The sequence below is a fragment of the Chenopodium quinoa genome, unplaced genomic scaffold (genome assembly GCF_001683475.1).
Source record: "Chenopodium quinoa cultivar QQ74 unplaced genomic scaffold, ASM168347v1, whole genome shotgun sequence".
Lineage (NCBI taxonomy): Eukaryota > Viridiplantae > Streptophyta > Magnoliopsida > Caryophyllales > Amaranthaceae > Chenopodium > Chenopodium quinoa.
Window position 1 is genome coordinate 1266 of NW_018743555.1, and position 72089 is coordinate 73354.

Below are 72089 nucleotides of genomic sequence, written 5' to 3' on the forward strand. Positions count from 1 at the left end.
CCGAATTTGCTCAAATTTGTTGCAAATCAAAGCTCTTCCTATCTATGTAAGTTTTCTTCAAACTCACATCAGTTTTTATGAATTCTTGGCATAAATATTCACGAATTTCATGAAAATTCAAATTTTATGATGCTCAATTTGCTTTGTTTGTCAAGTTTTTATGCCATGAAATTGCTTGATTATGTTTGTATATTGCCTTGGGAGTAATTTGAGACTTGTTTGACTCAATTTGGTGAAGAAATGAGCAATTTGCCATTGTTGGACCTCTTAAGGTCGTGAAGAACAATGTGGCTCGTTCTTGATGTTTTTGCTAGCAATTCTTGTCCAATTTTGTCACAATAATCACTATAGTGTTGCAAGAAATTGTTTGATTGCTTGAAAAATGTTGTCATGCTCAATTTGAAATTGTGCTCTGTTTTAGTACTACGTACTCTGTTTTTGTGAACATAGTATCATGCGGCTAAGCGAACCTTAGATACTATAGAACCTTAATTTATTATGATTTTGCACAATGTAGCATGGCTAGACAACGAGGCTCGGGTTCACGGTCCCGAAACACTAGACGGGAGCATGAGCCCGTAGAGGATGACATCACGCCTTCCACTTCGCTTGGTCGGCTTCCGGAGTGGGATGAGCGGACCTTGTTTTTCGCCCCTGTCCACCACATTTCTGAGAGGGTTAGACGGGGTACCGAGCCCGGAGGACACGGCATCACGGCTCTGGCTGTGACGGTTTAGGCGATTTGTACAGGATGCACATCGCCAGGGATCTTGAGACGAGGCTCCTATGGGAGTCTTGCGGGCTAGCTACTCTGTTTGAGACCTCCGAGGCTATGGTCGCCTCCAGTGGGGGTCATCACGTAGTGCGCGCTTTGGTGGAGTTTTTCTAGGACACCACCAACACCTTTCATTTCCCATGGGGCGAGATGATGGTCACCCCTACGGACTTTAGTCTCATCACAGGACTGGAGTTCACTTCTGTGCCACTGCCGTTTGACGGTGGGATCGACGTCTTTTCTTCAGAGGTCGAGGAGCTGTTGGGGTCGATCGCTATTCGGGCCCGAGCTGAGGTCGAGACGACTCAGTTCAGTGCTAGAGGGATTCGCCGCTCAACGCTGGCAGCGGCTCTTGATGACGATGCGACCACCTGAGAGCAGCGGGTGCGCATCTTTGTGCTGGTGTTGTTGTCAGGGACATTCTCCCCTGATAAGGGGTAGTAGAGCGTTGCTTTACTATCTCCCTGCTGTCCGTGATCTCCAGCGGATCGGGACTTATGACTGGGCCAGCTTGGCCTATGCTGACTTCGTTCGTGCGCTAAGGGAATTGTGTCGTCACCGGTCCTTTAGGACGAACGTCGCTTTGTCTGCTTTTTGGAAGGTCGTAGAGGTAAATATTATTCCCTATAATGTTTAGCCCTACATATTAGTTAGCATTTATTCACACTTTTAACTCCTTGTAGATTTGGTTCTACGAGCATTTTCCTTCCGTTGCGCCGGCGAGACCATCGCCGAGGGGATTTTTGATGAGCGCCTCTTGGGGCGGCCACCATGTGGACATGTCTACTGCACGTGTTCGGAGCTGGATCATCTCAGAACGACTTTTATTGTTTATCTTGCTTTTCCGCGGTGCTTTAGATATATTCTTGCCTGATTGATGCTTTTTATAGGGACCTGAGGTGGTATACCGACCGTGGGGCGGTTGGACAGTCCCTGGGTTAGCCGCACAGTATTCTGCTGAGCGTCGCTACTTTCTGGGGACCTATGGAGCGGTCGCGTAGTTAGGAGAGAGGGTCGCTGGACAGCACTCTTCTGAACTCTTCATCGTTCCTGTCGCTCCGCCACGTCATATGTTCGACGAGGCGCGGTTGTCGAGCATGTCTGAGGGAGCTGGTACCCCTTGGCGGTCCCATGTGATCCTCGGGCGGTGTTATGCGGAGGAGCTACTACCTTTGTTAGCTCCAGCCCCCGTACAGTCTGAGGATGTGAAGGTAAGATTCTTAGCTTTTATTTTTCACTAAGTAGCCCCCAAGTAATGCTTTACTGATTTTTTCTGCTTTATCAGGATGCTGCTGCTGAGTTCGTGCCACCCCGTATGTCTATCCACTACTAGGGGATGTACGGGCCGATCGAGGAGATGATTTCTCCGGCTCCCGAGGGCAAGCGCTTCGTGGAGCGGTCGATTCCTCGCCACCAGACTAGTGTAAGCCTAGTTTTTTTTTCAGAATTTTTGTGTTCATATATCATGCATATTTACTGACTTATTTTTCTAACAGTTTTCACACGAGGTGGTTTTGGCTATGGCGCGAAGCATAGATGCCTTCCGGAGCCAGCTCGTCCGGATGAGGAACGCGGCCACTTGTCGTCGGGATGACGTTGTCCGAGAGGTAATCTTTCTTTACTCATTATTTTTGCATCACTGCTTCAGTTTTACTTTGTTTCTGATTTAATTCTTTTTACAGGGCCAGCCTATCGCTTCTCACACCCGCACGAGACCTGAAGGGCGGAGAGATCCGGCGAGGTCTAGCTCGAGACGTCGTCGCATTTCGTCAGGAGGTAGAGGCGGTCGCTTTGAGGCTGCTCGAGCCGACGTTGCTGAGGGCTCGGGATCTTCTTCTGAGGGTGCTCCTGCTGCACCGGTAGGAGAGGCTACCTCGGCTTTCAGAGGTGGTGGGATGTACGAGGTTGGCTCGTCATCACAGCAGCCTCCGCGGCCTCAGCCTCAGGTTGATCCTGGCTGGAGTGGTCCTATCTTGAGTCTTCCTCCTCCCACGAAGACTGGAGTTGGTGCTGAAGCTGGAGCTGGTAGAGAGGTGACTCCTCGTACGGCGTAATTTTATGGTATGATGGGCCTACGTCCTCCGGCGCCGTAGTTCGTTCCTGTGTATATTTTATTTTGACTTTTTTATAGAACTTTGCCTTTGACTCATCATTTAGAGACACATTTTGTATTTTTATGTTTATTATGGATTTATTTGATTGTTTATTATTATGTGTATGTTAGTGTGTGCAAAAGAAGTGTGACAACAATTTTGCGCAAAAGTTCCGTCATTTTTATTATTGATGGAGGATATTATCCGACTCTCTCCCCCAAAAAGAAAAAATAAAAAGGAAAAAATCAAAAAAAATGCCGGGTTTTGGAATTTAAAATAAAGTCCAAAAAAAAGAATAATATAAATTAAAAAAAATAATAGCTATATTTAATTAAGAAAAAAGATAGAAAAGATGTTTAGGAATATTAAACGGAGCCATAAAGTCATTAACCGAGTCGAGTTTAATATTAAAAACGCAAACTGAGCACGCGCGGTTGTCTTGGCGCCAGCTAGAGCCACACTATGGCGCGTAGCGCCAGGCGCTACACTTAGCGTGTGGCGCCAAGCTCTGGCGGTTGGCGCCAATCTCGGGGGTTTGACGCCAATTGACGCTGACTCCGTGTTTCATTCTAATTAAAACTCTTCGCAATTTGTGCATGAATAGCCCTCTGCCCAGCCGATTCTTCTCATAATTCCAGCGAATAAAATTATTCTCTTCTTTAGAAAAAAATAATAATTATGTCTTTAGCCACTAAAACCTTCACCCAATGCACTCATGAATGGTGTCGATCTCTTAATGCTAGAGACAGAAAAGAATTAAATGTATTTCACTTGGGGGGAATTTATGGCATCAAAGGGTAGATCTAGACCTAGACTTCATGCATACCGCTTTAGAATTTTGGAATGTTGATACGCATTGTTTTAGAATAGGGTATGATGAGATTAGCCCTTTGCTAGAGGAGTTTGGTGCTATCTTAGGCTTCCCTGCAATAGACCTCGTAGTAATCCCTAGAGTAGATGCATACTGCTATAAGGATTTTGTGCGCTTCTTTAATTTGAAGGAAAGGGATTTATCAAAAATAGTAGATGGCAATATGGTTAATTTGAAAGAATTTGCACGCTATTATTTTGATAAACCTCTTTCTGAATCTTTTCATATATATAGAAGAAGGGCGTTTTTATTTTGCATGCTTAATCAATTTTTTCTTAGTAGTGGTAGAAATAATGAGGGTCAATCAATTATAACCACTGTACTAGAACAGATTGAATCAGGGAGGAATCCAATGCCATTAATAGTTGGAGAGACTATGATTAGTCTAGATGAATTGAAAAGGGACCCAAAAGCGCCTCTTTGCGGTTCTCCAATTTTATTACAGGTAGAAAAATACTATTTTTAATTACAGAAATAAAAAATATATTTTTGTATTGTAATAATAATTTATTTGCATTGCAAAAAATTTTCTTTTTTTTTTACAGATGTGGCTAATGGAGAGGCTAGGATTAATTAGCCCTTCGGATGACATTGAAAAATATACTCCCAATTGCTTCGTGAGAAGGAAGAAGCACATCCCTAAAATTGGGCGTCATGGGTGAAGAAAAGTATTTGAATCATGTGATTTTGCTATCAAGTGGGTCATCCCATGGTGGAAAATAGAAAGGATGGTTGGTGTTAACAAGTAACCTTTCTGTCGTCTTTCCAGCTTGTCTCGTGTAACCTATTATTATCCCTGCAGGGTGAAAAGACAACACGGCTTGCTTCAGAATATTCCTTCCGGGGATCTTCGTCCTCCCTATGAGTACCCTGTAACTCAAGAAGTAGATAGATTCGATGCTTACTGGAGCGCTAGACCTTTATGGGAAGTGATTACCCAAAAGGTTCCTCCTTCTTTGCCTAATGATGTAAAGAAGTGGTTGCTGAAGAAATCTTCGATTGATCAGGGTAGAATCGTCTAGGTGATAAGGTGACTCCTGCCAAAGAACGCTTAGGTGCGAGAATTGAATTCAAAACACCTACAATGCCTAGGAAGAAAAATACTACCAAAGACAAAGGAAAAAGAAAAGCTAACACCACAGACAAAAAAAACATGGGTGGAAAAGAAGCATGGAGTGCTAGCTGAAGGGGAGACCATCTACTCCAAAATTGAATGTAGGTCCTCTAAAGGATGCCTACTAGCTAAAGTAATGGATGAAGAGGAGGAAGCAGAAAAGAATTGGAAAAGAGCTAGAAAGGAAAAGAAAGATTAAAAGCATTGCTTAGCTTTAGATTTATTAGACTTAGATTGTTATTTTTATTTAGAGTTAATTTATTTCAGCCTTATTTAAATTCCATCAATAATGTAATTTTATTTTATTAATGAAATTTTAGCTTTCAATTAAATTTTTTACTTTAAATTCATTTTATTAAAGCAATGAAAATCGAAAAAATTAATTTTCCAGAAATTCTTCGAGTACGGAAGTCGAAAATTTTCCGAAAAAACACCGAAATTTTCCTAGATTTTATTCCCAAATTGGCGCCAGTCATTGGCATTTGGCGCCTTCCATTGAAGTCTGGCGCCAGGCGCCAATTCCATCGGCTGGCACTGATGGCTTCTGGTTGGCGCCAGGCTCTGTTCTGCGACGCCAATAATTTGCCGATTTTCTGTTGAATTTTTAATTAATTCTGGAACGCGGAGATGTCGAAAAATAAAGTGGCCGCACCCGTAAAGGGTTGCCTACGTATCCTTTCTTAAGGAATCAGGCCGAACGTAGCTCTCTTGAGTATCCTACTCAAGTAATTATGGGTAGTATTTCTTAAGTTGGTCAAGATTGGTCATGTTTGAGAATTCATTGCCGTCCATATCAGTTAGTTTTGCTGCACCTCGTGAAAGGATTTTTTTAACAATGTAGGGGCCAGACCAGTTAGGTCTAAATTTTCCCCTTGGGTCTAAAACATTTTTCCTTAGTGCTTTTAATACCAAATCTCCTACTTTTATATTTCTTATCTTGACCTTCTTATTAAAATGCCTAGCCATACGAGTTTGGTAACACTGAGTGTGATGTAGAGCTTCTAGTCGTTTTTCGTCGAGTAGAATTAATTCTTCATATCTTGCCCTAGTCCATTCAACTTCATCGAGTTTACTCTCTAGCGCAATGCGTAGAGATGGTATTTCTAGTTCGACAGGTTGTACGGCATCCATTCCATATACTAAGGAAAATGGCGTATTTCCCGTTGATGTACGGATTGACGTGCGATAACCCCACAATGCGAAGTGAAGCTTGTCAGGCCAATCCTTATAATTTTCTGTCATTTTCTCGATGATAGTCTTTAGATTTTTATTAGCTGCCTCGATTGCTCCGTTTGCTTGAGGTCTATAAGGGGATGAATGATGATGTTGGATGCCATATTTTTGTAGCAATTCTTCACATTCGGCTTGAAAGTGAGTTCCATTGTCACTTATCATTTCATGTGGGACTCCGTATCGACAAATAATATTTCTTTTGATAAAGAGTGCTACATGTTTTGCAGTGAATTTAGCGTATGATTGCGCTTCGACCCACTTTGTAAAGTAATCGATTGCTACTAGGATAAATTCGTGGCCTCCTGTTCCTAGGGGAGTGATTTTGCCAATTATGTCAATTCCCCATGTAGAGAATGGTCATGGAGATGTGTAGGTGTAGAGCAAAGATGGAGGGACATGTTGTAAATTGGCATAAATTTGGCACTTAGGGCATCTTTTTACATATTGATGGAAATCCCTATTCATTGTAGTCCAATAATATCCTTCTCGCATTATTTTCTGGACTAACATTTTGCCATTTACATGAGTGCCACAGATTCCTTCGTGAACTATTCTCATTACTATTTGTGCATCCACTTTTCCTACACATAGGAGGGCTCGACCTTTAGGTACCCTTTTATGTAGCTCGTTGTCTATGAGTACATATTAAGAAGCCAAAAGTCTCAATGCTCGCTTTGCTCTTTTGTCAGCATGAGGAGGGTATTCTCCATTGGTGACATAGTTGAGTATGTCTGTGTACCATGGTTCTTCTTCTTGTTCTTCTTCTTTGCCTTGGACTAAGTCGTCGTCTTCTATAGCCTGGATATATGCTGGTTTGTTCCTTTTTTTGATAGTTAGAGGCATTTGCTCGATTTCCGTGGGAATCCTAACCATTGAGGCTAATCTTGCCAAGGCATCAGCAAATTGGTTTTCTTCTCTAGGTAGATATGTGTATTCTACCTTCTCTAACTGATCGGTAAGAGTTTCCAGATATGTTTGGTAAGGGGCTAGGCTTTCGCTCCTTACTTTCCACCTTTTAGATATCTGATTGATGATCAAAGAAGAGTCTCCGAATATCCTTAACTTCTTTACTCCCAATGCCAAGGCTGTTTCAAGGCCTACCACGCATGCTTCATATTCAGCAGCGTTGTTGGTAACGTCGAAATCAAGCTTTATTGAGATTGGAACGTGCTCTTCTTTAGGTGATACTAGTAGCACTCCGACGCCACATCCCTTTTGGTTTGAGGCTCCGTCGAAATACAAGGTCCAAGTATCATCTTCAGTGGCCATTAAGTCTTCATCTGGAAATTCATTGTCTTGTATTGGCGTCGAGTCTTCTATTGGAAAGTCTGCTAGAAAGTCTGACACCACAGATCCTTTAATAGCTTTTTGTGGCATAAACCGTACATCAAACTGGGCTAGATTGACTATCCATCTTGAAATACGTCCATTGAGTGTAGATTTCTCAAACAGATACTTGAGTGGATCCAATCGGGAGACTACAAAAACGGTATGCACCAACATGTAATGTCTTAACTTAGTTGTGGCCCATACCAAGGCGAGGCACAATTTCTCGAGCGGTGTATAGCGTGTTTCGTATTTGAGCATCTTTTAAATTAGGTAATAGATTGTGTTCTCTTTGCCTTCTACCTCTTGTGCTAGCATGGCTCCCATTATCTCTTTGGTAACCGTCAAATATAACCTAAGAGGTATTCCGGGAAGTGTTGGCGCTAATACAGGAGGATTTGCGAGATAGGCTTTGATCTTTTCAAAGGCTTTTTGACACTCGTCATCCCATATTACTGATACATTCTTCTTGAGCTTCTTGAAGATTGGTTCACATATCGTTGTCAGTTTTGATATGAACCTACTTATGTATTGCAACCGGCCAATAAATCCTTGAATCTGTTTCTCAGTCTTGGGCGGTGGCATTGACATGATTGCTTTAATCTTGGTTGGATCTACCTCTATTCCTCTAGAGCTTATGACGTATCCCAAGAGCTTACCTGAGCTGACTCCAAAAGCACATTTCGATGGATTCAATCTCATGTTATATTTTCTTAGCCTTTCGAAAAATTTCCTTAAGGCTACTTGATGGCCTGGACGGTCCTTTGATTTCACAATCATGTCGTCGACATATACCTCAACTTCTTTGTGCATAATGTCATGAAGTAAGGCAGTTGCTGCACGTTGGTAAGTAGAACCCGCGTTTTTCAATCCGAATGGCATTACCGTGTAGCAGTAAGTGCCCCGGTAAGTGCCCCATGGTGTTATAAAGTTTGTTTTCTCCATGTCTTCTTCTGCCATGAGAATCTGATTGTACCCTGCGTATCCATCCATGAATGAGAGAAGCGTGTGATTTGCCGTGTTGTCTACTAGAATATTGATGTGTGGCAAAGGGAAGTCGTCCTTTGGACTTGCCTTATTTAGATCTCGATAGTCGACACACATCCTTACCCTTCCATCTTTCTTTGGAACTGGGACAACGTTGGCGACCCATTCGGGGTATTTAGATACCTTGATGAAACCTGCAGTTATTTGTTTTTGAACTTCTTCTTTTATTTTAAGTGCTACGTCGGGTTTCATTCGACGCAACTTTTGTTTTACAGGTTTCATTCCTGGAATTAGTGGTATAGTGTGTTGAGCTATTTCTCTATTAATGTCTAGCATATCTTCATATGACCAAGCAAATACATCGATAAATTCTGTAAGTAAGTTAATTAAATCGGTTCTTTCTTGTTTATTCAATGTTAGTCCGATTTTAACTTCTCTTTTATGAGTTGAATCATTCGAGATGTCAACTGTTTCAGTTTCTTCAATTACTGGTGTTTTCTTTTCGAGTGTTTCCATTGATTTAATAATTTCTTTGTCTTTTTCATCGTTAGCTAAGCAATGCTCGTCATCTTGGGTTAGAGAAGAACACAAGAAGTAAGGAGAATGAGAAATATTATTATACTCTGAGATCATTACATCAAAGAGTGATATGTCCTCAGGGACTGGATCACTAACTATCCTAGGAGAAGAGATAGGAGGGGGAGGTGTTACTACTAAAAACTTAGAAGACTCTAAAGGGGAAGACTCAGACTCAGACTCTGACTCAGACGACTCTTCGAACATTGGTCCTTGCCCTGTCGTGATTGATATCTTCCTTCCGCTTGGAGTAGTCACTTTGATAGTCTTGCACCACCCTTGTAGTGATCCTTCGGCTAGAGTAATTAGCTTCGAGGGGTCGAAGCTTTCACTTTGTAGGACTTTTTGAATGAGCGAGGAGTTATCTTCTTCGTAAGTTGGCTCATTCTTTTCTTGCCCAAACAGTAAACCCATGATGTTAAAGTCAAAGCATGGTGCTTTCTCCTTGTGGACGGGAGTTGGAATTTCATCAGTGAAGTAGCAATCCAAGAAAATCTCGAATCCTGGTTGTCGTATGCCGTTTAAAAAAAATGGCTCGGGAAATTCATGGCATGGATAGTCCTCTCCTTCTTTTATGAATTGACCATTGAGCGTAAGAGGGTACTGATCCATTGGAATTGCTTTATTTTGAATGCGAGCGTCCCTACGTGCTTTCAACTTGTCCTGGGATTGCTTGAGATCTTTCCGAGTCGGTTCGAAACCAAGTCTGAAAGTATCTAGCTTAGGGAGGCCAGGTGACTCCGGCGATTTTGCTATCCCTTTCTTCTTTCCTAGGGTCATCCCAGGGAAGTGTCCTTGTTTCTTCAGTATGGTGTTGACAATCATGTTGGAATGGGGGTCATGGCAAAGAGATGTCCTTTCATCCTCCTGGATTAAGGAGACTTCTTCGTTAAAGCCCCATAGGTCTTCATCATCTTCGTCGTGCTCCACATTGATGATTGGATTCTCTATGGATTTGATTCTCATAGGCAAAGCATCAATAGTGATTGGAATTCCTCCAACTATGGCTTTCACTTGTTGGTGGAGAGATGAAGGGACGGCCTTTAGATCGTGAAGCCAAGGGCGTCCCAACAACAAATTGAATGAGACTTTGATGTCTACTACTTGAAAAGTAGTAGCATGTTCTATTGCTCCTGCCGTCACATTTAGGGTTATTTTACCAAGAGCTTGACGGCGAGTATTATTGTAGGCTCTTATTCCTTGCGTGGACGGAGTTAAATCTTCGTCCCTTATGCCGAGCATCCTCGCAGTTCTAAGTGGACAGACATTGATAGCCGATCCATTGTCTACAAGAGTCATGGGAACATTCATCCTTTTGCAGACTACTGTGAGGTTTAATGCCTTGTAATGTCTGTCACCTTCTGGGGGTAAATCTTTGTCAGAGAAGGTGATTAAATTAATCGGACTAGGAAGGTCACTTGTAAGGAAGTTGGCCAGTCCCTCAGGAGTAGTGTCAGAATCTATCCCGATTTTATCCAAGGCATTCATTACAGCCAACCTATGCTCTCGAGATGTTTCCAGGAGCTTCCACACATTCATCTCAACTGTTGTCTTCTTAAACTGTTTAACAATATCATTGTCTTCGATGATAGGTATGGGAACTTGTTGTACGGTGGGCATAGGTTGTGTTGAAACGGGAGGTTGCATCCTCCCGGATCTTGTGAGGACATCTATTGATGAATCTTCTTCAGCCCAAATGTCATCTGTGGTGTATGATATAGAAGGTGAAGGTCCTACAATGTCCTTTAGATAGAAATCTTCTTCATCACTGTCCCAAACTCCATTGATGGTTATATCCTCTTCTTGTTGAACTTGGACTAATTTCTTTTCATCAATCATTTTCTGTACCAAATCCTTGAACTTGAAACAGTTTTCTATAGTGTGCCCCCCTGATTGATGGTACTGACAGTTTTATCTATCTGTCCTTATTAATGACTCAAATGGTCTCGGTTCGAGAGGTTTGACCTCGCCACTCTCGGAGAGCATTTCGAACATTTGCGCATATGGGATCCCAATTGGAGTGTAGATTCTATTGCTCTTCTTGGGTTTTTTAGTGACTTGTAAGGGAAAATACTTTGCCTCATAAGTCGTTCTCATTGGTGTGAATTCTCTTTTAGGCTCTTCTTTTGGACATGAAAGCTCATCATATTTCTTATGGAGTTCGTTCATAACTGTGAGAGCTTCACGTAGTAGTTGCGATGCCTCCTTCATAGACAGTGTGAGCAATTGTATGTCTTCCTTATTTGCCGGTTCTGGAAGGCTATCTTCGACATCGAAAAAGATCTCCTCTTCTTTTTCTATGACATTGACTTCTTCGATAGGTTTAATGAGAGATGAGGGGTCAACCTCGTTTTCTTCATTGGAGATAGCCAGAGTATGAGCTAGAGGTGCATTGTCGATGCTTGGCTTCTTACTGGCAGGGGGCAACGGCAGTTTGTTATTGTCGATTAGGTCTTGGATAGCTTCCTTAAGCTTCCAACAGCTTTCAGTAGAATGGCCCCTACCTTGGTGATACTTGCAGTGTGCATTGGGGTTCCAGTTAACCGACCTCTTCTCAACTGGTGGGTCCCCAAATGGTCCAATGGGAGTTATAAGACCTTTTGCATTTAATCGATCAAATGCGGTGTCATAACTCATGCCAATAGGAGTGAAGTCCCTCCTAAATGGTTTCTTCTGTCCTTGGTTGTTCATGGCGAGAACTTCTCCTAAATTAAAGGTGCTAACGTTATTTGAATGGGCGGTTTTGGAAGAAGAAGGATTGTCGTTCTTCTTTCCTTTCCAGCCACTGTTGGAGTTATTGTTGGAAGCTTTTGACTTAGCCAAGTCATCTTCAATATTGATCCCAATGTCATAAACAGCCTTAAAGGTATGGAGGTTATTTTGATATTTAAGATGCTTGGAATATTTTTCTTCAAGATTCTTGATAAACAGTCTCACAGACTCTTTTTCGCTTGGCACCTCAATCATTTTATCTGAGGTTTCTCTCCACTTGTTAAAGAAAGAGGTGAAGCCTTCATTCTCTTTCTGTTTGAGGATTTCAAGTTCTCAGTGGTCGGTCTCGACTTGAATGTTGCACTTGTACCTATCGGCGAAAGCGTTTGCTATAGACTCCCAGGTAGAGGTCTTTTCTTTCTCGAGAGAAAAGAACCATTGTTGGCAAACGGTCTCGAGAGATAGTGAGAAAAGAGAAGGGAAGACCTTCTTATCAATACCCTTGATACTCATTATGTTTCACATGCTCTTAAATGGAAGTAAGGGTCGTCAATTGCTCTGAATTTTGGGATGTCGTTGGCGTTGAACTTCTGCGGAAGAAGATCTTTGTCCACCGAGACCCCTTGTGATGTAAGCTCTTGAAACTTGTAGTCACTAGACAACTTGCTTAAACTCTCTTGCATGAGGTCCATTTGTTGTTTCTTCACGGGATCGTCGATCCTAAGTGTGAGAAGCTTCAGTGTCTCAGTCACAGTAGCCAGTTGGTTCTTAAGATCATTGACTTCTTCTTGAGTTGCCATTACAACTCTTGCTTTCCTCTTGCGAGCTATAGGTTTGTCGAAAAGTTGGACTTGTACAAAGAGGTTATCTTTGATTAATCGTCCTTCTTTTCTTGACCACGCACTAAAAATTAAACCATTTTGCGTTTTAATTACTTGACTCGAATCAACTTGACTTTATGGTTTATTTTAAGGGAAAAAGAGGGGAAAAGAAAAAAGGGTGCATATTTTTGGCAAAAATAACGTACATATTTTTAGGGAACTAGGTATTATTATTTTTATGTTGGAGGATTAATATCCGACTTACCCCCCTAAAAAAATGACGGAAAAACGCGCACACAAGACTCTCTTAATCATGGTCAAAGTATGTGTATTGGTGTGTGCGTTGAGTGTAAGTGTCATGCTTGGACTCTTGTGTAAGACCATGGGACTTAGTGCCTAAACTCAATCATTGATTCAATTAAACATTATTGTCAGCAAAATTAATCGAATTAAACAGGAAACTGATTAATTAGGCCCTAGGTGATGACTCGACAAATAATCCGAACTGCCGGCCAAGCGACAGGACTGGCGTCACACTGTGGAGCTTGGCGCCAGACAACATAGCTGTCGTCAGGCGCTACACACCATAGTGTGGCGCTACAGCTCAGACCTTGGTGCCAATAGTGGAGCTTCGGTCTGGGACTGTTTTCGGTATTATTTGTCAACTGGAGTATGCCTAAAATCGTACTAGGTCGATTCCGATTGAAAAAAAAAATTAGACTTTATTGACTCAAATTAAATAATTAATTAATTAATTAGGCAAAGTTCTTTAAGTCATTAATTTATTTAATCTCAACACATGTCAACAAACGGTTAAGAGAAACATAGAATATATATGCACAACAAATAATGCACAATTAGTCAAGTAGGCACGATATGATGCAATGCGTTTGCAACCTTACCATGGCTCTAGTTCTCTAAAGTTCGGGATATGGTTTATTCAAAGAGGGTCCATGGTTAATTGTCCGGATGCACCGCGCGGAAGCCTAACCGTGAAGGGTTGGCGCGAGTGGATGGGACACCGCGAGTTTTAGAAAAAACTCGCTTCCATGGTTTGGTGAATTCAACATCTCGAATGAACCCTTTGTTGCACGGAGCGTTCAATCGAGTAGATGGAGCATGAATTCCCAGAGGGTTATGTCCATATGTAGAACACATATGGGTTTCAGAAAAGTGAGAAAAAATTCAATCAAGAAGTATGATCGAGCAAACAATACGAAAAACCGGTCGAAATTAGAACGCATATTTCTGGCTCGGTATTGGGGGAAATTGGCGCCAGCAATCAGAGACTGGCGCCAACTTTTAACTATAGCTCCTGGCGCCAATACTGGCGTCTGGCGCTACGGCTAAAAGTGTGGCGCCAAGCTCTAGCCCCTGACGCTACTTCCCACATGCCTCAGCAGCTTTCTGTGCTCGATAAAATCCTCCAATTTCGCGCGGTGTTATTTCAGTCCTAGTTGTGAAAGATATTCCTCAAATTTCCTACGTGTAAAATCCTATGTTTTTTACTCATTACGGATGGTCTTTCCAATGAGATCCTTTTTATGAATATGACAATAATGTTAATCAAAATTACGCACATGAAATACTTAGAACTTTTCGAGTCTCATCCACTCATTCTAAATCATTGACGAAACAAATCCAGGAATTAAAATAGAAATCCTCCCCAGTGGAGTCGCCAAAAAACTGTAGGGAATAATTTCAAGCTTTTAAAATTCCACCAGCTTGAACCCCACTGTGATCATACACTAAAGTACGGTGACGTCCAAAAGGGAAGAAGATAGAGCAAAAGAGTCGCCAACAAGTTTTTTAGGAACTTGTAAACCATTCACGAGGTGAAGGTTACACCCCTTAACGATCCAAGAGATTGTCAACTCCATAAGGTCAAGAACCAAATAAGGGTTCGGGGATGAAGGTACAAATTCAACCTAAAAGAGATTTAACCTGCCCTAATAATAGGCCTCTACTTTATTCTGATCGTATTCATGTGCGCTTTTTAATTAACATGCATTCAATAGGATTAACCCTAAACCTGTTTAATCTATGTTGGTTGAATATAATATAATGCACAAATAAATATTATCGGCAATCACTTGAATTATAATCACAATTAACCCTAAACAAGATTATTAAATATCTTATTAAGCGTGATTGCAAGTACCAATTCCCTTTAAACATGCATAAAAGGGGATCAAGCAATAAATATAAATATCAAGCAACATAATAAATAATCAATCATCATTAGAATAAACATGAATAACAATAATCATCATAAAAATAATAATCATCAAAATAATAATAATCATGACAATTATAATCATAATCATGTTCATGTTAATATTAAGGCATAATAAACATAGCAAGATCCTAGGCATGATACTAACAAGATTAATAACAAACCCTAGCATGTCACTAAGCGATAAAAATCAAATCTTTAACCCTAACATGGTACTAACAATCATAAATATTAGAAAGAGAATAGGAAGCATCGCAACAATCATATTTAATATTAAAGTTACCCTAGACATGATACTAGGAATATCATAATAACAATATAAACATGATATCTACATCATAACATCAATAAATCAATAAAGTACTTACTTTGATGCTTCATACCTCTTTCTAATAAAAAAAATACACACGTTAGTAACTTCAAGGAAAATAATAAACAAAACAATTAAATTAAATAATTGAAAGAGTGATTTGGGACCAAACCCTCAGAAATTAAAACCTTTCACGTCTAGGGCGAAGGCAACTTCGAATATGGCTAGGTGTTTCTAGATCTTGTGAATGCGGAATTTTGTATGAGAAAACCAAATTTAGGAAAGAGATTAAAAGAATGCTAAAGAATTAATGATTGTAGATGAAAACTTGCAAATGAGGAGAATTGGTGAAAATCGGTGAATGATAGATGTAGATGATGAATGATGAATGAAAACGGAGTTTTTAATATGATATTTATAGAGAAAATCAGCCAAAAAAGATAAATTAGCAAAATAGAGTCTGACGCTCAGGAAACAGAGCTGGCGCCAACCCTGGCTAGCTAGCGCTAGGCACCAGCCTTAACGCCAGGCGCCAAGCTTGGTTCCAGGCGCCAAGGCCTGGGGTTGGACGCCAAGCTTGATTTTAACACGTTTTCGAAAATCCGATAAGCTTACCGTACTGGAGGATAAAATAATATAATTTCTTCGAAAATGATATTTGATTTTGATTAAAACTCTGAAAAGTCAACAAAGTCAACTTATCAATGCTAATTGAATTAGGAATGAAAAGAACCTTTTAGAAGAATCTAGAAGACTAAAACCATTCCTAATTGCATTAGGAATGATAAATCATATTAGGCCCTCCCCAAGATCATTGGGCCGTACATAAAGCTCAAACCGGGCCCAGTTTAGTAAACTGGTCATAACTTCCTCAATATTCATCGGAATTGGGCTTATAATATATCGTTGGAAAGGTCTTTGCAAGCTCCATCCAACTGCACTACTATTGGACCCATATCATGGACCAACCAAACTGGATTGGCTGTTTTCTTAAAATAAAGTTTTCAAAAACAGAGAGAAGAGAAAAGAAATAAAACTATCCGCAACACTAGACCTTTCCACACTTTCGCTTCATTTGATTATGATTCGACGTGAAAGGTAATCATCACTGGGTTTGGTTTTGGGGAGAGACAAATGGGTGTCTACACTACTTCACAGGTAGAATCTACAAGTTTGGAAGCAAAAGTTGCAACTTTACGAGTAGAACCTATTTTTCGCCTTACCTTGTTATTGGCTAGAATTAAATAAATGTTATTCATTCTTGCCATCATCAAAACACCATTCAATGTTAGTACTGACTAAGCATCGAAGATTCAAAAACGTGGAATAAATGTTATTCTATGCTTCATTGAGTCATAATGTGTTTTGAGTTGCTAAATAGGTTCAAAGTTCTATATGATAGAAATAATTGAACCATTTCTATAAATGAATTGTCTCTAAAATGTCAAATAATTCGAACAAAAAATGAACATTGCGTGCGAAAGATCCAAAGGGATGAACTTTCAATATCATTAGATTATGAATCCATTGATATATGTAATTATCATTCTAATTTGAAATTTTGACAAAATCACCATTTAGAGAAATGATGATGTGAACTCCAGGTCGAATACGTATCGATGAAAGAAAACCAAAGGTTCAAAGGCTAGAGATGGACAATGAAAATTCATTTGTGATATGATCACATGTGCTAAGTTGAAGCATAAGAGTGAAAATTTTGAAAAGTTCAAAATGTTCAGTATGAAGTTCAGTATCAACTTGACAAGATAATGATTACATTACAATATGATTGTGTAAAAATTTAAGTCAAGACATATACTTGGCAACACATTCAAAGTATTGCGATATGCTCGTAATAATGAGAATTTAAGTCAAGAGCTTGATGAACATCCAAGAGTTGTGAAATCATTTTACGACAAACTCCGAAAGAAAACCTTGTGAAGTGTTTATGAAGGGAGCTATCAATCTATATAAGATATATTTTGATAATGGATGAAAATTACCTATCTTCCAACCATTGTTCAAGGGATATACTTTTAAGATAAGCTACAAAACTAAACAAACTATATATGTCAAATCAAGTGTAGCAAAGACTCCATATATGATATGGATAAGAAGAGTTCTCATAAAGTCTTTCTACAAAGCAAGGAATAAATATTGTATTAAAGCGTTTAATGCACGATCAATTCCTACACAGAGCACGGGGTACTACTACACAAATCATACTTAGCACAAAATGTTTGTTGCTCAAATAGATGCCCTTATGGAAATTGTTCCAAAAGGTCAAGTGGGAGTAGCTAGTATAAATCTCAAAAGAGTTTGAGAAAAGCAACAAACAAACATGGTTCAAATCATGATTGGTTCACCCTATGCTAAAAGTGTCTCCTGAAAAAGGCAAGTGGGAGTACAAGAATCCCGAAAAGTTCGAGAGCCTTGAAAGAGTTCAAGAAAAATGATTTCGAAAATCTTGAAGAAATTCAAGAAGTAATCGAATAAAAGCAACAATATGAGCATGACTCACCTCATGTTACAAATGACAACGCGTGGTCTCATTAAGTGTAATGGGAATAATAACCATGTGTCGAAGGTAGTACATTCCAAGTGCACATCCTCAATTGTCGTTTCTCATTGAAACTAAACAAAGTTGTTGTATAAGTTTCAATTGTTGCATCAAAACCCACAATGATGGCTAGCATATGTAAAACTTAGTCAAAGAAATATGATTTCATATTGATTAAGAGTTCTAAAATATTCATTTTGGAACATGATGATAATGCAAGTAATAAATATGATTTGACAAGTTATAACTCCAAGTGATTTAAAAAAAACCAAGAAATCTGAAATAGATTCTAAGTCTATAAGCAAGTGTATGACACTTGAATAATTTGCATAATTGAGTAAGACTCATTGTAAGCAAAATAGACAAGAAAGAAAGGTTTTTTCTTTTCTAACTAAGCAAAGACTTGTTAAAGGATTCAACAAATTCATAGTATGACTATGACTACGATGAAACCTTTACATTAGTCATCTTGCAAAGATCTATTAAAGATATTTTAGTGATTACTACCTTATAAGATTTGGTAGATGGAATTCAAAACACATTCTTGAAATTGTTCATGAAAGAAAATTTGTATATGATACAATCAAAAGTTTGAAGATCCAATAATCCTAGGGATGCATAGCATCATGGAGTTAGTGTTCTTAATTTTGTGAGTAAATCAAATCGTTTGATGTTCTCGTAAAATGAAGAAAGTGTCTTGTGTGTACAAGATGTTTAGTGGGAGCTATGAAGTCTTCTTGGTCTAGTATAAAGAGCAAATTATTCATTGCTTGAAGAGTCAAGTGGTGGTACTGCATTTTGTATGAAAAACCTTGAAGAAGAAGATGAGTACATTTAGGATTCAAGATCTATAGATATAGGTTTCGAAGGATGTTTGAGTTTTGTTATGAAGCTTATATTGATAAGATTCTTATAAGGTTCAACATTATATTGAAAGGAGTTTCAATCCCATGTAATATGGCACATTGCTTAATGATTCAATACTTTGAGAAAGGTTGATGAGACTAAGGTTTTGAGTGATGATCCTTATGCAATTCGCAAAGGATGCATCATGCATGCCATAAACTATACTCTTCTATTTGATTCACGTGTTTTTAGAACAAGTGATAATAGGTTTCAATCGAAATCCAATGTGATGTTGGGATACAAATTAGAAATTCCAAAATTCCTAGTAAAGGGATTAAAGAAGATTCTTAGTGTATGGAGATGAATATTATTAAAATTTAGAAATTGCAAAATTCATGTTTATGAGAATGTCTCATGAACTCTACTTACTAAACCCCTTCCATTTCCAAAGCATGAGAAACATGCTAATGAAATTGGATTGAGGCAAATGATGTAATTAGAAGTTGTATTTGTTTTTGGAGAAAAACAAGTTACATATGTAATACATTCATTTGCATAATTATGTTTATCAATTGAAACAAAGTTTCAATCTTATTTAATCGTGGTTTCAAGATTAAATAAAATGTCCAAAATAATTATGAATTGATGGGCTCATCAGGTTGATGACCTGGTGAATGAAACCCCATAGGTGAACTAAATTCATACATAATTTAAGTTCCTAGTTCGGATTCATTAAACTGGACATAAATGATTTCAATTCATGGACTAGCATGTAAGATTGATTGGATAGCGCAGTTTCATGGGCTATAGGAGCGTAGTGAAGCTCGATCAATCACATGGATATGCATGAATGATGCATGATCGAACTATAGACCTACTTTGAAGTTCAAGTATAGAGCTTTCGTATATATTAGTGGATTCCTTTGACATGAGTGGAACATTGATTTCATTCAATGGATGTTATGGCTCTGGTACACTCAAACATCTGCCCATAACTAGAGATTATAAAGGGTGTTTCCCGGTTATTTCAGAAGTTGAGTGGGAGCTTTGGTTGCCACAAGATTGGATAGAGTCTACCTATTTAATTAGGAATGTGTCTTGGCCCCTTGAAGAGGGAGAATTCAGAAAATGCATGGCCGTGCTCAAATATATTACATAGTAACCATTTGTTTTGTAATTCTCACTCAGTTTTCAAGAAAAGATTTGTAGACTAATATGATAACGACATGAGATGCAATCATATTATCAAATCGACACACATTGACTTAAGGAATTTGAATATTGTGCAGTTGCGCACTTGTCTCAAACAAGTGGGAGATTGAAGGAGTTGTGTCTTCGATAAGTGCAATTACTAGATATATCAAGGATCACTATTATGGAGATAATAAGTTTGTTCTCTTGGGGCGTGATCATCTGTTGCTAGACTATGAGAGATGATCTTTGGGCTAGTCAAATGGTCCAAAGCCCGCTAGAATGGATCCTATGAGGTCATACACAAGGGTATTGGGTTAAGCAAGTTAGAGGCCCATTAATGGGCCTCATGAGCAATTAACTAATCATGAAATGGATTGGGCTAGCATAGTTAGATTGGAAATAAGTTTTGGGCTTTTAACATGGGCTCTTATTTAGAGATGAGATCTATAAATAAGATCCATGCCTAGGGTTGCAAGCAAGCAGTCATAATTCACACACAGTGAATTTTGACATCAAGGCAACCAATCCCAAAACCCTTATTCCCTCTCTAATTCACGGCTCCCTCTCCTTCCCCTTTGGACTCACAGCCGGCCACCCTTGGTGGCGCGTGTGGTGGTTTATGGTGGTTCGTTGCTCGCACTTCTCCATAGAAGGTCAATTGAAGGGTTCAATTGCAACTAACTAGCATTAGTGGAGGTCTTAATCTGTGCCCGTAGACCAAGTAGAGGAATCACGCTTGAGGTTCTTTATCTCCCATTGTTCTTGCTCGATCGCACGTGGAATCACGCTTCAAAGGTACGATTATATGTTCTTTATGTGTTATGCATTAGATCTTGGGATTAGGTACTGTATGAATATGATTCATGTTTATTTCCGCTGCGTAGTACCTATATTTCCCTTCAAGCTCTTAAAGTATAATTTTTAACCCAATTAGAATCAGATTAAAATATTTTGTATAATAAAAGATATGGTCGAAATAGTAAGACGGTGTCAGTTTTGGATAGAGTTTGATATTTTATTCATATCTTTTCCGTTATAGCTCGGAATTGATATTATAATATATCATTGGAAAGATAATTTCACGGGCCATCCAACCATATAATATTTGGATAAAAATATGAGGCACATAAATAATATCTTTCTATCTTTGAACGTCTTTCAATTTGAATAGAATTAGGACTTTCAAAAAGAAAAAATTTATTCAATTTCAAACTCTTTAGTTTTATCTTTTCAAAATGGATAATTAAGATATTTTAGAAACTTATAGAAGCTTCAAATTAATCCTAGTTGGTTTATTAATGGTATTAAATCCTTTGGACCCTCCACATGATCATTGGGTCGTAGGTAAGGTGGGCTTAGGTTCGGTTTGGGCTCAATTTAATGTTTTGGTCATAACTTATTCGTTATAACTTGGATTTGGGCTTATAATATATCGTTGGAAATCTCTTTTCAAGCCCCATCCAAATTTTCAATCATTTGACCCGGATTATAGATCAAAATAAACTGAAATGAACGTTTTTATAAAAAGGACACGAAATGAATGATTTTAAAGGACACGAAATGAATTATTTTGGGTTTAAAGGCACGAAAAGAGGAAAATAAGTTATGGTTTGGGGAAATGGTTAGAAATTTGATTGGTTTATTAAATGTATTGGGATATGAATATGGATTTAAGCACTCTAAAGATTAAATACTCAACCCGGCCAATAATGGCAGTGAAAGGTTGTTCATCATCGGGTTTGGTTTTGGGAAGACATTTTTAGGTTTCTACAGAAGCCGCCACTTTGATTGAGTTTGTAGAAACGTCAGTTTCGAAAACGATAGTCAAAGTAGTCGATAAGGACGGGGAATGATTTAAGACGTTCTGCGATCCTAAATCACTCTGTTTACGCCGATACCTGCAGAAATATGTTAGTTCCACAGATAAAAGAGTAAAGGGATAGAATGCTTATCTGACACCAGTGTATCGGTGACAAATGAGTTTGGCAGCTTCCTATGCTTGAAGGAATCCACCGGATGACGTTTCATTGAAATACTTTCCATGCTTGAGGAAAGTCGACTAATGAGTTTGGTAGCTTTCTATGCTTGAAGAAATCTACCGGATGGTACTTTCCATGCTTGAGGAAAGTAGACATATGAATTGATGATTTTCTATGCTTGAAGAAACCCACCGATAATACTTTCCATGCTTGAGGAAAGTCGACATATGATTTTGGCAGTTTTCTATGCTTGAAGAAACCCACCGGTTGAGATACTTTCATGCTTGAGGAAAGTCGACATATGATGTAATCGCTGACTTCTTCGCTTTGGGAGATGACAACGACCAAAAAATTTTCATGCTTGAGGAAAAACTTGTCTAATAAGATTGCAAGTCTCTGTGTATCGAGAACCTTGCGCCATGAAATGATGGTGGTTCGATTGTCCCCAAACGTAGGCTGTAGTTGGTTCGCTTGTCCCTGAACGTGGGCTATAAATGGTTCGCTTATCCCCGAACGTGGGCTATAGATGGTCCGTTTGTCCCCGGACGTGGGCTGTAATTGAGACCTGAAAAATAAAATTTACCAATGGACTCGTATAGACTATGATTGACTTGACCAACTGACTTTACCAAGCTTGACTTGACATGACATGTTTATAACTTGTGGTTGTGTGTATATATGGTGTGGGTGTGTGCAAACACAAGCAACAGAAAATGCAAAAGCAAAAATTTTCCGTCATTTTTTTCATGAGACGAGTGTAAGGTACTGACTTTCTCCAGAAAAAGAAAGACGTGAAAAATGAATTTTTATTTTCGAACTTCCCTCGATAAAAATTTTGAAAAAGTTTTTGAACTTCCCTAGAAGAAAATAATGAAAAAGGGAAGAAGTTTTGAACTTCCTCCTTGAGCAAGACGAAATGAATTGTATGGATTGAATTGCTTGTTTTGAAAATAGTGTATGCATGATGCATGTTCTTAGGCCAAGAGGCTAAGGACAATTACATCATGTGACACGATATATGAATGAACTTAGGTTATGGAGATAAGCATCATATATGGTGTAAAGAAGCGATCTTGAACGTCACTTAGATTTGGAACACTAGTGGAAAAAATCTTATTTGTAACAAGCTATTCGTAACGGGCATATGATTTCCCGTTAAAATTACATCATTTGTAACGGGAAAATTCAATGTCCGTTACAAATAACGAACTAGTCGTAACCAACAAGTCTTGCCCGTTACGAATAACCAACTAGTCGTAACCAACAAATATTGCCCGTTATGAATAACCAAGTAATCGTAACCAACAACTCTTGCCCGTTACGAATAAGTTTCAAAGTAAACCCTAACTTTTAATTTCCCCTTTCTCACTCTCTCTCTCAAAATATTATTTCCCCTTTCTCTCTCCAATGTTGAAGCAGCTCGGCCGTCGTCCTCATCCTCACTCCCGCAACTCCATTGAAGCAGCTCAGTTATCAGCTCAAGCTTCGTTTTCTCTCTTTCTATTTATTTATAAACTCACTTTACTTCTTCTTGTTCCCCTTCTTAGGGTTGTCGATGCGTTACCAAATCAAGTGAATGGAACTTGGATATGAATACATACGAATACATACTTGTTTTTCTCTGAAACCCTACATCACCAAAGACAATTCTCCAGTTGAAGCATACATAAATTAAAGTTGTGAACCCAGGTATTCTCTCTCCTCTCCTTCTTAATTTAAATTTTCAATCCAATTTGTTTCAGTTCAATGCAATTTATCTTCTTTAATTGCAGTTAAGAAATTGAATTCAACATTTGAATTCGTTTAATTTGTGTTATACTCTTCCTTTGCTTGTATAAATTCAATATGTAAGCCTAAAATTCATCGAATCCTTGCTTTTTAAATTCGTAATTTGATGTTCATTTGATTTTTCGTTGTTTTATTGATTGTTTCAATGTTTAATTGATTAATTTGGTGTTCAATTGGTTGATTTGATTAAACAAGAAGCAGTGTGACGGATACATGGCGTTATAGCTAATATCATATATTCTTTGTTTTTGGTTGAATATGATAGATTAAAATGTCAAAAGTGTTATGTTGGATTTTGTGGAAAAATTAAAATTGATTAGATTTGAGTTGTTGTTTTGCAGCTTGTGAAATTAAGGGTTTGAGTAGTGGAATGGGTTATTGCTTAAGAATCGTGTTGGGTTCCGGGTGACTCATCTAATCCCCAAAAACCACAATATTACAATGGCTTCGATGTAAACTTAAACATGATTAAGGCATTATTATTACATGTGCATTCTGGTTTCAAGATTTTGTTTGTGACTTTTTGACAATGCGTTCTAATTGTCAATTAAAATATCTTGTTTTGAGCACTCATAAGTGATTCATATACCTTACAACATTATTTGGTTAACATGCATGGTGTTGCTTTTAGCATAATTATATGCTTCAACTTTTTTTTGAGTATATTTGGCTGTTTTATTATAATCAACTCTTCATTGTCCCATAGATGATTTGATAATAGTGGATTTGTAATATGTATAGCTTTAATGTCATTGCAGTTGAGATAAGTTAATGATTTTGCTTTGTTTGCATTTAGCTCCTCTGAAGTCTGAAATGTAGAGCTGTTGATTCTGGTCTGCTATCTTGATATTTCATGAAAATAAGTTCTTTGATAGATTTATTAAGGAGCGGAAAGAGAAAGATCCAAAGATGGATGTAGCAGTTGCAACTAACTTTGCTGCATTACCATGAAGATTAGGACGCGAAAGTGTTGTCAAAGCCTTAAAGGATCCTCTCAGTCGCCTAGAACTCTCGTCTGTGGAGCTGTATCAACTACACTGGTGAGCATGATCTTACAGAAAATGGCCAATAACTATGTTAACATTCCGTTTTCCTTTTTTTGACATGGTTCGTGGAATTTTTGATGATCGACTTTCCATATGTTGCAGTCTATTTAGGTGAGTTATTATATTAGTGTGTTATCATTGACTACTTCATTCTAGATTATTGGATGAAGTTGTGAAAATTGGCAGAGCATGTTAATAAGATAAGCAAACTTATAGAAAATTTGTGCAAGTGGGTATGATAAAGAAGAAAAGGCAGCTGGGTCTTTTTTGATCAGTTCTGATTAGTTTCAATCAGTTCTGAAATTTCAGTTCCGATCAGTTCTGAAATTTCAGTTCCGATCAGTTCTGATCTATTCTGAAATTTTAGTTCTGATCAGTTCCGATCAGTTCTGATCAGTTTTGGAATTTCAGTTTTGATCAGTTTCGATCAGTTCTGATCAGTTCTGAAATTTCAGTTTTGAAATTTCAGTTTCGATCAGTTCTGATCAGTTCCAATCAGTTCTGATGAGTTCATTTCAGGCCTTTTCTGTTTATTGCTAATTTCCTGAGTTGTTTAATGGGCTTGGCTAATTTGACCTACATAATGGTTTATATGCACCATCTACCTCTTGCTTCTACTTATCACATCAGTAGAAAGCTTAAGATAGGGAAAGTGTTACCAAAAGTCAATTCCCTTGATGCCTTGCATGCGTGTTACCCTTTTTCTTGATGAAGAGGATTTTTGGTGGACTGAGTGGTTCAACTTCTTGTTCAGAAATATATGTTAATTAAGGCTATATTTAGGAGTTTTAGAATCACCTTTTTTCCCCTTTATATTTAATTTTCCCACTGCTGATTTGGTATGTATCTAGTGGGTAAAATGAATGAATGCTTGATCATTTGAGCACTATGTTGATATAAACTGTACATTTACATATACTCATGTTATTCATCTTTGAAAGTGGTATTTGGACACATGGTAATTATATTTAAGCAATTAGATTACGTTAGTTATAATTTACAAATTGTCAAAGATTGATAGACTCATCAATGTTAATATGAGATTGAAGTTGGTTATAATTATTTAGTCTTGCTTTTACGAAGTTCTGTTGATTGGACAAGTAAGGTGTCCGTTACAAATAAATACTTATTTCGTAACTGGCACCTTTCTGTCCCTTAGGCAATTTTGAAGCCTTTTTGGCTCTATACGCTCTCAAAAGTAAGTAAATGGTCACTTTTCATTGATTTCAATTCATAGAAACCAAAATATAAGTTAATTAAGGATGTTATGTGTTTTATTGTGTTAATTTGGAACAATACATGATAGATGGGAAAGATAGAAGTCCCTTAGGCAAATGAAGCATTTTTGGCTATATACGCTCCCAAAAGTGAGTAAATGGTAACTTTTCATTGATTTCAATTCATAAAAACAAAAATATAAGTTAATTAAGGATGTTATATGTTATATTGTGTTAATTTGAACCAATACATGAAAGATGGGAAAGATAGAAGTCTCTTAGGCAATTTTGAAGCCTTTATGGCTCTATACGCTCCCAAAAGTGAGTAAATGGTCACATTTCTTGATTTCAATACATAGAAATCAAAATATAAGTTAATTAAGGATGTTATGTGTTTTATTGTGTTAATTTGGACGAATAAATGAAAGATGGGAAAGATAGAAGTTCCTTAGGCAATTTTGAAGCCTTTTTGGCTCTATACGCTCTCAAAAGTGAGTAAATGTTCACGTTTCATTGATTTCAATACATAGAAATCAAAAAATAAGTTAAATTAAGGATGTTATGTGTTTTATTGTGTTAATTTGGACCAATACATGAAAGATGAGAACGATAGAAGTCTCTTAGGCAATTTTGAAGCTTTTTTGGCTCTATACGCTCCCAAAAGTGAGTAAATGTTCACGTTTCATTCATTTCAATTCATAGAAATCAAAATATAAGTTAATTAAGGATGTTATGTGTTTTATTGTGTTAATTGGACGAATACATGAAAGATGGGAAAGATAGAAGTCCCTTAGGCAATTTTGAAGCCTTTTTGGCTCTATACGCTCCCAAAAGTGAGTAAATGTTCACGTTTCATTTATTTCAATTCATAAAAATCAATATATAAGTTAATTAAGGATGTTATGTGTTTTATTGTGTTAGTTTGGGGACCAATACATGAAAGATGAGAAAGATAGAAGTCTATTAGGCAATTTTGAAGCCTTTTTGGCTCTATACGCTCTCAAAAGTAAGTAAATGTTCACTTTTCATTGATTTCTATTTATAGAAATCAAAATATAAGTTAATTAAGGTTGTTATGTGTTTTATTTCTATATTTTGAGTTTTATTTCTTTAATTTGGACCATCACATTTATTCTAATGATTGTTTTTATTATGGATTGTTTTTATTTTGTAACCTCATTCATATGTTTTTTTTTTTCAATAGGATTTTTGTCAAAGGACAGCCCCGTATGATGTTGACGAGTTGAATGTGGTTCGAGAACAGTGGGCGCAATACTTTAGAAGTAAATATTTATTGAATGCTTAACTATTAGCTTAGGTAGAACAAAGTAATATTATTAGTGTTGTTGTATGTGTTGGATAAATTTATACAAGTTTTTATTTGTAATGTATTACTACTTCAATTTTTATATTACGCTATATTAATTTTTATGAAAGATTGTTCGGTATAATTGTTTATTTACAGGAATAGGTTTATTATAACAGGTTTTAATTAATATAAATTAATTATATATAAATACATGCTGCCAAAATTTAATAAAAAAAATTTAATTTAATGATTATTTGTAACGGGCAGGAGAGTTGACAGTTACAAATAACTACTTATTCGTAACGGGCATTTTTGTTGCCCGTTACAAATAAGTATTTAATTATATACTATAAAACTTTATTCGTAACTGACATTTGTTTATTCGTAACGGACATTTCAAATGTCAGTTACGCATAATCATTTATTCGTAACGGGTGTTTGAGGTGCCCGTTACGAATAAGGACTTATTTTAATACAATAAAGGCCTTATTCGTAACGGGCACCTGAATGTCCGTTACGAATAACCCATTATTCGTAACGGACATTTGAAATGTCAAATACGAATAAGGGGTTATTCGTAACGAACATTTGAAATGTCAGTTACGAATAAGGGGTTATTCGTAACGGACATTTGAAATGTAAGTAACGAATAATGAGTTATTCGTAACGGACAGTGCCCGTTACGAATATCAATGACCATCCGTAACAGCCGCATACGTAACGGACGCTGCCCGTTACGGATGGGCCCTTTTTGTCCGTTACGGATAACCTTTTTTCCACTAGTGAAAGTAAGTCGTATATAGATGAAGTGATTATGAACGTTTCTTAGGTCAAGAAGCTAGGCACGATATGCTTTTATGATTACAAATCAAGACTATATGCTTTGTATCATTACAAAACATTGATATATAAATGTTGCTCAGCATATTATGCGATGCATGAAACAATGAACATTGCTCAGGTCAGGAAGCTAAGCAAGTATACAATGTTTCTTTTAATGAATGTTGTCTTGAAAGATGATGAAACATGCATAGTTTTGAAACAAGAATTCATGATAAAGGGTTCTTACAGGGAAGGATGATCGATATGGATATGGATGTGTGAGTGAAGTGTGTGAATGTGATATTAAGACTGGCTGCAAGGGTTATGGTGATGGAAATATATGTGAGAAGAGTCAAAGATGATGACTCTTTAGGTTGGGTACGCTAAATGATGTGGGTTCAAGCCCCCAAGTCTAGCTCTAGATGGGTAGGGGTAAGCATTGGATATTCTTTGACTCGATCATGCATGGATATAAATATGAATGTGGTTGCACCTCGATGTGAGGTTGCCTATGTATCTGTTAGGAATCAGGCCGAACGTAGCTCTAACCGAACTTTGCACAAGTGTATGTACACCTTAAAGAGGCCTTTCAAGGGTTGTAATATGGTTAAATTGATGGTTTAAAGAAGAAAGGGGTAAAAGGCTTAAGACCCGTGAGAAGCCCCCAAGATGTGTAATTGTGAATTGGACTTTGCAAGTTTTATTTCAACATTTTTTTTGCTTTGATTTTTTTTTTGTTTGAATCAATGTGGGCAATATCAGATCATGCGGTCCATCATTCACTTAGCATTCATGTTTCTCAGGCATGGTACCAAGCACTCGATGAGAGACGCAATTTGAGACGTGTTCATATCAAAGACATTGGAACACTTGCCCTTAGACATTGTTTTTTTTTTTTTACTTATTCTTTTTTTTTATTATTATTTGAACTTGCTTTCTGACTGTTACACAAATTGAACACCTTCCCATCCCAGGTTTAAGTGAATGTGGCTTGAATAAATAAGTTTAATCGTTAGACAAGGCTCAAAGTGGTTGATGAAGAAATGGATATGTGATTGAATGGTTAATAGGGAATGAAGGGTTGCAAAGGTGCCTCAAGTCATTGGTGTACCTTGTATTTAGTTCGGTAATTTTTTTTTATTTTGCTAATTACGTGATCGAATGTAAGAAAGAGATGCTCATTTATGAAGAAGGTAAGAAATGTGACACATAGACACATGGATAAGGAGAACCTATGCTAGACTTTTTAGGGGGAAGGGTTTGAAACAAAAGAAGAAGAAAACAAGAAATCTTGGTGAGAAGCTTCCATCGTGAATTGTCTTCATGGCTGTTTATGAGTAACTTCTTGCCACCTGGTGAGGAAAAAAGTTTCTTGTTGTTGATGCTTTGATTAGAAGGAAAGAAGGAAGGAGTGACGTTCCCCTTATTCTTCCAACTATTGCCTAGTGATTTTAGACTCAAGTACTGTGTAAGGATGAACTTAGTTAATGCATTCACTCAATACTCGGATTGGAAAGGAGGAGTCTATATGAAACAATTTCGAAAATTGATGTGAAATACTCCACTCATTCCTATTACGACGGAAAACGATGCATGCATGGTCCTAATATACGACCATAAACAATATAGTGCATTACTCGAAGATAAAGTGTGTGCAACGACTCAACAGGTGTGATTAGGTGAGTTTATTGAGACTCGTGGTATGATCGCATGGCTAGACATGAGGACGTTGTGAAAAATAAAAGACTCAATGACCAAATAGCACAGAAGACTACAAGACAAACTAACTTGATTAATTTTGTCCAATTTTAATGTTTATACTATTTACTAAGTAGAAACGGTCCATTGGCAATCGTTAGTCATAAATAAGATCAGCCACAATCAAAGACAAAGAACACATGTTAAGGTTAGCACAAAAATCGTAAGAAACTAGGAAGAGTATTAGAATTCTAGAAGAGTTAGGACTCATGGGTGTAAATAAATAAATAAATAAAAATCTATAATCCTATGTTATACGAGTTGACACGGATTAAAGGACTTGGCTAAGACTAGCTTGACACGAAAAGATATGTAAAAAATTAAAATAGAAAAAAAGAAAGTTGACGCTAAAAAGACACCTAAACTGGATAGGCTGTAGTATATCAGTTATAACTTTTTATCTCTGACTCTGATTTGGACGAAACTAACTCCAAATGAAAGATAAAACTCGGGGCTATAGATCCATAGGTGGCACGATACGTAACTCTTTCAAGAACTCTGGCTATGACCAAAACAAGTTGACTCTTGTGCAGGATACGAGAATAAAAATCCGACTTGACTCAAATAAAAAAAAATCTATGACTCGACTCTAAAAAAATAAAAAGCGTTTAATAAGAGAAAAAAAATAATTAAAAAAAAACAGTAAAAAAATGCACATATATCACATTGTCAAGCATGATGCAATGAAGTTCGCAACCTAAAGTCAAGATCTATGTTCCACTATGGTCAAGCTTTTGGGTGTCAAAGGGTACCATGGTTAAGAGTTTGGACGCGTTTGCAAGGAAGCCTCCGTTGAGGGTGTATGTCAACGGGCGGCTCCGCGAGTTCATGATGAAATCAAACTCGACTCCATGGTTTGGATTGATTTAAAATTCGGATGAACCCTTTTTGTAATGAACGTTTTCGGGTTGATAGAGCTTAAATCCCCCGGGCTAGCCACATACGTAGAACACGTACTATTGTGGAAAAATAGGTGACTTAAAATTTCATATGCATGACAACTCTAATTAAATCGTAGGAATAAAATTTAAGAATCTTTCAAGTCTCATCTACTCATCTCAATTAAATACTGATCACTCAAATCGATAAATAACCAAGAATCCTCCCCAGTGGAGTCGCCAAATTGTAGGCGTCGTTTGAAGTGCGCCTACGTTAAAGCATGTTGTGAATATGCTTGGCACTCTTAGGAAGTGGGAATTGATATAATACGATTAGGGACAAGGAAAGTAGGGAGCCGCCAACAAGTTTTTAAGTAACTTGTAAACCGTTCACGGATCATTTGAGGCAACCACGATTAAGGGACAACGATTGACCCGTGAAGGTTACACCCCATTCATAATCCATGAGATTACTAACTCCATATGGTTCGGAACCACGAAAGGAGGATCGGGGATGACGGTACGAAGTGAGTCATGGAGTCACATTCGCCCATATTGGTCTTTATTCGATTCTTATAGTCAAAAGTGATTCCTGCAATCTCAAACGCATGCAAACAAAGATTTAATTCGCTTCAATCTACCATTAGGCTAAATTGGTTGAATATTAATGCAACACATAATTCTAAAATATTTGTGATCACTTGAATTAATAACAAGATTAAAAAGAAACCTAAAACAGCCGTCTAAATTATCTTATTAAACGTGATTTTCAATTACATATTCCCTTTAACATGCAATATGTTGATCAGTAAATAATAATAGAATAAACATTAATATTGGAAACAACTTAACTATAGTATCGTTAGTCAAATCAAATCATAAATTAGCCTAATCATGATACTTGCAACAAGAATAAAAATAAGAGTAATTAAGTGATTAATTACTCACTTTTCGCGTTTCCTTGAATTGCTATATCATGAATAAATTATTAGTAACTTCAATTAAAATATAAATCAAATTGACACAATTAAATTAAATAAAAAGTAGAGTTGATTTGGTCCAAAACCTCAGTTAAATATAGCTTTCACGCCTTGGTTTAAGTATAGAACTTTGGGTATTGTATAGACTCCTTAGAGTGCTTAGGGGAAGTATTTTGAGAGAATAGGGTGGCTAGTATTTAGGATAAAGAGGGAGAAGAGAATTATTTGATGATCAAGATTGTTGATCATTGAAAAAAGGGGAGATATGACCTTTATTTATAGAGAAAAAAGAAAGGTCGAAAAAACAAGATAAGATCCGAATTAAATCGGAATAAAACTCGATAGACTGCAGTTTTTGCGGTTTTTGTTTTTATCATATCTTTTGATCTAAAAATCGGAATAAGATAAATAAGATATCGTTGGAAAGCTCTTTAAGTCTCCTTTATAACCCAATTAAAATAAGATTTAAAATATTTTTTAGAATAAAAGATATGACCAAAATAGTGAGACGGTGTCATTTTTGGATAGAGTTTGATATTTTATTCATATCTTTTCCCTTATAGCTCATAATTGATATTATAATATATCATTGGAAAGATAATTTCAAGGGCTATCCAAAAATATAATATTTGGATAAAGGTTATGAGGCACGAAAATAATATTTGTCTATCTTTGAACGTCTTTCAATTTGAATAGAATTAGAACTTTTAAAAAGAAAATTTTTATTCAATTTCAGACTCTTTAATTTTATCTTTTCAAAAAGGATAATTAAGATATTTTAGAAACTTATAGAAGCTTCCAATTAATCCTGATTGGTTTAATAATGGTATTAAATCCTTTGGACCCTCCACATGATCATTGGGTCGTAGGTAAGGTGGGCTTAGGTTCGGTTTGGGCTCAGTTTAATATTTTGGTCATAACTTATTCGTTATAACTCGGATTTGGGCTTATAATATATCGTTGGAAAGCTCTTTTCCAGCACAATTTAAATTTTCAATAATTGGACCCATATTAAAGATCAAAATAAACTGAAATAAACGTTTTTATAAAAAGGACACGAAATGAATAATTATTAAGGACACAAAATGAATTATTTTGGGTTTAAAGGCACGAAAAGAAGAAAATAAGTTATGTTTTGGGGAAGTGGGATTGGAATTCGATTGGTTTATTAAATGTATTGGGATTTGAATATGGATTTAAGCACTCTAAAGATTAAATACTCAACCCGATCAATAATGGCGGTGAAAGGTTGTTCATCATCGGGTTTAGTTTTGGGGAGACATTTTTAGGTGTCTACAATAATACTCTAGCTCAAGGGTCTATTACAAATGATACTTGCATTATTTATAGTTTAGAATGTGGATTCACATGCTGAAAATGAATTTGATTTGATATGAATTTATTTTAAATGTGATTATTACAATAGGTTGCACTCTTGACTCGTAGCTCGAATGTGGATTCACAAGATGAAAATGCATTTGATTTGATTTGAATTTATTTTAAATCTAATTATTACAATATGTTGCACTCTTGACTCGTAGCTCTTGGCAATTGACATCCCTACGACTTAATGAGTGACACTTCGTAGTGTACTTCCACTCATATTATCATTTTCAAATGGAAGTACACTCCAAGTGTCACTAATTGAGTAATGGGATACTTCTCTTACTATTCTCTTCTTCTTCTTCCTCATCTATTGTGTCATCCACATTAAATCAAAACAAACATAATTGATCAAACTATATAACAGAACCTAAAGAAGCAAACATACCATTAACATCTCAAAGTTAATGCAAGCAAGTCAAAAAATGTTCTAACACTGTAAAAACTTCAATAAAATCAATAACAACGTTGTTGCAACTTAAATGCATGCTGAAAAATAACCCGATTCATCCAACACATAAACCAGATTATTCTCACAATATCAACCTAATTGTTTTACAAATTTAAGGAAAAAAAAAGACATTCCTACACATAACCATTCAAATTGATGTTCAAATTCAAGGTAAAAAACAGACCTCAACAATCTAAATGCATGTACGAAAGGAAAAAAAAAAAAATTAGTAACACAAACAAATTCAAGCCAAATCAAAATCAAAACAAATAAATACACCCAAATTTTAACCCTAATTAATCACACCTTTTAACGCCAAATTGACATACTCCGTACACATATTCGAACCTGTAAACGCCGTGATCGCAACATCCCAATCATCAGTTACTTCTACCTTTAATTTCACTTTGCCTACTTCAATTTACTCAACTTTAACAAAAATTCAAATCAGAAAGTAAATTGTACACATGCAAGTCTTTAAAAAAAACCTAAATACAAAAAATCAAATCAAAAAGTAAATTCTAAACCTAATAAATCTCACATTATTAACCCAATTAACGCAAATTATATTCCAAAATCAAAACAAAATTACCTCGCAATCTGCTTCAACAATGGCGATAGCGAAGAAAGCAAAAAAAAAAACAATATGGAGAAGTAATATCAAGTGAAATGAAAAAATAAGATGATTGCATACAGAAGAAGGATTAAAAGAAGAAGACAGAAGGGCATTTTTTAAAAAAAAAGGGCAAAATCGGGAAGTCACTATTCCTTTGAGAAATCACTGTTTACATTTGCTAAACAATGTGAAAATCCGAGTTTTAAAGGTAGTAGATAAGTTCTTTTGGTCATTGTTAACTTGGGTGTTGATATTTTATACTCACGTAGTTGTTACTTTAGTTGTCTTTTTGGACTAATAAGCAAACTATGGACATGTTCTCGTATTTTTGCTTGTTTCAAAGTACCTTTAATTTTTCACAATCAATTCTTATAACCAATCCAATTTCATATAATTTTGCTCAAATCCTTTGCATTACACTCACAAATAGGTGCCCAACAATTTCCTTTTATCTAGTTAATTAAACCCAATGCTCACACATCAACAACACACATAACATTCCTTTCTTATAAAAGAATTTAAAAACTAATTGGCTAAAATATCAAACATATAGCCTCCTATTTTGTATATTCATATAATAATCTACCATTTACTTAAATAATAAAATCTCCATGATAAAAATGAAATATTATCATAGTATTAAATAGAGATGACTTATTTAATTAATCATTCAGTATATTTTGTTCTTCTTGTACTACCTCTACATAACTTTTTCTTATCCTTTTTCTTATGCAAGTATCCTTTGCACTAAATCTGCCATACATTAACATAATACAATCCGTTAATAAATGAAACCTATAAATTAAATACACATGTAAACAGGCTTCCAAAAGAAAAGACAGCAGCAATAAAATCTTTGCATATAATGTTTCATGAAGGGGTCGATACCTTAAGTAATTCTTTAATACTCTTCTGTTCATAATCATATAACTTTTGGGCAATGTTTCACTAAGGGGTACATTCTTCTGCAGTAATCTGATTACTAACATGAATATAAATAATAACATAAAAATAGCAATTGCATTAAATTTTCCATACATTGACATAATACAATCTGATTACTAACATGAAAATAGCAATTGCATACACTAAATCTGCCATACATTAACATAATACAATTCGTTAATAGATGAAGCCATAATAATTAGTTGTAAACATGATTCTCTTCACCCATAGTATCATGAATTCTTGATAGCTTCAGCTCAAGATGCTTGTAAACAAACTACAAGAATGAGGCAAGTGCTTTCGGCTTAATTAAAGAAGTAATCAGAAAACCTAAGAATTATGCAGTCTGGTGTAGCCCAAAACCATCTTGATAGCTTCAGTTCAAGGTGCTTGTAAACAAATCACAAGGATGAGGCAAGTGTTTTCGGCTTTCAAATCTCTTGGGTCCTAAAGCCACGTACTGCCCGCATCCGCCACGAAGTTTGTCTATCATCCTGCATATAGTGAAAAAGAGAGTTTTCAATATCTTGGGTCCTAAAGCCACTTACCTTTTGCCTTATTAACTGAGCGTGCAACTATGATGGCTTAAAAATATCTTGGGTCCTAAAGCCACAAAAACAAATATTTGCATCAGAGTATTACAGTCCTACCAATCCCATTCAATTCCCACTAAAGAATATTATATATTCCAGGCAATCCTATTTAATTCCCATAAAAGAATATCGCATTCCTACTAATCACATTCGATTTCAAGTAACTGAAAACAATATTCTCTTAATTTTCCAATCTAAAAATCATCAAATTAACTTGCAAATACACCTATATATTCAACAAAGAAAATATTATCACCTTAAAGTTTACAATTCTACAAATCAAATTCGATACCCGTCACAAAATTATCACTTCCTACAATTTTTATTAGGAAAAATTGTAAATAATAATCCAACTTTGCTCCATTTTCTTTTAATAATCCCAACTTTGGATTATTCTAGAATAATCCCAACTTTTGGGGTTGTTTTCTTTCTTCAATCCCAAACCGATCAACAAAAGTCAATGACCTCTAATAGTAGGTCATATTACACGTGTCAGCTTATCATTGGTGCAAAAAATTATATTAAAAAAAACCAGAAAACACCCAGCCTCCCACTAGAACCCTCACGCCCCAACCTCATCCACCGCCTTGCCCTCCGCCATCAAAAAATCCATGCCCACACATCAAAAACACCAGACTCCCCTGAAACCTCCCCTCGCGTCGGAAACTTCGGCGCTCGATCAAAAACCACAAAACACCACCAAGCCTCCTCCCTTCTCATTTTCTCTCTCCTCGATCTTCCTAACCAACCGCCGCACCACCACCATCTTTCGACACTTGCAACGCATATACCTAACAAACACCTACATCTCAGGCAAAAAACTCCACCCCATCTTCAAAACCCCTTCAAATCAATTCTCACAAAGTCACAATCGTCATTAACAGCAAAGATGAAATCAAAATTTGAAAGGTTTTTGTCGGATTTCACATAGAATTCCCCCCCGCTGGTACCGATTTTCCGGAGGTTGTCGGAGTTAAGGGAAGACTAACCGGCGGGAGGAGATTGATGGTAATACCGGCGAGGGAATAGGAGTGGAGGGTGGGGTTTGGGGTTCCGGTGAGGGAAGGGGGAAAGGACCGGGGGATTTCAGTTTTCCTTTTTATTTATTTATTTATTTTAAAATAAATTCAACCAATAAAACTGCACCAGGTGTCATTTAAAGAAAAAAAATAAGTAAAAAACCCATTCAACCGGTAACCGGTCAATGAGATTGAAGAAAGAAAACAACCCCCAAAGTTGGGATTATTAAAAAAAAGGAGCAAAGTTGGGATTATTATTTACAATTTTTCCTTTTTATTATGCAGATGAGTTCTAAAGATTATACCAAGAGCATCTAAGTATGCCATACACTGATAAAACAACACCAAAAACTTTAATTGAAAATGAGATATCAAGGAATCAGTTAAAACATACTTCTGGTGACGAAACTCAGGTAGTGGATCAAGTAATGGACGGTTTCAAATCAAAAGGCGCGTATTCTGAACAGGAGAAGGTAAATCAACATCTGATTAAGTTATCCTGCCTTGACTAATTTGGTAAGTCTAGGTGTAGTTGCAGACTTGCTGCTGGGAGTATTATACCTGCTTCGGATAAAAACATAGAATTATACAGATAACCATAATATAAATTGTAATCAAACATCAGTATAAGCAAGAGACACCGTCACAAGAAAATGCATTGCAATTAAAAAAAAAAAAAAGAAGTCTTAACAAACATGGGTACAATCAATAATGATATTTCTAAAACGCAGATTTGGTGGAAGAGACACATCGAATCTCTTTCCCCAAACGAAAACAAAAGTAATCAATGTCATATCTTAGACCCATAAAATAGCAACTCAATCAATATTGCCTCACCTCCTCCACCATACTTTTTCTGCCCCTTCCATCAATAATTACCTAATTAATATGTTATAACCCACTATTATAAAAGAAACAAAAGGCTAAAGTGAAATTCCAAATATGAAGGTTTGAGTTGTTGACTGTTCATATAACATTATTCTTTAAAATTCAATTAGAAACCAAAATTCACTTCATGAGGGAATGCTTGTTTGCATAAAATGTAGCATACTAATTGAAATGATGACAGATAGGACCAAATGTTAATCAGGGTAATGGTACACAATGATATATCATGGTTCAAGGTGAAAATAACCTGGATTTGCAAACAACATGCCAAAAAACCAGTTGAAAACTTCTTAATGTTCTAAGGGTTCCTTGTCTTGCCTCCAAACCATATGTCATCATAGGCCAGTGATCCCTCCAAAAGCTTTGCAACAAGAACTTTACATGTATGTAGACTTTAATATGTCACTCTAAATAATGCATTCGATATTCACTTTTTAAAAAAAAAAACTTAGTTGCTTAACCTGTGAGTTGACCCCATGAGAAAAGAAAGATGAATGCACATATGTAGAAAGGAATTTCCTTAGTACCTTTGATAGATCCAAGCTTCAAAATCAAGCACTTGATCTTTCAAACTTCGAGAACCTAAATTGGTCTCATACTGAAAAACTGTAATTAAATCTTTCAATTCAAGAGGGATCCCATGAAATAGACCTGCAAAGATTACAACATGCAGATCATGTAATCAATATTTATGCAAATGGAGATACAAAGTTTATATTAAACAACTCAAAGAATTTAATTTGATTTGTGTCGCAGTCATATTAGATTTAGCTAGCTAAGAGCTCGACACAAGGGAGAAAATGTGAATACATGCAAGTTAATTAGTATATAGCACGTTAAATAAAATTAACAAAAAAAGCCCCTCTAGTTACATTATGCAAGCTGTGGACAAAAACACATACTCACAAGTCACAACGTACATGATTATAGGCCCCAAACTTGAATTATACAACCAAAACCTCGTAGTATAACTTTACAAGACTGGAATTAGCCAACTCAAAAATCAGTGCGACTAATATTGATTTAATAATCATAATAAGCTAATTTAAAAGAGACTTAAAAAACCTGAACCAACATGACCATGAGTTGGATGAATCATCACTCAATTATGACCTTAGTCGAACATGATACAAACAACCAATTTTTCTGTCTCTATACATAATAATAACAAACAATTTATTAAGTGATCTAACTTTCGGTATACTAAAAACTCTCCCTCTTCGATTATCATTAGGCTTTGAATCCTTTGATATAAGCTAATTAAGATTGAAGGCAAAATAAGGATTGTCAGCCATATTCATAGGATTTAGAAGCTATTAAGGAAAACATTATTTCAATTATAATTAATTACATAATATACAATGACCTTGTTGGTGTATTGCTTCAAATTATTAGGAATGTTATGCTTTCTTATCTTTTAGTTAGTTACCACTAGTTGCTTAATGTTAGGAGTCAATAATTATAGTTAGTCAATGTTAGTAGTAGTGGAACGTGGAGTTTGTTTCTCCACTTTGAGAATCATGTTAGTTAGTGGAGCTTAATAGTAGGGATTAGTTGTGGTTAAGGTTAGCTTATTAAAGTCGTAGAATGCCGCTTTGTACTTTGTTATGTTAATTATGCAATATTACTATGAGTAGTTTCATATGTTTTCATTGTTGTTTTCTCCTTCTCAAATTACACAAATAGCACTAACATGGTATCCGAGCTAATCCAGGTTCCGATCCTAAAACAAAATTAAATGTCGTGAGTGTCGTGAGATTGGTTTTGAGTGAAACCAAAAGGTTAAGTCGTGTTTTATTTTTTTTTAGTGCATGATTGTCATAGTATTTTTTGTGGGTAAGTTTTTTTGAGTAAGTATGGCACCAATGGTTCAAATGCAAATACACAACCCTTAATTCTAGTTTTCAAAGGTGAAAAATATCATCTTTGGAGTATCAAAATGCAAACAATGTTCAAATCTCAAGAGTTGTGGGATATTGTCGAGTGTGGGTATGTAGAACCGACGGAGTCGCCGGCGGAGCCAAATCAAAAGCTGTGTGAAAATCGCAAAAGGGATGCAAAGGCATTGTTTTATATTCAATCGGGAGTAGATGATGATATTTTCCCTAGACTTTCATCCGCAAAGACTCCAAGCAGGAATGGGATATCCTAAAAACTGAGTATAGGGGTGATAGTAAGGTAATATTTGTTAAATTACAAAACCTTCGTCGTAATTTTGAGTCACTATTAATGAAAGAAAAAGAGTCGGTGCATGAATATTTGTCTAGAGTATCAAAATTGTTAACCAAATGAGTTCATTTGGTGAAAATATTAGTGATAAAATGTTGTGTGTAAGGTGTTAAGGAGTTTAAACCCTAATTTTAATCATGTTGTTGCGGCAATTGAACAGTCTAAAGACATGTCTAATTATAGTAATGATGAATTAATGGGTTCCCTTATAGCTCATGAAGATAGAATTTCAAAGTCTCATGAGAATGAAGGAGATGAAAAAGCCTTTCAAGTTGAAGGACAAATGTCAAATGGAAGGTATTATGAGGGTAGTCGAGGTCGTGATGGAAGTGGTCGTGGTTATGGTCGAGGTAGTTGTGGTTGCGGTCGTGGTCAAGAAGAAAATGATAGTGGTGATCAATTTGAAGGACAAAGTTCATCCATGAGTAGAGTCCAATGCTACTATTGCAAGAGGTATGGTCACAAGGAAGATAGGTGTTGGGATAAGCAAAGGGATAAGCAAAGGGATAAGCAAAAGAAAGCGCATACCAATTTAGCTCAAAATGTTGAAGAAGAAGAGAGTAAGCTCTTTTAAAGTCGTGTGTCGTGGTTATGTCGTGGTTGTGGTGCCTTGAGTAACGTGAGTTAATGTATGTCGAGTTCAAGTCGAAGTCCGTCGTCACAATAGGTCGTTGGTGTTGGTGGCTTTGAAGCAAGGGGGTGTGTTGGTGTATTGCTTCAAATTATTAGGAATGTTATGCTTTCTTATCTTTTAGTTAGTTAGTTACCACTAGTTGCTTAATGTTAGGAGTCAATAATTATAGTTAGTCAATGTTTGCTTAATGTTGTGGTACGTGGAGTTTGTTTCTCCACTTTGAGAATAATGTTAGTTAGTGGAGCTTAATAGTAGGGATTAGTTGGGGTTAAGGTTAGCTTATTTAAGTCGTAGAATGCTTTGTACTTTGTTATGTTAATTATGCAATATTATTATGAGTAGTTTCATATGTTTTCATTATTGTTTTCTCCTTCTCATATTTACACAAATAGCACTAACAGACCTTTAAGGAAAACATTATTTCAAATCCACTAAAGTGGTTGACATGCATTTGCAAGTATGTCTTATATATAGTGGTCAGTGTAATCAAATTATGTATTATCTTTTAATAAAAATTCATGTGCTTATCACCTTATTCTTTAAATGGCATTGTCTTTTAGCATGAGTAAAAAGAACATCGGTGTCAAGCACAATTACTATAAAGTTCCTGGATGATATTGGAGGCTGTCTACATAACAATTTCATATTTTTTAAAGGGTTTTAATGATTTGGACCTGAATTTTTTATTTTATTTGATTTATTTGATAATGAGTAATTAATTGATATGAATAAAATAAACTCTAATATGCATACTTTGGAGTTGGGGCAAACTAATAAATAGGTGAAGTGCATTTGCATAGCATAAAAAGAAAGATGAATAATTTGTCATCAAAATGCAAACTTTTAGAAAAGAGCAATCCATAGGATAAACTCCTTTATGATTGATTTTAGAAGGCAAATAACCAGGCAACCATGGAAATAAATTCTTAAAATATATTCTTCAAAGGTAGAAAGAACAATTCTTTACAACACTGACCTCGGAAAACAGCGAAACTCGATTCTTCGAGCATTCTTCTTCAGGCGTTGCCGCTTGACACCGGTATTTCTTTCTTTCTCATCAAACCATCAAATTAATCCCAAGAAACCTAATTGAATGAATACAATCAAAACCCAATTATGTTCTTAAAACCCAATTCTTTCTAGATCCGTTAACCGTCAGCAATTGTTCTTGAAATACAAGTTCAACTTTGAGATTTTTTCCTGAAATTAGGGTTTTTCAAATCTGTAACAGATAAAATCAGAAAAAACAAAACATTACCTTACCTTAAAAGCCATGAGAGGATCACAAAGCACTTTTTGGCAACGCATGCGCCATCCCCATCGTCGAAGCTTAGAGAAAAAGCTCTTGCAAGAGAGAAAAAGTGAGATGAGAAATCTGAGAAAGAGCTTAGAGGAGAGAGGAAAGTCAAAGAGTCAGAGAAGGGTACTCACTACTAACAGAGTCACGGGTAAGAGTGTACTTTTATTTTGAGGCAAAGTCACAGGTGAGAGTTAGCTACAAATTTTTTATTTCATAAAAAAAGTAAAGTGCCACGTCAGCATTTGCACGAGCCATTCCCACGCGGGACTACTGCTCCTAACGGGCATAGGTGAGACTTTTTAAGGGTTGAGGATACTATCAATTGTGACGGGGGATGACGGACCGCTAACCGATATAGGCTACCCCGCCCAATACCAAGTGACGTCAGATTTTTTTTTTATTTTTTTTTTGGTATATTTTATTTAGGATAAATAACAGTACTTAATGACTTAATAACAGTATTTGATAAATTAATAACAGTACCTTAATTTAAAATAACAGTTTTTAATAATACACTGATTTTTACTATAATTCGATCTGATAATTACTTTAAATGACTTTTAACAGTACTAGTTATCACAACTCTACTACTTATACATCAAAATAAATTAATTTAACATATTAAAAGCCCACCATGCTTCACAATAATAGTTATTTAACTAGAAAGTTTTGACCAATACCTGAACTTAGTCGACAATGGAACCTCCGGCGTTCTGAGCTTCCGGCTTTATCAAGGTAGCTAACCCCAACCCTGTTGATTAGGGGATTTTTCCCCACCAATCACCATCTGACAAGTGGACCAATCAGGTTCCGCCATGTGTCCGTCACATGGGCCAATAGGAGCCTGTAACGTGTCAAGCAATGATCCGTCCACTCTGGACCAATTACGACACGACACGTGTCCTTCCCATGACACCTGGGATAACCGGTCACCTAGGCCCAACTTCCGAGGGAAGCCCAATCAGCCCAAAGTTAACCTAAACCTAGATTGGCACGTTTCCCGAGGTTATAAATACCTCCCTTAATCCTCATTAAGGGAGATTACGCAGATTACACACATTAAACTCTCTCACCTAGAGAGACCCAATCACTTTAATTTCCGCATTAATTACTCCTTAATCAAGTACTAACTTGACCGTCGGAGGCGGATCTCCAATCATCCGGAGCATCCGTTTGTTTTGCAGGTACAGGCGTCCGGTTCCAGTCTCGGAATTGTAACTCTCCCGCAGGACATCAGAAAACCCCGAAACATCTTGGCGCCGTCTGTGGGGAGAGTACTTCTAAGATGGCATCCACGTTTGTACCGGCTCCTGAAGAGAGACGTCCCCTGGACGACCCTCTAGTTCAGTCGGACCACGATACTGAGAATGAATTTGAAGTTGAAGCTCACACAGCTTCAGACGGGACCCTAAGGGCCCGACGTACCCGTCATACCGAAAGGAGGGAACGGGAACATCTTCAAACTGGAAGCGAGCCAGCAGGCGCACCGCCTGTTCGGCAGCAGCCGACTGATGGGTCTGCTCCCATCACAAGGAACGAACTCATGACCTTCATGAGGGACTTCAAGGGAGAAATTCAAGAGTTGATCAACAAGAAGCCGCCTGCTCTGGACAAGGAGCAGTCGGCTAAGAAACCCTCCACTTCACGGAAGAGGAAGCCAGTTCAAGGGCGAGAGGCGACCCCTCATCCTAAATCTAGGAAGTGGGAGCCACCTGCCCTTGATTTCACAAAATACCGTTTTCCTACTCCAGGAAATAGGAAACCTGTTCGTCATATTCAGCCGGACGGGTCGAGGAAAACATACACAAACGCTCGGCTACTGCTAGAGCAGAAGAAGAGTGACCGATTGTCAGAGTCGGCCTCTACTTCAAACTTCCAAGACAGTCTGCGAAATACCTCGATGAGGCATACTCAGTCGTATCATGAGAGTCAGTCAGGCGGCACCTCCCGTCAGTCCGGCTTTCATAGCGACCAGGCGGTACCAAACTTACCGTTTGTACCGCAACAACAGTATTTTTTACAGCCACCTCCGTTTGGTGGACATGCAGCAAAAAATGTCCAACCTATGGACTGGCAGCTACGGTTGCTTAGACTTGGTGAACAGCCGTCGGCCTTCTCCAAGGAAATTACTGAAGCCGCTCAGCCGGTCAAAGTGAAAAATGTATTAGTAGGCGCCTATGACGGCACTGCTAACCCAGAAGACCATCTGATGGCATTCACCAACCTGATGTACCTTCAAGGGTTGGATGATCCCACTTAGTGCAAGTGTTTCCCAGCGACTCTCAAAGGAATCACACAAAAATGGTTCGGCAACCTGCCGACTGGTTGTGTAAATAACTTCAAGACGCTTGCTTACTTATTCACCTCCAACTTCGCCATGAACATCCCAGCGAAGAAGACGACCCTTGATTTAGGAACAATTCAGCAGGGCGAGAAGGAGGGGCTTCGATCTTACATCAGGCGGTTTAATCTGATGAGAATACAGATTCAAGGGTTACTGGATGAAGTAGCCTATACTGACTTTTTCAGAGGTCTCAAAGACGGGTCGACCTTCAAATTTGATTTGGTCCGAAAGAGGGTGGCGACTCTTCAAGAGGCCTTGATTGAAGCGGAAGCTTATATATAGGCGACTGATCTTTGTAGTACGGTAAAACAGTCAGACGGGAGAAGGTCCGACAAAAGAGAAGGACGACAGAAACAGTCGTCAAACAAAGATGAGAAGAAGAGAAAAGAGGTCTGGGCGGCTGATTCCTCTAAAAAGCCGGCCCAGAAGAAGAATAAAGAATTCAAACCATACTCCCCAAAGTATGCGTTTAACAAGGATAGCCAAGCTATCCTAAAGGAAATCAAGGGACGGATCTCAATTGAGAAGCCGGTCCCCATGAAGGGTTCTGCAAACAACCGGAACCAAGAAAAATTATGTGATTATCATGAAGATGTTGGTCATCACACCAATGACTGCATCAGTCTCATGCGGTATCTGGACCGCCTGGCTGAGCAAGGTGATCTTGACACTTATGTCAAGAAATCTACGGGGAACACTTCCTCGAAAAAGCAGTCGGCCAAAAAGAATCAACAGGCCGACAGTTCCGATACAGATGATGCAATCGTCTACACCATTGCAGGCGGCTTCTCAGGAGGCGGCCCCACTATTAGGGGCAACAAAGACAATATCAGACGGTTAGATGTAAATTCCGTTCACCAAGAACGGCCCTCCAAATATTTATTTCCTGAGATTGTCATCACTGAAGAAGATCTAGGAGGGGTAAGAGGGCCGCATGACGACCCTATCGTTATTGAATGTAAAGTGGCCAACCAGAGAGTTGGCCGAATCCTCATAGATACCGGAAGCTCCTCAGATCTCATCAGTAGCAAATGTCTGTCGAAACTAAAATATCAGACTGATTGCATACATCCGGCATCCCACCCTTTAGTAGGGTTTGGAGGAGGAGTCGTCCACCCAGTGGGACGAGTGGATTTACCCATCCGCCTGGGCGAAAAAGGGGAAGGACGACACATGGTAGTCCGGTTCCTGGTAGTAGAAGAACTCTCGGCCTACAACATGATTCTGGGACGACCAACCCTGAATAATTCCAAGGCTGTTATAATCCCATCTCTTATGTTGCTCAAGTTTGAGAGGGATAATGGAACAGTCGGGTCCCTAAGGGGAGATCAGAGGATGGCCCGTGAGTGCTATCTCTCGGATGTCAAGCCCACTGTTATGGCCACTGGGTCGAGCGGTGGAAAAATAGACCTTGACAATGTCAAGGAGAGTGCGCCTGTTCAAGAAGCAGGCGGCAAGAAGAGAAAGGCATCCCAGACAGGGGCCGCAAGGAAAAACAGAAAATAGCAATCATTGGCAGAGGAGCGGTCGGATGAATTCCGCCCTCAGCCAGCTGGTGAGCATACGGACCTGATCTTAGATGACTCGCGTCCTGACAGAACAATCAAGGTTGGGACGACTGCTCTAAGGGACCTGGGTGACGACTTTCACAAACTATTGAAAGAATACAAGGACATCTTTGCATTCGAAGTCCATGAAATGTCAGGCATTAGTCCTGATCTGGCGGTACATAAACTGGTCGTGGATCCGAAAAAGAAGCCGGTACGGCAGAAGAAGCGGAACCATGGCGAAGAAAGAAGTCAGGCGGCAGCCGCCGAAGTTAAAAAATTACTTGATGCAGGGTTCATTCGGCAATGTTACTTCCCAGACTGGGTTGCAAATGTGGTGCTTATTAAAAAGCCGAATGGCACCTGGCGAATGTGTGTAGATTACACAGACTTAAACAAGGCGTGCCCCAAAGACAGTTACCCTCTGCCTAAAATTGATAACCTGGTCGACTCAACAGCCGGCCATGCTTTGATGAGCTTTATGGACGCCTACTCTGGTTTCCATCAAATTCCTTTATGGGAGAAAGATCAGGAGAAGACGGCCTTCGTCACTGATCAGGGGTTATACTGTTACACGGTCATGCCGTTTGGTCTTAAGAATGCCCCGACCACTTTCCAGCGAATGATAAACACTGTGTTCTTTGATCAGATTGGGAGAAATGTCGAGGCATATATTGATGATATGATTGTCAAGTCTAAACTTCAGAAAGATCATCTGTCGGACCTCCGAGAAACTTTCGCCACACTCAGGCGGCACCATGTCATGCTCAATCCCAGGAAATGTTTCTTTGGAGTTGAGTCTGGGAAATTTCTCGGATTCCTTATCAATCAGAGAGGAATAAAGGCGAACCCTGAGAAGGTGCAGGCGGTCATCGACATGCAGTCGCCTCGTACCATCCGAGAGGTTCAGAAGTTAACAGGTTGTCTGGCGGATAAAATATTCATTTTAGCTTAGTTAAGTTCAAATCAGTTCAGTTCAAGTTCAATCAGTTAAGTTCAGTTCAGCCCAGCTCAGTTCAATAAATGTGAACATGCACTATGTTAAATTAAGTTCGGTAAAAATGATTTAATATCAACAAAATTAACTTAATATTAATTAAAATAAATTAAGTTTTTAGAAAAATATTTTAAAGTTTGATAAGTTTCACGTGGCATAAAATATACAGAGATTTAATACAAAAAATGTTTTTGGAAGTCATAAAATAAACTTAAATTTTGTTATGCGTTAGAGAAAATGGGTGGGGATAATAGAATTAGGAGCGTGTTAAGAGAGGGAGGGAGGGAGGGAGGGAGAGAGAGAGAGAGAGGGGGTATTTTTTGCAATGTATACCAATAAGTTGGTATTTAAAATTAGCAACTCCAAAAGAAAGTTGCCAAGTTTAGATACTCAACTTTAAGTTTTGTTTTGGGTGTTTTTGTCCCTCGGAAGAGTTACAACTCAGAGACTCATTCGACTGCGCCTGTACTTGCAAAACAACGGAGACTCCGGGTGGTAGGAGCTCCGCCTCCGACGATCAAGTTAGAACGCGTAGGAGAATGAAAAATGTGCGGAAATACAAAGAAGATCTTCTCGGATTTCGAGATTAGGTGCTTTCTCTGATGTAAGAGAATGTAGGAATGCAATAATAAATTGTAGGTGCCCCCAAAATGGGGAAAATCTCCCTATTTATAGGTCATCAGGAAATGTTCCCTTGATTATGTCATTCTGACCTAATCTTGCTGGGCTACGCCGAATTACGGCTTTCTCGGGATTTGGGCCCTTGAAGGCCGCCTTTTTCTCCCAAATTTTAGCAGTGACACGTGTCAAATAGAGATTGGTCCAGAATCATAGTATGACACGTGTCACGACATGATTGGCCCACGCAACATGGGTAAAATTACTCAAAACATTTGCCCCTCACAGATGTGACGTGGCGTGCCACGTGGCATCTGTGACACATGTCACTCAACTACCAAAAATAGTAATAAAAAGTTTTTTTTACTGTGAAAGTTTAACCTTTCACATTCCAGGTAAAATTACAAAATTACCCCCGTTTTTACCCCTCTATAAATACATAATTTAACCTTCTCATTTTGGATGTTTCCAAAATCTTCTAGAGAGAGAAAGTAAAAAAATTCTAGAGAAAGAGAGTCTGACTTCCGTCTGTGTGTGAACACAAACTTTGCTCCTTTTCTACCTTCCCCAGCCGGTTTACAATCGCCTGTGCCCCACGCAAGCAAGGTCAACTTCAGCAGTCTCCTAATCGGTCATTACAACTGGCCCCTCTTTCAGAGACAAAAGTAAGGTACCGTCTCTACTCCCTTAAGCTCATTTACATTTGTTTCATTTCATTCAATAAATGGACTCATCACCAACACACACGGCACGACCTAGGTTAGTGGTTAGCCGGTCTCCTAGTACGGCTGAGTCTAGGACTAGGAGTGTCAGTTGTGGGTGCATGGAGCATTTTTTGTACTCCCCAAACGACCATTTATGTGTCTGTTCATGAAACGAGGGCTAGGACTAAATAGACAGCCACCAAACGGCGTCGAAGAGACGGTACATTGGAAGTGCCGTCCAATGAAATAATCCCGGTTGAGCGGTTAGAGAGGAATGAAAAGTCAAGGGAATACTCCCCGTCTGGTATTCCTAGGACCCCAAGTGACACAATTTTGTATGAAGTTGAGGGTAGAGATGATGAGGAAGCCGTCTCCCAGATGGAACTTGATGAGGTTGGCCCCGAAGATAGAGACGGGGAAGAGTCTGCTTCAGGATCGGGGTTAGCCGGTGAAGAGGTTCCCTGAGAGGGAGACAAGGAGAGCTCCGCCTCAGGGTCTAGCTCTGAGGATGATAGTGATGCCCCTCTTTCCCCGCTTGAGGATAGAGAGGCAAAAAGAGGAAAAAATGGGAAGCCAAGGATGATCCCTTTAACATCTATATCTTTACCAAAGACAGGCGGATCATGCTAAAGGGGATTGAAAGCTTTGTACAGAAGCGGCCCTTGGGAGATGGAAATACTATCCGGGTGCCACCTGAGCTAGGCACCATCTCTTGGAAGGATGACCAGGAGAATTCCAATGCCTACTTTGGCTGCTATGAGGCGGCATTCCTAGCTGGCCTCCGATTCCCGCTTCACAACGCCGTGAAGGCCATACTCAAGGGTTATGGCCTAGGCGTCTGGTATCTCACCCAAAATCATGGGCTCACATTTTGGGGTATGTCGCCGCCTATGAGATGCAAAATTTGAACCCCGGTTGGGAGGCATTTGAACACATGCATTATCTCAGCTGCAACCCAGGCGGTTAGAGAGCGTGGTACACTTTAACCACCCTTCCCTAATATCAAATGACTTTGGACAAATGGTCCAATTATGACGGCTGGAAGAACCGTTTCTATATACTGTCTACCCCAACTCATCGAGAGAACCGAGATTACGCCGGTATAATAAAAAAACCCGACCTCTTGGGTGGCAAATGTGCCCTTCCTCGGATCCTAGAGGATGACTATGACGCAATCATGGAAACCAAGTTCTTTAAGCTCCATCCGGAGACACTCTCAATCGGGGATGTAATAAAGGTACCCAATAACTTGATTCCCATGTGTGCATGGTTTAGACAAGAGGCGTCCTTGTCCGCATGTGGGCTAAGCATGATGTTTCCAAAGCGTATCTTTGCTACACATCCGGTGAAATGCCACTTGTACTATTGCTTTTTTAATCAATTATGATTTTGTCCTAAGTGTTTGTTTATTATTTCTTGCAGAAAAAGCTTTGAAAATGGTCGCAGACGAGAAGACTCCCAAGCGATCCTCTACACAAATCCAGAGGGACCTGGCGAAGGCTAGAGCCACCAAGTGATGAGTGTCATTTATGGCACTCATTTGGTTCTTTTTAGGATGAATTTCATGCTATTCTATAGCTCTTTTACTTAGATTTTCCTTGATTTTACTCTTTATTTCTTTTAGTTTGCATTTTCTTAGTTAGATTTCTTTCTTTATGCATTTCTTGGCATATATTGTTATTTTCTCTTTTATTTGCTTGTTTTCCTTTATATTTCAGGTTAAGGTCGTTTTCCAAGTTTCCCGAGGTCTTTTCCCAAGTTCCACATTGATTAGGATGTCTAGTGTTCTCTATTTGAAGCTCAACCATGGAGAAGAGCAAGTTCCTAAGTCCTTGAGCTGTGCATTCAAGCCGTGGGGGCATGATTTCTAGTCTTGAACCCGCAAACATGGAAATTAGAAACTACAAGGTTTCGTGCACGAGGAGCATCAGAATGATAGGGAAGAGGGCTCCCTTGCTCCCAGGCACGGGCGCTCCTCCCTCTGGCGCGGGCGCGCCTGTCTGGGTCCCTGTTCCGTACCCAGTTTTTCATAGCCGCACTCCCCCTTATGGTTGGCCGCGCCTGTATGGGTTTATTTGGGGATGATCTAACTAACTTCTCTTAGTTAGTTTTACTATATATATAGATTTTATTTCTATTTTTAGAGAGGGGAATTTTTCAGAAATTAGAATAGAAATTAGGCTAGAATTTTAGAGAGAAAAACTCTAGATTGTAGAGACAGAAGCTCTTGATTGTTGATTGAAGATTGTTAATTCTAGAATTTCCTCCATGGAATTGAAGTAAGTTTGTAAGGATTTCTTTTACTTTAATTCCATTTTTAGCTTATCATTTCAATTGCCTTGTGATTGTTCAAGTTTGAATTGAATTTGTGATTGAATTAGTTCTATTGATATGATGATGATGAATTTGTTGATTAGCTTAGTTTTGATCTTAATTTCAATGGATTGTGAGTAGTTCTCTTGCTAGGGGAATGGTGAAGCATGTATGAGTGATGGATTGATGCTAATTGGGAGAAATTAATGGAGTTGATGTTGTGATTAAATTGGTTGATTGATTAAGTGAATGTGTGTGATTAATTGAAGAGTAGCTAACTTTGATTTGTTACACTAGAATGCATTGTAAGCTTGCATTGATACGGAAAATTGATATGTGGCTTAATTTTGTCGATTGAGTAGGTTTGCAAGGTTCCTAGTTAGAGTCTCTCGTAGTTGGCGCTAGCTTGACCTCTAGGAGATTAGCCTACCTTACTCTCTTGATTGCTTAGTTGATTTTCCCTTGCAACACTTGACTTAGTCATCTCCAATCCCAATTAGCTATGTCCATTTCGAGTACATGCGATTTCTAACCCTAGTGCTTGTTAAATTTGATTTCATTTGATTAATTGATTGTTTTGGATACACACACCTCACCTTATTGATTCGAACTAGCTTAGTTTTGACTTTAGCATTCATTTCCCATTCCTAGTGGTTCGACCCTCGACTTACTCTATGGTTTGTGTAGGGGTGTGTTGAGAGATTATAAATTTTTTTTTTGACCAAGGGTAGATTAGTTTTCAACGACTTAGTCTCGCCTTAGGGTAACCAAGCTGAAGGCTGAGGTAAAGAACCGTCCAGCTCCTTGATCATATTTTCAAACAAGCATTGCCAGTTGTATACTTGACACATCTTAAATTGCAGGGTGGAAAGGATCCTAGGTCCTTCATTCACTAAGAACCTATTCAAACGGGGACGGGATAACGCCATCTCCACCCCAATCAAGCCTGTAAAGTCTGCCAAGGCAGCTTTAGGTAAGACGGGCCCAGAAGGCTCTTCTGGGAGATACCGCATCCGCATAAGGGGGAGGAATGTTACTGTTAGAGGCTTTGGAGTGGGCTTTGACATGGTCCCATCCGGCCTCACTATGCCTGTGAGTAGTGCAAACCTACAGGCTTCTGAAGGTAAATGCAATCCCTTCGAATCTTTGCCTGAGATGGGATGGCCCTTGCGAGTGAAATCTCACTCTTAACAAACTTCTTCGTCCGGCAGCCGGCATCAAGATGGTGCCGCCTATTTAGCTCACTCACCCCATTTCACATATGGTGCTGATCAATCCCCCCGATGGCTGGACGTGCAGGCGCATGCCAGATCCATGCTGGCGGCCGTCCCTAAGAAGGAGAAGGATGCCATCCTGAGCATCGAGACGTTCAATGTTGAACAGATCACTACACTCCTGCCTGAGGTATAACTGATTCCCTTTTTTTGGAAACAAGTATAATATATCTCGCATGATTGACACCGTTTTTGCCTGCAGGCTATGCTCGGGGTTGATGGACTCAAGCGGCCCTACGCCCGGAGGAAAGAGGAGGTAAAGAGAGCCGCTAGATCAGCTTGGGATTCTCAATATGTTGGTGAATATAAATGTACAATTAATGAGCTTGAAACTAAAGCCGAATTGATGCAACAGGCGGATCAGATCAAGGGTCTTCAAAAATCCCTAAATGAGGCCAAGGAGAAGGCCAATATGACTGAGACCAACCTCAAGAAGGCGCAAGATGACCTCAAGGCCTTGCAGGGTGCTTCCAAGGAGAATGCAGATCTCAAGGCGGAGGTTGAGCAACTAAAGAAGGATGCGGAACAAGTCCAAATGAACATTAAAGCAACAATTGAGGCGGAGCAAGACCGCCTGATTGCTGAAAATGAATAGAACTCCGACACCCGAATGAAGATTGCCTGGAATGCTCTCTACCCAAACAAGGAGTATGGCATTTGGGCTCTGAATTTCCAATATGTTGAAGGCGTTATGTATAGGAGAGAAAAAGGAGGGTCGTAGCCTGAGTCCTTAGAAGCCTGGGCAAATACTAAGCTTGAGGAGCCTACCAAGGAGCTCCCCCAAGAAGGAGAAGCAATTGGTCTCCAATTTGATGGGATAATTCTAAGAAGGTGGACCAGACGACCCATCATAATAAGGAAGACCAGGGACCCCAGCCTCAACCTTGACTTTGGTGGCAGTATGCCAGTTTTAGCTTTTTCCGGCCTACGTGCCGAGTATTTATGTGTTTTTACCGACTAAGGAGTCGGGTAACAATTTTACTTTCTTTTCTCCTAGATATATATCCGGTTAACAATATTATCCAGCTTTAACTGGTTTTGAATGAAATTTGCCGACCGAGTCAGCTTGACGAATTTGTTATTTTGTTTGTTTCAATTTTTGCATTTAAATTTTAGCCTAACTTTTTATAGCATGTGGCAATTAGTATACTGGCTACTCTTGTCCCTGGCGACTGTGTGGTTAGTTTCAGTACTTCTTTGATTGATTGACTTGGGAATGTTTGATACTTTAAGGAGTATGAAATGTTCCTAAGTCAATCAATCACATTAGTGATTGCCCCAAACCAAGTACACGGCCGTCCACTAAACCAATAGTAGCCGCTTTAGCCAGCCGGGGAATTAGCTAAACCATAGCCTCATTCCTCCGCCAGGGATATTCTTAATTCAATTAAATTCTTTTGATACCGCAGGCGATATATTGCCTTCTTGCAGTTACCGGAGCAGGGAACAAATGGTCTACTTGAAAGATGGTCCGTAGACGGCTTAAAGGTCGTCTAAGGTACCCGCAATCTATTGCACTTATCCCGCTGTGCCATTGGGGAGACTCTACAATTTCGTCGAATAGTCTAACTCAGAACTTTGGTTATGAACCGGCTGATGTCTTTTGACATCCAGTTTTACACTTAATCATTATTTAGGCTATTTGGTCAGACAGTTATGAGTTGACCTATTAGGTCGATCAATCTTTGCCGTCCGCATATGCTTGTAGAGCAAACAACAGAGTGCCCTCTACGACGAGAACACCCGGTGGGGCGTCGGCGGACGCCATACTCATGTTAGAGTGGACGAATTTATAAATTTACATTCGGCCATTGGCCTTAATTTAAATATCAAATTAGCCACTAAGCTTTTAACCTAGCTTCATTTATTCAATGGACCATCTGTGTTTTCATCAGACGGTAATATATTGTAGCGCATATATATACGCAAAGCAATTAAATTGGAAAAAAGAAGCAACTTTTTCATTGATGGGCTTTTTATTTAAAAAAATTTACAAGTCTCAGAAGTAGTACTTTTTCAAGTTGTCTACATTCCAAGTTCTAGGCAGCCGCCTACCGTCTAGGGTTTCTAGTCGGTAGGTGTCGTTTCACTCTACTTCATAGATCCGGTAGGGACCTTCCCAATTAGTGGTTAGCTTTCCTTGCTCGTTGGCCCTATTGGTTGCCTCCATTTTTCGTAACACAAATTCCCCAACTTTTAAGGGTCGTTTGTATACTCTCTTGTTATAGGCACGAGTCATTCTCAGACTGTAAATCTCATGCCGCAAGGCAGCATTGCCCCTGCGCTCCGGGAGTGAGTCTAATGCTAGTTGCATGGCCTCCCAATTTGCCTCTTTAACGTATAGCAGACTCATAAAGTCGGCTCGTAATGTTCGATGGGCAAGACGAATTCAGCACCGTAAACCATGAGAAATGGGGTTTCACCGGTTGCCCCTTTTTCAGCTGTCTAGATGGCCCATAGGACATGAATTAACTCTTCAGCCCATAAACCACCGACTCTTTCAATTTTCTTTTTGATAGCGTCTGAGATAAGTTTGTTGAAAGCTTTAACTTGGCCGTTAGCTTGGGGTCGGCCGACTAATGCAAAACAATGTGAGTTCCCTTGATCTCCCAACCAAGTTTTAAGCTGAGGCATCTCAAATTGAGGTCCATTATCAAACACCATAGACATAGGTACCCCAAACCGGGTGATAATATTCTTCCAGATAAAAGAGATGACATCCTTTGTCTTGATGCCCTTGACCGCCTCTACTTCCACCCACTTGGTGAAATAATCCACAACCACCAGAATATAGCGCTTGCTGCCTGGTGCAGGCGTATACGGACCCAGAATGTCCATGCCTCATTTAGCAAATGGGAAATGGGTTGTGGATTGCCGTCAGGTCGGTAGCCGATCGATGGATTAGCTTGCCAAATCTTTGGCACTTGTCACATTTTTTAACAAATTCCATGGCATCTGACTCAAGAGTAGGCCAGAAATAAATAGTGTCGCCTGCATGAGAGGCACAGTATCCCGCATGCAATTCTTTGAGAACTTCTTTCCCCTTTTCTAGGATGACGCACTTCAATAGAGGTTTCAAAAACCCTAATTTGAAGAGCTCTCATTCCCTCATCTCAAAGTTTGCAGCACGCTTCTTCAGTATGGCAGCTTCCTGGGGTGAATTAAACAGAATGCCGTCTGTCAAGTACGCCCGGATGCCATCCATCCAAGTAGAACTTCGGTCCAGTACTCCAATGGGCTCGTCATCAGATATACTTCGTTTATCAATAACTTCCTAGAAGACAGATCGAGGGGTATCCAAGGAGGCGGACGATGCTAATTTTGACAGGGCATCCGCCTGGTTGTTTTCAGACCTGGGCACTTGACTTAGATGAAATTGTTCAAGGGTCAAAGCCTGCAGAAATTTGATCATAGCCGGATGGGTGGCTTTATACTCACCATGGTATTGGCTAACAACCAATTAAGAGTAAGAGCAGGTGTCAATTTTTGTTGCCCCTGCCACCTTGCACATGCGGATGCCGACTAGTAGGTCCTCATATTCAGCCTCATTGTTTGAGGCCTGGAACTTGGACCGTAGTGCATATTCGTATTTGTCTCCTTTCGGAGACTGACAGATTATACCTGCACCACAACCGTTCATTGTAGAGCTCTCGTCTACATGCACCTTCCAAACCTGATCAAGGTTATCCGGAGCAACCAGCCTTGTCATTTCGACAATGAAGTTGGCAAACGCTTGATCCTTCACTGCCTTTCTTGGTTCGTAGGTGATTTCAAGACTTTGAATTTCAATAGCCCATTTGAGCATTCTACTGGATGAGTCTAGGGTTTTCATTAGCCGCTTGAGGGGTTGATCTATATAGAACACCACCGGATGTGCCAAGAAGTATGGTTTCAACTTATTAATAGCAATGTAAAGAGAAAGGCCAAAATTTTCAACCATGCGGTACCGGAGTTTAGCATTTCTAAGAACATGGCTAATGAAATTAACCGGAAGCTAGATGCTGTCTCTCTCAACAAGGATAACGGCACTGAGGGCATGATCTGAGACAACTAGGTACATATAAAGTGTCTCCTTTGGCAGAGGGCTAACAAGCGTTGGCAAGGAGTGTAAATGTTCTTTCAGCTTCTGAAAGGCCGCCTCAGCATCATCTCCCCATTCAAATCTAGTCTTCTTCCTGATTTCTTGGAAGAAATAAAGGCACTTGTCACCTGATCGGCTGAGGAATCTCCCAAGCGCAGCCAGATAACCGATAAGCCTCTGAGCTTCCTTGACAGTGCGTGGTGACTTCATGTCAATCACTGCCTGTATCTTCTCGGGGTTATCCTCTATCCCCCTTTGATCAATCAGGAATCCTAGAAACTTCCCAGACTCAACACCAAAAACACACATTTTGGGATTTAACTTGACATTATGCCGTCTAAGTGTGGTGAAGGTTTCTCGGAGATCAGCAAGTGAGCCGCTTGTATCTTGGATTTGACTATCATGTCATCAATGTACGCCTCTACATTCCTCTCAATCTAATTAATGAAGAATGTATTAATCATCCGTTGGAAAGTCGCCGGTGCATTCTTCAACCCAAACGACATCACCGTATAACAAAATAACCCTTGATCGGTGACGAAGGCCGTCTTCTCTTGATATTTTTTCCACATGGGTATCTGATGGAAGCCAAAGTAGGCATCCATAAAACTCATCAAGGCATGCCCGGCTGTAGAGTCGACCAGGCTATCGATCTTTGGAAGCAGGTAACTGTCCTTTAGACATGCCTTGTTCAAGTTAGTGTAGTCAACACACATGCGCCAAGTACCATTCGACTTCTTTACAAGCTTCACATTCGCAACCCAATCAGGGAAGTTACATGGCCGAATGAACCAGGCGTCCAACAACTTTTTGACCTTGGCAGCTGCCGCCTGACTTCTTTCCTCGCCGTTATTTCTTTTCTTTTGCCGGATGGGCTTCTTTTTTGGATCCACGACAAGTTTGGACAGCGAGATCCGGGATGATGCCTGACATCTCTTCCAATTCAAAGGTGTAGACACCCAAATGTGTCTCCCTAAAACCAAACCCAGTGATAAATACTTTTCACGTCATTTGATTATCGAACGAAGTGAAAGTATGGAAAGTCTAGTGATGAGGATGTTTTTATTAAAATATTTCTCTTTCTGTTTTCAAAAATATTTATTTTCTTACTTTATTTATGAAAAATAGCCAGTACAATTTGGTTTGGTCCATGATAAGGGTCCAATAATAGTGTAGTTGGATTGGGCTTGCAAAGAGCTTTCCAATGATATATTATAAGTCCGATTCCGACAAATTATGCTCTACTACAAATTATGTTCTACTACAAAATTTGCCAAAGAGACCCAATATAAAAGACATGTTATCTACATAACGGATCTCTTTGGTCCAAGAGACCGTTTATTATTGATAACAGGTCTTAAACTTAAAAATTTTGATAGTACAAATAATCAAAAGACCTGTTATTTAAGATAACCGGTCTCTTGCGTTTTTCCAAATTTAATATTTAAAAAAATAGTTAGAGACCCGTGGTTTAAGAAAATTGCTCTCTCTTTTTTAAATTTTTTATTTTTATTTTATTTTTTTTGGAGAGACCTGTTATACCACTTAACAGGTCTCCTTTATTTACAAAATAAAATAATGAAACCCTAAATGCTTCACCTCTCTTTTATTCATTTATGCGCCTCCATATTTTCTCTCTCCTCCTTCCTCCTTCCTCCTTTTCTCCCTCTCTCTCCTCCCTTCTTCATCTTCGGCGTCTTCTCAGTCCTCTCCCTCTCTTTCTTCTTTTGTTTGATTATCCCCTAATTTCTACTATAATTTGGTTTGAATTTGTTCGATTTAGTTTGATTTTGGTTCAAAAATTCAATCTTTTAGCTTCTATTCAGTTTTGTTTTGTTCGAAAATAATCCATTTGCTTCGGTGTGATTTGGTTCGAAAAACTCGATTTCTTTGATTTGGTTCGAAAAAATCGATTTCTTTGATTTGGTTTGAAAAAATCGATTTCTTTGATTTGGTTTGATTTAGTTATCTCTTCTAGTCTTTTGTCAAACAAATTAGAGCATGCAAGGCCACAGAGAAGGTTGGTTCATCCTCATTTTTTTTGTTTTTTTTTTTCCCGATCTTATTGGTGTTGTTGAATTTTCATGCTAATTTCAAGATCTATAAAAATTAACTAACATCTACCATTTTATTTTCTCAATTTCTTCATTTAATCAAAATTTTATTATGATATTTGTTTACATTTTGCTGCTAGATTTAATTCATTACTTGATAATGGGATTTCCTTAAATATTTAGTCTTAATTCTTTTTCAATTTTATTTTTGTCTAAGGGTTCTTTGAATTAGGCTTGTGAATTGTGAGTATCAATTGGGGATTCTCTGCTTTTGGTTTTCTGTTTAGTTATCATTTTACACGAAGTTTATTTTAGATCTCTTATTTCATTAGTTATAAATATTAGAATTTGTTTTTTGGTTTTTCATACAGTTTAATTTCTTCTTTTATTTTTATTTTTTGTTAATTTTTTTCTTTTTAATTTTGAATTCTATATAGTGTTTTGATTTATTGTTCTGCAGGTTAATTTATATATTTTTTAATTTTTTTACGTGTTTGTATTTATGGGTGTAGGTAAAGATATATAATTTCAACTTTGAAGTAAAGAAATCATAATTGAAGATCTTTGAAACTTGAAGAGTTGAAGTTATTAGTTACATAGTTTTTGTTTTTTTTTTCATTGATATTTGTATTATGTTTGTAATTTTGAGGTATATATGAAATTGATGAATTACTTGTACTCCGCAATTTGATTTTGTAAAAATTTAAAAAAATATATATAAAATAAATAAAAGCAGTAAGCTATATTGATAATTTTTTTATTATTATTTTAAATGAGGCTCAAGAGACCCGTTTAGTCAAATAAGCTTTCATTTTTTTAAAAAAACAGACTACCTGTCTTAAATAGACGGTCTCGTTTTTCTAAAAATGAGACTGCATATATTAGATAAGCGGTGTAAGTTTTTTTCATTCTAGAGACCGCTTCTAATAAAGCAGTCTCTTTGCCAAAAAGACCGCTTAGCTAGAGACCGTCTCTAAGGGAGTCTCTTTGGCCAATTTAGACGGGTCTCTTTGGCCAATTTTGTAGTAGTGATGAGGAAGTTATGGATTAAATTAAATTAGGCCCAATGATTTCAAATGTGGCCCAATGATCTAGAGGAGGCCCTATTAATTATTATTCCTAAAGTGATTAGGACTGATTTTAGTCTTCTTATCTAGAAGGTTCTATTTAACTCTAATGAGAAAGGATTGATAATTATATTTTTAAAGATGTTTTATTTTGAATAAAATATATTAAATCTGATTGGACGCATAATTACTTGTAACCGTTTTAAAAGGTAATTACGCGTATAAAAGCGCGTTGTACTTTTGAACCAACGCGAGACAACAGAGTCGTCGCCTGGCGCTAACTCTTGTCATTTGCGGTAGGAGTTATTTTATTCCGAATATGATTTTCTTCAATCCCGTGCTATTTTTCCTATGAATAGGGGTCATATTTTCCTGTTTTCAAATCACCTACATCTACAATCTAGATCACCCAGAATTCTCTAACTCTATTCTCTCTCTCTGTAAAATCTAGAAGCTTTCTCTCTTCTTTTTCTAAACCTTCCCTCTCTAAAAATTCCTCACTCATTAGTTCTAGAAACACCTAGCCAAGTTCGAAGTTGCCTTCGACCTAGACGTGAAAGGTTTGGTATTTCTGAGGGTTTGGTCCTAAATCCCTATTTTGATTATTTAATTTAATTGTTTTGTTTATTATTTTTCTCGAAGTTACTAATGTGTGTATTTTGTTATTAGAAATAGATATGAGGCATCAAAGTAAGTTATTTAATTACTTATCTATTATTTTGGTATAGAAATCATGCTTAGATTATTATTTTGATTCCTAGTATCATGTTAGAATATTTTATTGCTTCCTAGTATCATGTTAGGGTTAATTAAATTTCTAATATCAAGTATGATTATTTTGGTGATTCCTATTTCTTTCTTAATATCATATTAGTATCATGTTAGGAATAAAGCTTTGATCTTTGATGTTTAGTGACATGATAGGGTTTGTTATTAATCTTGTTAGTATCATGCCTAGAATCTTTCTAAAAATATTATGCTTTAACATGATTATTATAATTGTTATGATTTATTATGTTGCTTGATGATATATTATTTTTATTGCTTGAACACACCTTTTATGCATGTTTAAAGGGAATTTGTATTTGTAATCAGGCTTAATAAGATAATTAATAAGCTTGTTTAGGCTAATTTGATTATAATTCAACTTATCGCCAATAATATAGTTTTGTTTGTGCATTAATATTCAACCAACATAGATACACAAGTTTAGGGTTAACCTAATGATTGCATGTTAGTCATAAAGCACACATGAATACGAGAAGAATAAAGTTGAGGATTATTTTTAGGGTAAGTTCAATCTCTTTTAGGTTGGATTTGTACCTTCATCCCTGAATATCCAGTCATGGTTCCGGACCACTATGGAGTTAGTGATCTCATGGATCGTGAAGGGGTGTAACCTTCACCCTGTAAACGGTTTAAAAGTTCCTAAAACTTGTTGGCGACTCTTTTACTCTAGCTTCCTCCTTTTGGACGCCACCATGCTTAAGTTTATGATCATAGTAGGGCTCAAGTGTGGGTTGACTTGAAATATTCCCTACAATTTTTTGGCGACTCCACTGGGGAGGATTTCTATTTTAATTCCTAAAGTTTATTTTGGCAATGATTTAGAATGAGTGGATGAGACTCGAAAAGTTCTAAGCATTTCATGTGGGTAATTTTAATTGACACTATTGGCATAAGCATAAAAAGGTTTGCATTGGAAAGACCATATGTAATGCGTCAAAAATATAGGATTTTTACACGTAAGAATCTAGTTAAATATCTTTCACAACTAAAGTTGATATAATGCTACGAAAAAACTGGAAAATTCAAGAACATAAAGCTGGCGAGGCATGTAGGAATTAGCGCTGAGAAAACAGCGGCAACAGTGCCAGCGTCTGGCGACGACGCTATTTGCTCGCGCCAAATTCCTTCACTACCGAGCCAGAAAACTACCTTCTTGTTTCGATTAGTTTTCTAGTACTATTTGCTCGGTTTTACTTCCTGATTGAGTTTTTCCCTTTTTTTTGAAACCAATATGTGTTCTACATATAGCCATAACCCTCTGAGAATTCACGCTCCATCTACCCAATCGAACGCTCCTGGTAACGAGGGGTACATCCGAGTTTGTTGAATTCACCAAACCATGGAAGCGAGTTTAACTCGCGGGGTCCCATCTAGTCGTGCCAACCCTTCCAAAGGTAAGGCTTCCGTGCGGTGCATCCGGACTCATAACCATGGAACCTCTTTGACTAACCCATATCCTGAACTTTAGAGAACTAGAGACATGGTTAGGTTGCAAACTCATTGCATCATATTCTGACTATATGACTACTTGTGCATTATTTGCTGTGCATATTTCATGTGTTTTCCCCTAACCGTTTGTTTAACTTGTGAATGAGTTAAATAAATTAATGAATGACTAAAGGACTTTGCTAATTTAATTAATTAATTAATTAATTATTTAAGTCTAATAAATTGATCAAACTTGACTTAGTACGACTTTTAGGCTTGTCCCTTTAGAGCAAAATACTGGAAACAATCCTAGATTGATGTTCCAAAATGGCGTAGAGATTTAGAATGTGGCGCCACGCGCTAGTGATTGGCGCCAGGCGACGATCTCGTCGTCTGGCGCTGACCCTTAGCGTCTGGCGACGATCCTATCGTCTGACAACCTGTATTTTTGCTCGAGTCATCACAACGAGTCATTCTAATCAATTTGCTAATACAGTTGAGTCAGTTTATTAATGACATTAATCATGGTTCAGTCCTTTATTGAGTCTAGGCACATAGTCCCATTGTCTCACAAAAGAGTCAAAGTATGTCACTCACATTCACCACTAAAGCACACACATAATATGTCACATTTTGACCATGTCTAGAGAGTCTTCTATGCGCGTATTTTACGTCATTTATTTTAGGGGGGTCGGATATTAATCCTCCAATTAAACCATACTTGTTTAAACCCTTGCTTAGTCTACAAAAATACACACTATTTTTGCTTTTTCTGTTTTTAAAATATATGAAGTCAAAGTCAAATTTGAGTCAAGAAATTAAAAAAAATAAATGGTTTAATTTACAGCGCTTGGTCAAGAAAGGAAGGGCGGTTAGTAAAAGACAATACATTCATTCAAATACTCCTTTTTGACAAACACATCACTCGAAAAAGAAAAGTTAAGAATATTATGGCGTCTCAAGAAGGATGTAGCCAGCCTAACTGAATTGATGAAGAGTATAGCTCTTCAAGTTAATGACCCTGTAAGGCAACAACAAATGGAGCTCATGCAAGAAAGCTTGAGCAAGATATCCAATGACTACAAATTCCATGGTATTAGCTCACAAGTGGTCTTAGTGGCAATGAACTTCTTCCGTAACAATTCAATGCCAGTGAAATTCCTAAGTTCAAAGCAACTGACAATCCTTACTTCCACTTAAGAGAGTTCGAGACAATAATGAACATTAAGGGGATAGATGAGAAAATTTTTCATACATTGTTTTCTTTATCACTTGAAACTGTTTGTCAACAATGGTTCCTTTCCCTTGACAAAGAGAAAACCTCTACTTGGGATTCTATTGTAAATGCTTTTATTGATAGGTACAAGTGTAATATTCAAGTTGAAACTAATCATAGGGAACTTGAGATACTTAAACAAAAAGAGAATGAAGGTTTTACTTCTTTCCTTAATAAGTGGATGGAAACCTCTACTAAGATGATTGAGGTACCTACTGAAAAGGAATCTGTGAGATTGTTAATAAAGAATCTCCAGGAAAAATATTCTAAACATCTCTAGTATCAAGAAACTTGAATACTTTCAAGGCCGTCTATGACATTGGGATTAATTGAAGACGACCTTGCAAAGCAAAAAGCTGCTAACAGTAACTCCAACAGTGGCTGGAAAGGAAAGAAGAACGATAATCCTTCTTCTTCCAAAACCACCCACTCAAACAATGTTAGCACCTTTAATCTGAATGAAATCCTCGCTATGAACAATCAAGGACAAAAGAAACCATTTAGGAGAAACTTTATTCCTATTGGTATGAGTTATGACACCGCATTTGACCGTCTTCATGCAAAAGGTCTTATAACTCCTATTGGACCATTTGGGGATCCACAAGTCGAAAAGAGAACGGATAATTGGAACCCCAATGCACACTGCAAATAACATTAAGGCAAGGGCCATCTTACTGAGAATCGCTGGAAATTAAAGGAAGCTATCCAGGACTTGATCGACAACAATAAACTCCTAGTGCCTCCTGCAAGTAAGAAGCCAAGCATCAACAGTGCACCACTTTCTGATTCCTTAGCCATCTTTGATGAGGAAAATTGTGTTGATCCCTCACCTTTGATCAAGCCAGTCGAAGAAACTCATGCCCTTGAAGAAGAAGAAGAAGTATTCTTCGATGCCATGAGTGAACCGTCCCCAATGCAACAATCGCCCACTAAAGAAGATATATTGCTCCTCGTATATTCAGTAGAGAAATTCATAGGCATGTGTAGAAGAATTCTTGAATGCACATAACAGGAACGAAATAAACATGTCAACAAAAAGGTAACACAAACTACAAAGAAACCATTCTCTCTTCAAGTAGTTGAAACACCCAAAAGGAGCCATAAGCCTTACACTCAAATTGGGACCATTTGAATCACTAAAGAGGACTGATAGGTTCTATTGTCCATATCACTAATCAAAGGGACACACAATAGAACATTGTTTTAAATTTAAGGATTTAATTTAAAAATCGATGATGATAAAAAGATAGTACAAATTCCACAAGAGAAATATGCCACTATTAATGGAATTTGGGACAGTGACGAACAGAGTGATTGAAAGGAATGGTGTCCTTCGAACAAGTGTATTATTCTGATAGCGAGTTCAGAATTATTAGAAAGCTAATATATTCAGTAAGGTCAAGTGATCGAAATGCCTGGGTGGAGGCCGCTTTCGATCAGTAATATTAATATAATTAATATTACAGCTTAATCTTGACTGAACCCTTTGGGTCACAACCAAGCAAAATATACGAACCGACTCGACGAATTAATTCGTCGCCCGAGTGTTAAATATTTAGACGTCAGAAATTCGATCTTAGAGCGTCGAAACCGAGCGTGGGAAGTCGAGTCAAAAATAATAAACAGACGAGACGACAAATTAGTAATAAATCAACAATGACCAAAATACCCCTAGCATCGGAATCCCCGAGTGCTAGGGGATTAGCCGAGCTAGCAGCCCGCACCATGTGCGAGACATGCTAGCAAGGCGTGGCTAGCAGCCCGCAACATGTGCAAGGCATGCTAGCACAACACGGCCAGCAGCCCGCAAGCAGTGCGTGGCGTGCGCTGCTGCTAGCAGCCAGCACATGTGCGTGGCTAGCTAGCAGCGCCCTCGGCATCAGCAGCCCGCAGTGATGTGCGTTGGGCGTGCTGGGCCGAGCTGGCAGCAGCTAGCAGCCCGCACGGTGCGAGGCTAGATGGGCCAGGGGCCTAGGTCGGGTAGAAAGGGGAAGCTAGTAAGTATGCTTGATTTTTGGTGTGGACAAGTGTCACAAGGAGAGGAAGGAGTGGGGAGCAAGTATGGTCCCCTCCTCTCCAAGTGGTCCATACTCCTCTTTACATATGACTAGGACACTTGTTGATTTATTACTTGCTTATATATTTAATTTAATTTAGCTTGAAATTAATTTGTGGAATTTCATGAATCCCATATTGATGCGATAGAAATTCCCACTCATACTTTCCTCTATAAATACCAACCTTGGGATTTGGAGTAAAGTGCTTGAGTGGGAGTTAGAAAGAGCATTCCATATTTTGGAAAAACTCTTCAACTCCATTAACACTTGGGTTTTGGTCGGACCTTGCTAACTCCAAGGTAGCGGACCTAAAAAGTCGTGTTCGTCCTTTGTGGGTGGATAGCGTTGGAGGCACGGCATTTGCGGTGCTCAAGGCTTTCAAGTAAGACCCCGTTTTGAGAGGGCGAAGCTCGCTTCAAGGGTATGATTTGTTCTTCCTTTTCTTGTGTTTATTTATTTATGCTTTATGGTTTTATTAATTACGAGTAGTTCCTTGGGTCTGGGTTGTTTCCGCGGTGAGGCAGACTCACCAAACCCCAAGAGCGGTATCGGAGCCCCGCTCGTTTATTTTTATAATCATGTTTTTCAAGGTTTATTTTGGCTTATTTTTCTGGTTTAAGTTGCTAATTAGATTTGTAGCTCGGTTTTATTTATTTTAATCCCGTTTTTAATGTCGAATATGGCATAGAACCCAGATTTTCGCCCAAAAATAGTGAATTTTGGGTGGAAAAGGTGTTCTAGAAAGGTTTTACCCCTTCGGAACTGTGATTTTAGCCAAATTCTGACCAAAAATGCCTTTTCCGAGGGATTTTTCGTTTTTGACGAAAAGTTTTAAGTCTTTTCTAACTTTAAAATTAATGGCATAACTTGTTGATTATGTGGTTGATTATTTGCATTATTTTCTACATTTTTAAGTCCCCTTAAAGCACAATTACTTGGTAGTATTTGATGCATAAAGGTTGATTTATTTTCACATAATTGCAAACTAATTGCTTTTTAGTGTGAAATTTTGTTTTGAGGCTTCCTAAGTGTTAAAGATTCAATCTTTATTTGTGATAAGTAATTGAAACTTTAAAAACCACTAAATTGCATGTTATTTTGTGTTAAACTTTGTTATTTTAATCATTTAGAGTTGATTGGAAACATAAAGTTTCAATTTTTGTGATAGAAATTTGGTTATCTTCATCTTGGAAGATATAATTTTCAAGGATTCACAAAATTTAGATGTTGGAATTTTCATTTGAACATTAAAGTTCATTTTTTTCCAACTTCCCCTTACTTTGTCAAATTCTCAAGTTTAATTTAAATTGATTAAATTAAAAGTGAGAAATCGCCTCAACTTTGTTATTGCACCAAGCTAAACCAATTTAATTAAGAATGGTTCTTGGAATTATTTTGGTTATTTGCACTTTGAAATTTTATTAAGTTAGACTTGTTTAAAATTTTTATTTTTTGCTCATTAAGTTAGTTCTAAAATTAATTAATTATGTTTCGCGAAATAGGATCAAATCTCGAGGCCATGACACGCAAAACGAGGCAAAGAACCACCCTTGGCTAGCCAGGCTACATAGCAGCCCGCATGTGGCTGCCAAGGTGGCTGCCCCGCCTTGCGTGCGGCCATATGCGCGGCAGCAGCACACGGCCACAGCAGCCATGCATCAGTAGCCATGGTTGTGCGTGCGCGTGCGTGCGGCAGTGGCAGCAGCTCAAGGCTGCTTGCCGCGGGCCGTGTGTGCGGAGCTTTTGTGTGTGTATGTTCTTGGTGCGGTGAGGCGAATGGCCGTAGTGTGCTTGGTTTGCACGTGCCGCAATTATTCGAGTTTCTTTGGCAAAACGCTTAAAGCGAAAGCCACTTGAAATGCGGTTGGCTTAATATTTGCTTACTTTTCCGTTTTATTTATTTTAATTAATTTTGTTTATTTTGGGAGGCTAGGCCTCGGTTTTTAGCGGCATTGGCAAAATTTTATTTTGACAAGTTTGGGTGCTACCGAATTAATTAATAAGATTAATTAAGGGAAATGCGGAATTTATTGGGAGCTTCAATTATTAATGACGTCAATTACATAATTGGTTAAATAACTTTGACTAGTTTTTAATTAGGCGTGTTAATCGGATTAACCACCTAGATTAGTTACTAGTGCGCGCGTTGTTTAAATGCATTTTACTTGTTTGATATTGTAAATTGCATGGGCCATTCACAAATAGTGAATGGATGAATGGAATATATATTCTCTCTCACGGGTTTTATGAAATGGAAACTAGTGGGACCCGATTAGGATAGAAAATACGGACTACGTGCCGTTATGTATTTTTGTAAATCTAAATACGGTCTATGCACCGTTAAGTATTTTTGTACCTTAATATTTAGATTATTCCTAGTCGTAGACACTAGTATTTCCATAGTTTGGTTAAGTCTTGAAGACGGCGTATCTTGGAAGAAAAAGCCTTGAATTGCAAATGAAGACCTTTTGAAGACTTGAAGAATTCAAGGGGTCATGCTAGTTGCCAATATGCATCTATTATTTCGCTTTATATTTTATGCTTATATACATGTGAATTATTCGTTAGATGCATGTTTAGGTTTTCTTTATGTTGCGATGATTAGTTAAGTTCACTTAAATCAACCAACATAGAAATCCTAGGTCCCTAATAATATTGAGTCAAACTTGCCTTTCCAAAACAACACTTACCAACCGAACGAGGGTGATGGTAGGCTACGCCAAAGCGAGGTGCCATCACTACTCCAAGGCTCATAAGGCACATCGGGTGTGCATGTTGGTTTTGGTTGAACTCATCGGTATGAGTGAGGAGTCCTCACATACCGTGGCAAAAGAGATACATCGTCAAAGATGCATTAGATGCGACGATTATCTAACAAAGAGTGGCTTAGAGCCATTAGCAAGGCAATGATTACCTTAGAAGATTGAGTGCTAAGACAAGCCAAAGCATGGTTAACCACTCTTTGTTTCTTCGGATCTTGGAATCGCCTTATTTTCGCCAAATAGGGACAATTTTTATGCGTAAATAAGACGTTTAATAAGATTGAAGTTTGCATGAATGCTATTAAATTTCAAACTTATTATGTTCTTGATAAATGGTTATACTTTGTACTTATATTTATAGTATTCCAAATCAAATAATATTGTTTCCATGATTGGTAAAGGAAATCCTTGAGAATAGTTCTCAAAGACAGGAAAAAGTATTTGTAAAATACAATTCTCATAAATGACTTTTATAACTAAGTCCGAAAGGACGGTTGGACATCATGTATTCAAAATACTAGGTAATTTTGATAAAACACGAGGTATTGAATTGCAAACTCAAGATTGTCAATGTTTGACAACCAATGTATCTTTTCGCATCATACATAATTGAGTAGGACTCATTGATGTAGTAATTCGAGTAAGAATTAAAGGAAAAGATGGAACTTTGTTTTACGGCGCACTAGGTGCTTGATTATGCCTAACAAAGTATAAGAGTCAAGGTACTGAAAGAAATAATTCTTAAAGTAAGATTATGAGATATTGTATGATAAGAAATATAGGAAAGAAGGAACAAAGAAAAGGAATTTGATTCCATTTCAACTCATGAGTTCATGTTATTGTAGTTAACTTAGCAATTCGTTATCTTCACAAGTATCGGATACTGCTTGAGTGTTCCACTATGATAGTGACCTCAAACTATTGAAGTGAAGCTAAGTTATCGACTTACAATCTTAGAATGAAGCAAGAAGAGCTACATAAGTTGTAAGGTCGTATGTTTTGTTTAAAGACCTTTTAAGCCAAAGGCTGGAACAAATAATGGTTATTATGTTCCATAATCAGCAATTGATCCGTTTACACACGGAAAGACTCACATTCAAAGTAATGAGCAATAGTTGCGAGATTTATTTGAATGGCATGGTTATCAAAGCGCTGAGTCAAGAATGCTTGATTATAAACAAACATTTCCCTAACATGATTAACTCACTAAGTTCAAGTCATGGGCTTGATTTGCGTTCCAAACATCTTTAGCAATGTCATATCGACAAGAACGTACTCAAGATTCTATTAGATAGGCTCTTGATAGTTGCTCGATTTGGAATCATTCTAAGATAAGCAAGTCTTAGTTGTTGAAACCGACAAAGCAGAGAGCTATTGTTCTTGGTATAGACAATTGAATCCGAAGGCTAAAGAGGAATCAATTACTTCAACGTTTCACAAAGAATTTGAAAGGATATGGCTATATTCATCAAATGTGAACAAATTTTACCTGAGTAGCTCAAGTGTCCAGTGAAGTACAGAATCTACTTGGCAAGATATCAAAACTTCTAGATTAGATCGAGTAATGTTTGCTTGAGCCAAGCGTGACCATCTCAAAGCTATGAATGGAAATTTTCATAAAGAACTCCACAAAGAACATAGTGTGTCCTCACGGAGACCTCGATGTCATTGGAAAATGACTCAAACGATGATGGTTCACAACCCTTCCTATAAAGTTCTTAAAGATTTGCACAAATGACTAATGTTACACTAAACAATATGTCGTAGCTAAGAAAGGACGCCATATTCAGTTATGGATAGAAATAACTTCTAAAAGTCTTTTCAAGTATATGTCTAAGGCTCTTAGTCTCAGTGGGAGTTCACTAGCTCAGTGGGAGCTAAGTGGCTCAGTGGGAGCTAAGTGGCTCAGTGGGAGCTGAATGGCCCAATAAAGACTAAAGATAGCTCAAGTGGGAGCTAACTGTTTGTTTCACAACGAACTTTTACCCAAAGACAATATACATGTCTCTTTGTAAGCATTCAAGTGAGACTACGGGCATTACCTCCACATCCTAATTGAGAACATAATGTTTGTTGCTCTAAGTGGTGTCTTTCTAGAAAGTAACACATTTCCAAAGCGACAAGTGGGAGGAAAATGAACTCGATGACCATCGAGCTTAGCAACAAACTAGAACTGAGAATCTCGGAAGACCTTAAAGGAATTCATGAGAATGCTTGATCAAGAATACTCAAAAGGACTTTACAAGTGCCTTAAAAGAGAATTCATTACTCACAAAACATTAAAAATGTTAGAGTAAGATCAACATGATAAAAGGGCTTTGAAAGCGCCTTAAAACTCAGTGTTTGATGCAATTACACCGTATAGGTATAGAATTTACCAAAGGCTTGGATTGAATCCTATAAATTTTCTATTAAGTTAGAAATAAACCTAAAACTTACAAGCAAAGGAATAATGTCTTGTAAGATAGCTACAACAAATCCAATTTCCGAATGATGGTTAGAGGCCATGAAAATCCAAAATAGACTCCATGTTTGAAAATCATGTTCGAAACTTGATTAATTTGCATGAAGGATGAAAGATCCATTAATTGCAAATAAGTTTTCAAGGAGAAAACTAACAAATGTGGAAATGTATATGCATACATAGCTAGATTGGTTGAAAAGGATATAATTAATTTCAACGAGTTGATTTTAATAAAAACCTATTCACCAATCGGAATGCTTAAGTCTTTTCGTGACTGATCTAGCAAAATTGCACATATGAAATATGGAAAAATAGATACCAAAACCGCCTTCCCAAAATAGGATCTTGGAAGTGACTATGGAATAGTCTAAGGGTTTTGAAAATCTAAATAATGTTAGATTTGAAAGCAAGCACATGGAATCCGTCATGGGATTAAAGGAAGCATTGCATGAAGGAATTGGAACGTGTTTTCTCATAAAGTTAATAAGAGGATTGAATTATGGAGAAACATAGAAATTCTGATGAACAAGAAGTTTAGTGGGAGCAAAAGTAAAGGTCCAACGAGAAGTTTATGAACTCTATTGTGAAACAACTATCAAATGCTAAATGCTTAGATTTGAAATTACTTTCGACGATGGACCAAGCTAAAGACGATACTTAGTACATGTTGGGAATTAAGTTATATGGTATAGACTTAATTAAATGTTTAAATGAGTAAAGGAATTTACCATGTTAAACATGAAGGACTTTGAAAGGCTTTCGACCCATATATGTATGAAGCTAAGTAAATGTTTGAACTAAGTATAAGCTAGGCTAAATACTAAGTCAACCAAGAAAGACTCTAGTAAGAGACTTTCAACCATATAACATAGCGAACATTTTGGCAAGACTTAGTGTAACTGAAGAGCTAAATGTCACATGGATGGAATAGAATTGAGAATCATTCTAGAATTAAATCCATCATGTAAAGCTATGATATGGAATCGTTAGACAACTTACTTGCTTAGAGCATGTGAAGTACGTATATAATACCAGTCGAATTTAATCTAAGTATTAGATCACTAGATTATAGTCAAGAACATCCATAGCACTTAAATAAGTAGTTGGATGAGTTCTTGATGCATGGAAACAAATATAACTTGAGTTTTGATGTTGCAAGCACAAACCTTAACAAGGATTAGATCCTTAGCAAGGAAGCCATTTATAAGCACGAGGCAAGAAGTGTCGTGGCTTAAGAATGGTAATATGGATATGTATCCATGTATAATGTGCGGAAATTTAAGATAAATTTCCATGATCGTAAGTGATTTGAGTATTCCAAATCATTATGAGTCGTTTGGAGTGAAATCCATTCAAGGAATCATCGGAGAGTCTACTTAAACATATGTTGAGAATATTGTTGCCTTAAAGGCAATAATAAGATAGATGTTAAATGGAAAAGTTCGTTGTTGAACATTGATGATTGTAGGATGTCAAGTAGAAGGTCTCAAATCATGAAAATGAGTGGGAGCCATTGCTTGGACAATAAATCCTGAATCACATGTAATCCATTAACACTCTCAAAATTTTATCATCTTATTATGGAAATGGTGGATAATGAAGATGCTATGGTTTGCAAAGTAATTATAACTTAACCTATGCAATAAGTGAACGACAACATTCATAATTGCATGAAAGAAATCAAGCATATCAAATATGAGTGTGATTTCTATGAATGTTTTATGAAGAGTACTACTCTTAAAACATTTGGGAAAAACCATTTATCATAAGATGAAACATTGTGAAGTTTCATTGTGGAATAAAATATTTCTAAATATTCCACAAAACTATTTAATTTGTGGTTTAGAATTATATAATGAGTCCATTCGATTTTAATAAATATTCAAAATAGGGTATCAAGTCAATGGCTTGGATAAAGAAACACCTATTAAGTGAACATTGAATATTTTAATTGAAAATTACCCTTAATCAAGGTCATATTTTTGTGGAAGATTAATGACCATTACAGATTAGTGTGTAGTATGATTTATAGCATCGTTTCTTGTGCTATGAGGATATAAATCATTTGCACAGGTATTGGTTTAGAACCATACTGGATCGACCTATGAGAATACTTTAAGAGATTTAAAAATCGTCATAAGTATTTTTCTCATTATTACTATCGGAATTCTTTTCCTTGACCATGAGTAGTGGGAGGTCTCTTGTTTGAGTACTAGTCCGCTTTGGTATCCACCAAACGTCTACCGTAACTGGGGATTATAATGACAGATATCGGGCGGCTAGGTCCTCTTAGTAAGAGAAGCTACATTACAAGACTGGAAATGTCCCCCTACTAACAATAGGGAACATGTCTTGTTGTTTACAAGGCCTCTCGAAGAGCGAGACTGTGAAAATGCATGGCCGTGCTCAGATGGTTTTTAGAAATCATCTACTTATTGACAGTCAAACTCGGATTTCGAGAAACACTTCTGGACGTAACAGAGATGACGAGTAATCTTACTCTGTAGTTCATGAAGAGACATGAACAGACATAGGAAAGGGGCTATACACTAAATAATGCACACTTGTCCGGAAGGACAAGTGGGAGATTGAAAGGAATGGTGTCTTTCGAACAAGTGTATTATTCTGATAGCGGGTTCAAAATTATTAGAAAGCTAATATATTCAGTAAGGTCAAGTGATCGGAATGCCTAGGTGGAGGCCGCTTCCGATCAGTAATATTAATATAATTAATATTACAGCTTAATCTTGACTGAACCCTTCGGGTCACACCCAAGCAAAATATACGAACCGACTCGACGAATTAATACGGAAGAAATTAATTCG

General features: G+C 37.8%; 3 long non-coding RNA genes across 5 annotated transcripts; 1 reads left to right on the forward strand and 2 right to left on the reverse strand.

Annotated features, from left to right (window-relative positions):
* The first annotated feature begins 22968 nt into the window (after positions 1-22968).
* LOC110740273 lies at positions 22969-27120 on the forward strand. The gene is made up of 3 exons (XR_002515003.1): positions 22969-23322; positions 24297-24461; positions 26889-27120. It is a non-coding gene; the product is annotated as an uncharacterized LOC110740273 (long non-coding RNA).
* A 5778-nt stretch (positions 27121-32898) lies between these two features.
* Positions 32899-34326, reverse strand: LOC110740258. The gene is made up of 2 exons (XR_002514998.1): positions 33858-34326; positions 32899-33124 (listed from the first exon to the last, which is right to left on the reverse strand). It is a non-coding gene; the product is annotated as an uncharacterized LOC110740258 (long non-coding RNA).
* A 565-nt stretch (positions 34327-34891) lies between these two features.
* On the reverse strand, positions 34892-41757 carry LOC110740274. 3 transcript variants are annotated; one of them, XR_002515006.1, is made up of 5 exons: positions 41453-41757; positions 41166-41274; positions 37854-37977; positions 36833-37002; positions 34892-35320 (listed from the first exon to the last, which is right to left on the reverse strand). It is a non-coding gene; the product is annotated as an uncharacterized LOC110740274 (long non-coding RNA). The 3 variants fall into 3 exon arrangements; XR_002515005.1 differs by having other exon boundaries at positions 36833-36999; positions 41448-41741; XR_002515004.1 differs by having other exon boundaries at positions 36833-36999; positions 41453-41729.
* Between the last annotated feature and the right edge of the window lie 30332 nt (positions 41758-72089).